Source organism: Stegostoma tigrinum, chromosome 4 (genome assembly GCF_030684315.1).
Source record: "Stegostoma tigrinum isolate sSteTig4 chromosome 4, sSteTig4.hap1, whole genome shotgun sequence".
Lineage (NCBI taxonomy): Eukaryota > Metazoa > Chordata > Chondrichthyes > Orectolobiformes > Stegostomatidae > Stegostoma > Stegostoma tigrinum.
In genome coordinates, this window is record NC_081357.1 from 49,242,552 (window position 1) to 49,302,289 (window position 59,738).

A 59,738-nucleotide genomic window follows, 5' to 3' on the forward strand; every position below is an offset into this window, starting at 1 on the left:
GCTTCCCTTGTCCATTTCCCGGACGGAAAAATGAAAGAGTTCGAATCTTAATCCCCCTTCGCCTCAGTAAAATATTGGCCTTGTTCAGAATTAGGAAGCTTGAGGTGACAAGTTATCTACTTGAAAATCTATTTCGAAAGAAAACACGGATTTTCTTCTACGACGTTTATTTAAGATGGTGGCAGGAATTGTTTCAAATCCAGCCGTTTTAGACGAGAAATAAAACACCCTCATTTTAAACCTTGGCATCTGTCTTCTACATGAAGGTTTAAAAAATAGTTTGAGCTCATTGGAACGATTCTATTCGTTTGGTGGACAGAGAGTGAAGTGATATTTTAAAAAGCGAAATAAATCATTTAGTTGTTTAACCTTCTATTGATGGTAAACCCGTTTCTCCATCTAGAAAGTGTATGAAACATTACGTTATTTTTATTTCATAACTAACAGGCTCTTTCCTTATTTGCAATAAGATGCAATAAAATGCGTTATAAATTGATAAACGACAGAATTACCTGTGTTGAGGATCATATATTTAAGTCAAGGATGTGATCGATGTACTATGTAAAGCGAATAAGTTTTTTTATTCCTTTAAAGATATCATTGAATACCGTTAAACTGCAACAGTAACCCGAAGGCGGGTACGATTGAATAGCAGGGGAAAGCGTTGGTAATGATCCTTTTACTTACATACTATACATCATCCAATTAATACAACATGGGCAGCTTGAAATCTATTTTATAAAGTAGTTAAATAGCGAAGTAACTTTATTTCATACACAAGGAGAAAGTATGGATAACATGTGCCGAATGCCCAGTTTTTAATCTCATAATTGGAATGCAGTAACGTTGGTAGATTTAAGCATTGTCCTATCTCCTATTGTGATGACTCTAAATGTTGCCACTGGGTTTCATGTATCTTAGTGTGAGTGATACTGGAATAGCCAACTATCTTTTGTGAAATTGTCTCTCTGCCGATTTCACAATGTAGAGAGAATATTGATGGCTGCAAAAGAAAAAAATAGCTTCAGAAATGTTGTTTTGCAATTGTTTTGCGTTTTGTAGAGAGCTAGAATCTTAATTGTCGGCGTTTTTAGAGACGGTATTAATTTGACATGATCAACAGGCATATAATTACTAGTATGTATTTTTTGTAACAATGAAACTAATCATACAGAACCAATTATTAATCTACGTGAAAACCTAGAAACGGAAAGGCATTTCTATAGATTTCGCCAAACTTGAAAAATTACAATTTGTTAAGAATCGCGTCCAACTACATATCAATACATTTTTGAAAGAATTTGTATTCTTCGTTATACCCTCATTTTATTGAATATACCAAATTATAACACTGGGCTGCAGTTCTATGTGCGTGGAGAGACTGAAAAAAACAGGATTTGTCCTCTTTGATATGTCTTCATTGGCACCTCCCTCAATGGTAGAAAAAAGAAACAAGAAGTTCGAGGCAATAAATTCAAGCCATGAACATGTCCCTGTAACCTCTGGCCTGGCGACTTTAGGATGACACCAAGTTAAATTGGGCAAGCAGAGGTAGATGGCTTTGGATTGCAAGGTACCCCATTGCTCCATTTATGGAGCCTTTCCATACTTTATTTAATGATCTCAAAGCGTGAACGACACGCGAACAATTTTATCAATAGGACCATGTAAAATCTGACTGAGAGGAAAGTTATTTATTAATGTCCGCCAATTGTGACTGGTTCCCAGCCACCGAAAATAAAGAGCCCTGCTCTGAATTCATTCACCCCAGCACGGCATTTTTTTTTCCAACGTGGCTCAAATATGCACTTTTCCAAGTGAAATAAAATTGGCCAGAGAAGAGGGAAGAGGCACTTTCTTTTATATCTACCCCCAAAAAGCAAAAAAAAGTAAAACACAACGGTGAAACCAATCTAATGTGTCCACTGGAGCAGGAGCCAGAATGAAAGCTGGGGTGTTAAAAGTAAAAGCAGTGTTCGAAGCAAATGGGATGGAAAATTAAATGAAATTAAATAGCTTGAACGACTGTATTGTGTCTTATAAAAGGACACATTAATTACATGGTTTCAGCTTTATTCCAGGACAATGTTGTGGACTGGGAGATAATCAAAACATTCCAGGGCTCGCTGTCACAGACTTTTTAACTGGCAACAAAACAATATTTCGCCGGCATCAACGAAAGATGATCGGATTTGCACAAAATATAGTTTGATACAAAATCCTGCATCAGCTTGATCTCTTTTGCGCGTGCCGTTGAACCGTCATTGCCATCAAGTAACATTTTTGGCATAATGTTCTTTTTGATTTAACAGGTTGCCCGATAATCAGCCATGAATGTTGCAGAACAACAGACGTCCAGAGCCACAGCAGCCTGGGCCAATGTCCCACCAGGGAGCTCCATTCAACACATCAAAATGCTTCTGGCTGGAGAAGGTTCAACATTACTTTCAAACCAGCATGAATGCCTGTATATAGAACCAACTTAATTATGGGCAAACAGTGGAATAAATCAGAAGTTCTCGCAAACTCCCGTGCATAAGGGATTTTTAACAAATACAATCTTTGGGAAACTTTGTGTGTGATTTCTATCGGCGTTCCTCGATGTTTTAATATAAAACAAATATTTAAAGGTTGTGTATTAATTACAATTACATCCAGCGGTAGATATTTTGATTTCACAGATTATTACTACCTTATTTGTGAGTAAAGAGAATTGCTGTAAGTACCAAAGGTATTCAATGTGTTCAGAAGCGAGAAGACTATGGGATGTATGGGGAACGCCTCCCTATTGTGGTCTAACGCTGTAAGAAACAGCGCCAATAGGAGATAAATACACCGTGAATTGTTTTAAATTTTGTGTTAAATACAGTGAAGAAAGCAGAAATAATAACAGACTTAAGTGGTGGCTAGATCTTTATTAAAATTACGTCAAAATTGCGATTATTAACAGATCCCATCACATGACCTAGTTACAAATTAAATACTATAATTTGTCCATTCAATTGATCTAATCTGGATTGTCCTTATCTTTCCCAAATAAATGAAGCCAATCTAATATTAAAATTTAAAATCCCTGCCTAAGCTTGAAGATATTTTTATACCACGATTTCAGTATGCAAGAAGTCAACTGCCTTTTTATTAAGCTCAATGCTCCAACTTTTACTTCGTTTTCGGTTGACGTAGTGAAGATAAAAGGCCAGAGGCTTGTGGCTGAATTGAAATGTTTCGGTGTACCTTATAAATTCATACCTTTTCTCACTCGATCGCATTAGAATGAATTCTCCACTCAATTCGATTTTCCTTGCTGTTGGGCACATTTAGGAGAGACTCTATTTATGAAGTTCATTTCTAGGCAAATGAATTCAGAGCCTGGGCCTTATGAATAGGACCGTGTGTCAGCCGCCCCTAATTGGGATTAAAGCACTCGGGACCATATGCACAGAGTGACAGAAATTCTCAGGTCTCATTGTATAACACGACAAGATCAGTAACCAGCCAATTTCCAACCATCCTTCTGAATAACATAGCTGCTTACAATACAGTCTAAAGGCTTATTTGTTGGCATACCTAGGCCGTTTGTTTTTTCAACTCTATTGAAAAATCAAAAATAAAACCACCTTTTGAACAAATACACTAACGTTTTATTGTTTCTATTGTAACTACATATTGGCAAAATAGCACGTGAAAAGTACAATGTAATTATTTCAAGGTACTCGCCTTAGAAATTAAGATACTGCTAAATGAATCCATGTGAACGGAAGCTTTTATTTTTGTTGTATGGAGAGGAAGCAAATTTGCTCGAAATGGTTAGAAAGGACCTTTGAAGGAACAACAATTTTTTGCGGTTTCTGTTCGAAGTGTTGATTGGCGCACCTTTTTTCTCTAACAGACTAAGGCTTGGAGACATGAGCCATGTTTTTGACACTCTATACTTACAAAGTTTATAGAGTTGGGAACTGCTCAGAACAGAACGACTTGCTTTCAGAGCCTTGCTTTGAGTAGCACATGTCTGAGAAGACGAACAATGGGAACCGCAGCCTTTTAAATGTCAGTGCGCTGTAGACCAATAAACAAACCTGATTGTGCTGTGCAACTTGAATGACACGCCAGCGTTCTAAATGGGGCCTGGTAGTTGTGCCAGAAAGCAACTTGGAAAACTACGAAGTTCGACACAGGTTTTTTGTTCTGTATGTATGGTGTATAATCAAATGTCTGCTTTGGCTAACAACGTTATTTAATCTGCGATAAGTGCAACGCGAAATGTTTTAAAGCATAGATGTGGGTGTAAAATGCATCAGGGCAATTATATCCGATTGTAGTTAATTGTGTGGTCTGGTTCCTTGGGTTCTTTGATCATCTTGCGTGTCCTCAAAGTGTACAGCTCTATGCAGATAAATTCCATACCTATCAGATTCCCCCATACCCCGTAGGCTCAGTACCCTTCCCCTTCCCAGTTATGAACAGTATCATATCATTATAGTGAAAATAAAATACTCTTGGCGCTGAACATCTCTTGGACTTGTGAATTTAAGAACCGGTAGTTGGTGTGAGATGCAAGTTCTGTTCGCTATGGATCCAATCACTTGGCCAATTGATCTCTGCAGTTGTGATTGGTCCAAGACACAAGGTAATATAATAAATTTAAAAGAAGGGGAAACAAAAGACTCAGGCCCGCCTGATCGCCGAGATAAGGATGTCAATTTTAAGTAAAGATTACAAAAAGGTTGAGATTGAAATGATGTATTTTATGCATTAATGCTAGCCATAAACTAGTGTAATTGCACGTTCCCTGGATGCGACATTGTGCATGATAGCTTCGTTGTCAAATAATTAACGATCTAAGATGAATTCCCGTGTTTTAAAGATTGACAAAAATAGCATGGTCAGCGTTACGTCAGGGCGAGGTTCCAATACATGCACGGAGTTGGGTGGGGATGTGCTATGTATGACTGAACGGATTGATATTAACTTATTCCGTATGTGTGACTTCTGGGCTGCACTATTCATTGTGTACCCCAACTGAATGTTAACAGAAGTGGAATTGCCGTGTCAAAATGTTGTAATTAGGCCAAGTTTTCCAAATTCCGCAGGCAAGAAAAGAAGTTGTCAAAGATTTGTACAGTACCGCAACCCAATTTTAATAATCAGTTCAACACGTAACCCAAAGAAAAAAAACAAATCACAACAAAAAAAAGTCAATTTTGCACGGACGAATTACAATTCAGAAATGTCCCGCTGGCTGTGGCTGAAATTTGGCGGCGAATTGAGCATTTTCAGTGTGCTGAGCATAACCTATCGGATAATTGGAGGAAATTTTATGCTTGAATAAGGATTTTGTATTTAACAATTATGTTTGGATCAGGAATTCTATACAATATGAGTGAATGGGAAGTGGTTTAGTGCTTCAGAATTGCATGCTGAATCAGAATTAGGCGCGATCAGGTATGCCTTTATATGAAGTATTCTTTATTGTGTTTTACGTTTTATCTTATTTAGTTACATATCTGGAGAGCTCCATGCGTGCAATGCGAAACCTGCAATAATTTGATGCAGATCACATTACGTTATTTTTTTCTTTATGCTTTATAAAATCAGAAACACTGATTTCCATCTTTGCTTGTCCTTACATGAAAGGGCGTCGGCTCCTATGAATTCTCTATATGTTGGTAGTAAATATTTTGTTGTGTTATATTGTAAACTTTGTGCTGAACTTGCGTGCAAGGAACAAAATATGTAGTCGTGTTAATCACGTTCATCCCATTACACCTTGATAGAACAAATTTCTTCAGATATTTACGAAACAGAAAAGCTACAAGGTAAGTGTTGATCCTATTAATATAAGACTGGGGAATTAGTAATGAAGATAAAGAAACAGCAAACGACCTGAAAAGATATTTTGTGTAGTTCTTCATTAGGCAGGATACAAGTAACATCCTGGAAATGGTTGTAAATCAGGAATTGCAAGGGAAAGAACGCGAGAAAATTACAATTACCAGCGAAATGCAACCATAAGTTGCTAAGTTTCCAGAATTTTATTGTACACTCATAAATGTTATAGCTGGTGAAATAGTTGATGCATTTGCTTAATTTTCTAAAACTCATTAATTCAGGGAAGGTTCCTTGAAATTGGAAAATGTCTAATGTAACCCCATTATTCAAAAAAGACGGAGAAGCAGAATACATGAAACTACAGGCCAGTTAGCTTAACATCTGTTATAGATCATAGGTACTGCAGATGCTGGAGAATCCGAGATAACAAAGTGTAGAGCTTCATCAGAAGGGTCGAGGCCCGAAACACCGGCTTTTGTGCTCCTAAGATGCTGCTTGGCCTGCTGTGTTCATTCAGCTCCACACTTTGTTATCTGTTATAGATAAATTGTTAAAAACTATTATTAAAGACATTATAATAGGGTAATTGGATAAGTCAAATGTAATAAGGCACAGGCAACATGGTTTTGTTAAATGGCAATAAAATTTAACTATTTGAAATTCTTTGAAGAAGTATTTATGCTGTGGATAAAGGTGAACCAGTAAAAGTATTGTACTTAAATTACCAGAAGGCATTTTGTAAGGTGCTATATTGAAGGTTATACAGAAATAAAAGCTCATGGTATAGTGCGTAACATACTGGCATGGATAGAAGGCTAGTTGAGTGCTGTAGGATTTCACAAATAGTGTATCACATGGGCTGGTGCTGGGGTCTCAACTCTTGACAACTTATATAAATAATTTGATGAATGGGCCAAAAGTGTGGTAGCTAAATTTACATTGAAATTATATGAGAAGGAAATTGAGTTCTGAAGAGGACATAAGGAGCCTACAAATGGATATAGGCAGGTTACATGAGTGGGCAAAGATCTGACAAATGGTGGGAAGGGTGAAATTGACCAATTTGGCAGAAAGGATGAAAATGAAGCATATTATCTAAATGATGAGAGGATGTGGAGAGCTCTGAGATACAAAGAGATCAGACTGTCCTAGTGCATGAACCACAGTAGGTTATTATGCCAGTACAACAAGTAATCAGGAATGCTATGAGAATATTATGGTATATTGTATTGAGATTATGCTTCAGTTATACAGGGCATTGATGAGACCACATTTGGAGTACTGTTTAAAGTACCGGTGACCATCTGTGTGGAAAGATGTTAATTCATTAGAATATTTCAGAGAATGTGCACTGAACTAATGCCTGGAATGAGTAGATTGCTTTATGCAGAAAGCCTAGACAGACTAGGCCTCTATCCATTGGAGTTTAGAAGTGTCTGAAGTATCATTTTGAAACATGTAAGAGCCTGAGTGGACTTGATCTGATGGATGCTGAAAGTGTGTTCCCTATTATGGGAGAATCTAAAAATAGGGGTCATTATTTAAAACTTTTTTTAAAAAACAGACTTAAAACAGAAATAAGGAACTTTTTTTCTCTCATTCAGAGGGTTGTAATGTTTGAAATTTCCTTCCTCAGAAGGCAGAGGGTGTAGAATATTTAAATATTTTAAGGCAGAAATGAATAGATACTTAACTGTCAAGATAATGGAAGATTATTGGGGATATCCAAGAATATAGAGTTGAGGTTAGAATCAGATTGGCCTTGACCTTACTGAATGGCGGAACAGGCAGGAGGGTGGGCTTCTTTTGTTCCTTCTTCCAATTCAAGTCGTCTTTAGTAAAGAAGCCTCTTTTTCAAGAAATTTTGAATGGAGAGGGTATGATTACAGACACTGTTGCTTTTAGGGTGAACACTGCGAATGGAATTACGCTACACAGAATATGAAACCAGAGCTGAAATGATACGGTGAAAAATTCAGGTATATCGCCACATTTCTCCGAACCGGTACATTAGACTACTGGCGCCAAGTAAATTCAAACCGACTTCCTCTTTATGGGTAGAATGTTATTCCTTAACCCCAAACTGGGTATCTCATCAAAACGCAAATTTTAAATATGTAGCTTCCACCAACCGAGCACATTGAAAACTTACAACTGATAGTGTTTATCTACATTATTTGGCTTGTATTTCAGCGCGATATAATAGTTGAAAATTGAGACGCGGAAGTGCATTGGGTAAATAAATGTTGGAGTATTTAAAGGAGTGTGAATTCTTACGAAAAAGTCAGAAGCAGAAGATGCTGTTCGTCATCCTCTGACTAGCTCCAAATCTTCAAAAACAAATTCAAAGGATGTGAGCAGAATGGTTTTTTTTAAAGGCGTTGCTTATTGAGGCTAGGAGGAAGGAAATTTTATTCCATTTCAGAAATGAGAACTTTACTCTGGTCAGACCCGACCTTAAATTTACTGAATAAGGACATTGTGAGCTATCACTGGGGCAACCACAGGAGAAATGGAGTCTGATTCCCTCTAGTTCAAATCTAGAGGCAGATAAATATATTTCCACAAAGAACCTCGCCTGCCTGGCAATGAAAATCTAACAAGCGTTGTCATTGCATTTACAGCTGGGATAATTAAACTAATGTTACGGAACTTTCGGAAAAGTAAAATGTTAAATTGAGTTAAATGAAAGCACATGGAAAGTCTTTTGCGTTAAATTACTCAGCTGTTATGCACAGAATAGGATAGTAGTCCGGGCAGAAGTTGTCAGGTTTTGGTGAAAACAGAGACATCAGTTTTCTGAGTGTCCTGAGAGTCTTGAACGAGATCCCTCATCTCTCCCCAAACGGAAATTCATGGGTTGCAGGACGCTGAAAATGATAGCAAGTTTCCGAGCATTGAGCCAAGACTCCAAAAAAAGTCGTAAATTACTCCCTGAATTTTCATCCTTTGAATCATCTGCTTTCCTTCACTAAATATTATTTCTCAAAACTGTGCATTCAGATAGGCAAACTCTAAGGACGCATTGTAAAAGTACATTGTATGTCGAGCATGTTGAAGAACCAATGTCAAGAGAAAGCAAATGAATATATTAAAATATAAAGAAAACCAACTGGATTTGCACAAGCGAGATTTCATCCTTCTACCTTTTAAGTTACGAGTTGTAACTGATTTAAGAACCATTCCATTCACACTCCATCAATGGGACTCGGTGACACTTGTAAATTCTCTTAAAGCTTCGAAACGCCGTTCACATAAGCCGCCTGGTTAGATGGGAGATAATGCAGCGTGGAGCTAGAGGAACACAGCAGGCCAGGCAGCATCAGCGGAGCAGGAAAGTTGACGTTTCCGGTCGGGACCCTTCTTCAGAAATGGCTGATTTATGCAGAAGGGTACCGACCCGAAACGTCAACGTTCCTGCTTCTCTAAAGCTGCCTGGCCTGCTGTGTTCCTCCAGCTCCACGCTGTATTATAAGATAACAAAGTGTGGAGCTGGATGAACACTGCAGGCCCACGCTGTAATATGTCTGGTTAGATGGGAAATACTTTGGTCATGACATTGGACGCATAAATAAAGTTACACCAACCTTGGAGGGGATCAACGTTATTTTCTATTTTATCCCAAAAGCTGATGGAAAGACTGACTTCAGATATAAGCAACAACCTTGCCTACTTCAGATGACTGGCTTTGGAAGAGGCACGCCAAGGCCTGAGATGTGGATGTGAAACCGCTAAGCCCGGCGATGCCTAACGGAAAAGTGTGACCGAAGGGTTGTGTCCTGCATCCAAGCTGATGTGGAGTTTTCTCCAGGGGCAAATTAGAGAAATACGCCCGAATCTACGAAACGACTCATTGGCTCGGAGGGAGCTCCGTTCAAGTTTCCTTTCGGAGTTATTAACGCATCTCAAAGAAAAATCCCCCACAAACCAGCGCATGTAATTTAATGAAGTATAACCAATTAATGCCTGACATTAGGTACCGTCCAGCATCGCAGAGACGTGGGATTGTCAGAAAGTGAGCCATTCTTCATAGCCATTTGCTCTTTTTTTACATTTAACTTGATCTGAGTTGACTTATATGAGATCTACATATGCACCAACAGCTACGAAACAATGTCGGTGCATCCCGCTTTGCAGTGATGGCTCGAATTTAGACGGATTTGAACTGAAGTCGATGGAGGAGAAACGGACGCGGCCAGGTTTCGGTAGACCTGCTGCTCGCTGGGGTTCCGGTGACTAACACTGGGCTCATGTTGCTACAGGTGACCGGGAACCTGGAGACAACGCAAGGTACAGCCGCCACCAAATGGGCACAATCGGTAGATACTCGCTGGTCGTACGACCCGGGAATGGGGCACGTTTTCTGGAGGATTTTGTTCCAGTTGAACTTTTGGAGGCTCTGGGTGCGAATTACGTTGCATTCAAGTTTCTGCAGACTTTTAGTGTTGTTTCAAAGGCATTTCAACGCCGGAAACTTGCCGAAGCCCTAGCGCTAATAAAGAAGGTTTATGAATCCCTATGTTGTTCACAATGTGACAGCAGTAATTTTCTCCATTCAGTTGAGATCTTAACCTAAAACAGCATGCTGTGTTCGGTTCAACTGTTGCACAAGGAATAAACAAATTTTGCAGTATGCAAGGAGTGAAACGGTTTCGGACCCTGCAAGCCATGAATGTCCCCCGCACTAGGTGCTTGTCCATATTTCACAGAGGACAATGGCAATGAAAGGAAAGTTAGCTTTCCGCTTTGCCTCAGTGGAGATGCTGGTGGATGGGGTGGTGGAGAGAAGGGAAATCCACCAGCACCACCCCCCCCCCCAAGCCCCGCCTAGCAAATGGCAAAGAGGCCAAGCCACCAGACCGCCCAGGCCGACCCTGGCTGAGATAGCATCATCAAGTCAATGCAGCGGTCCCAGTAACGTGGATAACCTGCTATAAAGTTATATGCCACCATTTTTTCTTTGCTGCCTCAGATTCTGTCACTTGCACATTCCTTTCACAGAAACTTAAGAACTACAACTCTCATTATTCATCAGAACATGACCTCCCCAATGGCTGCTCACCTATGCACTTATATCAGACTACATCCCATCCTTTGTCACATTGAAGGAAGGAAGGTCCATGACTCGCTGTGTGGGTGGTGAAGGGGAGGAGGCTGGCATGCTTGTTACCCCACAGACATGAAGAGAAAATACTTCGATTGGTTGGGGAGAAGCACAGCCACTGATGTGTGAATGGGGAGTCTTCAATGGATGTCCGATCTAGTAAGATTCATTGTACAGTATTGTTCACTTATTGTCATCAATACTAACTCATTCTTAACCTGGATATTTTATCCTGCTTATCCACATGAAGCACTCTTCTAATGCAGGCTCCAGTAACACTCAGTGAGCTGCTCTTCCAAAGGGGCTGGCATCAGAGACCTTCAGCTCCAACTCCACCTCCGAGGAGGAACTAACTGAGCCTTAGAGGATGCACTGACCAGGCTTTCACCTGCACCCTCCACCAACTCACAGACTGTTACCTCAGTGAGTATTCTTTTTAGTTTAGACTCGAGAGCACAGTCTAGTGAGAGCACCATTGACAAGTTTACGCAGCAGATCAAGGATGAAATACCCCCAGTCACTGGCAGAGGGCTGCCAAAAGATCAGACAACAGCTTAGCCAAGGTACAAGATGACCCAATGTTTTGGCCATTCATGACTTAGGCAAAAACTGAAACAGACAAAGGAACAACAGGCAAGTTTGTTTGAGGCATTTTGTGAATTGAACGAAGAATAGAGGAAATATGCATCTACTGTCTACATGAAGAGTGTGCAATGAACCATATTCCATCGCTATAGCGCTCGGTGCTCAGCATCAATAGCACACCCGGGGACATCAAGGATCTTCAACCTAACTGAGTGCAAGTAGCACCAGTATAGAGGAGGAAGTACAGACAGGACCTGCAGAAACTTTCTGATGTGAGAATCCAAAAATGCTTAGTCCCTCCACTGCCTGGAATACTAAATCTTACAGACATTCTAGGAGAGGTGGTTAAACCCGCATCTGGGGACGGTATTCTCAGCCGATCTAGGTCTGGAGGGTCCAAACAATTTGACAAAGACCAGCTAAGTTTTCCAAAACAACAGGCCCAACTACAAAGCAGACTCCCGCCACTCCAACTGCAGAAGTAAGGATTGCATTTTGGGAGCGAGAGAGAGGAGAAACAAACTGAGAGCTAGTTGATGGCAGAGGAGACACATAACTATAAATAATTTTGCACATTTGTAAATATATCTGAATTTGATGCTTAAAATATCTGCTCCATAGTTTCTGGTACTGTCAGACTTGATTAAATTGCATCCATGATGGCAATTTATTGGTCATTTGCAACGTTGTTCACAGTAAAAGGAAATCTAAGCCAAATCATTCATCCTAAAGCAGGGTTTTAATGAAACATAAAGAATAGTAAACAGTGGAAATCTGGAACAAAAAAAAAGTGCTAGGACTGGCAGAATCTATTGAGAGAAGAACATAGTAAATGTTTCAAGTCCACTTTAGCTCTGTTTTTTTCTCTCAACAGATGCTTCCAGGCTTTCTGTGTTTCTCATGTAATCTGTTTTTGTTTCGATTAGGCTGTCTCTGACTTCCTGTTCTCTACACCACATGGCTCTTTTATACTCTTTTAGATGGTGCTCAGTCAATGTCCTGAAGCTTATCCTCCTCCTGATCCTCTGAAGATTGCTGTTGATACCTTTTTCCTCTGTGTCCAGACATCCCCATTTTTATCAGATCCAGTTGTGAAGGGCACTATATACCACAATGATGACGGGAAATCTTTCTAGTCTGTTCTACAAGTTCCTGTCAGAATGGTCCAAGCATCAAAACCTCATCCCCGGCAGCCCTATGCCTTTTCCATTAAGGCTCTGGAGGAAATGTGAGCAGAATTTCCATCTCTATTTTCCAATATATCTCCATTCTGCATCAGCCTGAGCTTTTCATAAAAGTGTCATGAGACACCTTTGGAAAGAGTATCCTTTTGCTTCCAGCAGCACTCCTTGTATGGTCCAATAACTTTGGCATTGATGGCCGCACATAATTTGATCATTGTTGGAGTCCAAGCCAATTCTGTTGACGAAATATGAAAACTTCGAAGGTGCTCTAAAATGAAATGGAGGTGTAGACTATATTGCTCTACATCTTGGGAAAGCCAGTGATAATTTTCAGGCCAAACAGTTGTTTACTTTTTCTGTTCATTTCTTTATACTAAACTGTTACACTTTTGCTATTACTGCACAAAGGAGTACCATATAGTATAATAGTTGCAAGGAAAATGTTTTCTTTTCCCTGCTACTATTTCCTTTGATATTACATTTAATTTGATTTAAACCATTCAATGTGGCCTATTTGTCATGGAAAATGTCTTTATTAAGATAAATGTGCATTAACACATTCGAAAATGAATGTTTTTAAAACATTCATTGAAAAATGCTCTTTGTCCAGCAAAGCTGTAAATGATTTTACATTAGCCATTTTTTTAATCGAACATCCTTGATGCGGGAATGCTTATCCTTCGAGATCTTCATATTAAGCTTCTAAGTGTATTAATTGAGTCCAAACAAGCTTGAATTATTTTGAGTAACACACTATCACAGTCTAATTCAAACCTAGCCCCAATAATTTTTCACTTCTTTATTTTTCAAGAATATATCCACCTCTTCCTGAAAAATATTCAAAGACTTTGGTTTCACTGTCTTTTGAGGAAGAGAGTTCCAAAGACTCATGACTCTATAAGAAAAGTTTCCTCCTCATCTTTGATTTAATTGAGCAATCTTACATCAAAATAGTGATCACTGGTTTTAGATTCTCCCAAAACAGGAAGCATCCTTTCCATGTCCATCCTGTCTAGAAATTTCCAGATTTTACATGTTTCAATCAAGGTCATCTCGTACACTTCCAAATTTAAGATGATTCAAGCCTACCTTGTCCAACCTTTTCTCATAAGGTAACTTGCTAATTCCAGTTATTACCATAGTTAACCTTCTCTGAACTGCTTACAATGTATCTACATCTTTATATAAATTGATTAATAACATACACAGTACTCGAGATGTGGTCTCACTAATGCTCTGTGTAACTGAAATATAATTCACTTACTTTTACATTTCATATTTTGCAATAAACAAAACATTCTATTAACTTTCCTAATTACTAGCTGTACCTGCATACTAATCTATCACACTAGGACACCCAGATCCCCATGCATCTCAGACCTCTGCAATCTCTCACTATTTACAAAATATGCTTTATTTTATTCTTTCTTCCAAAATTTACAATTTTACGTTTTCGCAAATTATGCTTCAATTTCTAGATATTTGCCCACACATTTAATCTATCTACATCACTTTGCAGTTACCATGTGTGGTCTTCACAACTTACTTTACTACCTATTTTTACAATGGCAACAAATTTAACAACCATATTTTGTCCCTTCATCCAAGTTATTTATATAGACTGCAAAAAGTAAAGGCCCCAACCGTCATCCCTATAATACAACACTCATTATACCTTGTCAACTAGAAAATGGACCATTCTGAAAGGGCCAGCCTGTCTCTGCTTCCCTAACCTGTTCTTCCTCTCACCCATCCCTTCCTCCCACCTCAAGCCGCACCTCCATTTCCTACCCACCACCTCATCTCGCCTCCTTGACCTGTCCATCTTCCCTGGACTGACCTATCCCCTCCCTACCTCCCCACCTATACTCTCCTCTCTACCTATGTTCTTTTCTCTCCATCTTCGGTCCGCCTCCCCCTCTCTCCCTATTTATTTCAGTTCCCTCTCCCCATCACCCTCTCTGATGAAGGGTGTAGGCCCGAAACGTCAGCTTTTGTGCTCCTGAGATGCTGCTTGTCCTGCTGTGTTCATCCAGCTCCACACTTTGTCATTCTGAAAGGCTTGTTCCGAAGAACAGGAATCATACTTAAAAAGTTAACTCCATTTCTCTCTCCACAGAAGCAGCTAGACCTGTTGAATTTCTCCACCACTTTCTGTTTTTCTTAATAGGTTATTTATGTATGCTCTTTGGTGACCTCTTAGCTAGCTGTTCTTCTATCCACAAAATACAAAAGTAGGTCAATGTTTTGGTCGCACAGAGCATTGCTGAGATACACTCAGAGTACTGAGTAGATTATCCATGCCAATATATTACCTGTCATAAGATGAGCTTTTATGTTCTGCATTTAGTTTTATTGAATAAATAATTGCTTGATAGTTCAGAACTTGAACATTGTTTAAAGGAGACGCAAAATCAAGTATTTTGTTTTGCATTCATCATGGCTAGGACACAAGAAAACAGAGTTGAAAACAGAGCACCAATTTCTAAGCATGAAAAAGGTACTGTGTGATTGAGGCCATCATTGGTATGGAGATGTGGTATAGTTAACTGTCAATCTTGGTTCTCAGATCAAGCAGATAGATTCTGATTGATGCAGCTGTTCAAATCCAACTGAGATAAACAGCTCCTATGCCTATTTTTCCAATTTAATAGGTGCAATATATGTAAAATTACTTTTACCTTCAATGTGGGTAAGTGTAACGTTCTGCACCTTGGTAGGAAGGACACAGGCGTAGACTACTTTCTAAATGCCAAAAGGCTTTAGAAATCTGAAGCACAAAGGGACTCAGAAGTCTGAGTTCAGGATTCTCATAAGATTAACCTACAAGTTCAGTTGGCAGTTAGGAAGGCAAATGCTATATCAGCATTCATTTTGAGAGGGCTAGAATACATGTTCCAGGATATAGTGCTGAGGCTATATAAAGCACTGGTCAGACTGCATTTGGACAATTGCAGTTTTGGAACCTACAGCTAAGGGAGAATGTGCTGGCTGTGGAGGGGATTCAAAAGAGGATTACAAGAATGATCCTGGGGATGAGATCCTGTCATAAGAGGAGTGAATGAGGACTCTAGGTCTGTACACAATGGAATTGAGAAGGATGAGGTGGGGGGGATATTATTGAAATTTACAGAATACTGAGAAACATAAATAACGTGGATGTGGAGAAGATGTTTCCACAGTAAAAGAGTCTAGGATCCAAGGGCACAGACTCAAGGTGAAGGCATGACTCATTAGAACTGAGATGAGGAGGAATTTCTTCATCCAGAGAGTGGTGATTCTGTGGAACTCATTGCTGTAGAAAGCTGTGGAGGACAAGTCACCGAGAGAATTTAAGACAGAGACAGATAGGCTCTTAATTAGTAAGAGGATGAAAGTTCTTAGGAGAAGGCAGGAGAAGAGGGTTGAGAAACATGTCAGCCATGATTGAATGACAGAGCAGACTTGTTGGGCTGAATGATCTAATTCTGCTTCTCTATCTTATGGTCTTAAGGTCTTATAATCAACAAAGTTAAGTGTGTCAATATATATTGTTCCCAGCATGCACAGACGTGTGACACTGTGAGCACAACTGATAATCATGAACTGTTTTCCAATGTAATTCTCAGTACAGTCTGAATTATTTAAACAATGTAGCAGAATCTCACTAAATGTTGGACATGGAGTGCAGTGGCTGGCAAGTATGGGTTAGTTGAGTACGATTGGCAGTGAGCAGGGTATGTAGCAAGGTCTGTGCAACATTCAGACTTGTGCTTATAAATGACAAGCGCAGAAATACTAGGTATTGACTGTCTCCAACAATAGAAACATTTCTCTTTGACATGGCATTGCCATTGCTGAATATCCCACTATCAAGATTCTGGTGGCTATCATTGATTGAGTAGATACTACATGAGCCAGCCGTATAAAAACTTTTCCACAAAATCAGGTTAAAGGCTGAGAATTCTGCAATGAGTAACTAACATTCCAATTTCACAAAGCTTGTCCACAATCTATACGACACATGTCAGGAAGACAGTTCATCACCACATTCTCAAGAGTTATTGAGATTGGCAAGAATTGCTAGCCTAGCCAGCAACGTTCATAGCTCATGAATGAATAAAATAAATCTGATATGTGGCATCTTATTGAATTCTAACCCAGCCCACTCTGCACCATAAAAGTACACCAGGCTCACTAATCTCTTTTGGAGAAGGAAATCTGCTATCCCTACCTAATCTGGCTTACATGCAATTCCAGCCCACATTAATGAGGGAGACTCTTAACTGCTATCTAAAAAGCCCAGCAAGCCATTCAATTTGAGGTCAGTTAGGAAGGGTCAATAAATACACTGCAACCAGTGACATCAACATGATAAAGAAAATTGAAATGTCTGGTAATTCTAGCAAAAATGCAGCTGCATGAGATTCAAGCACTGGGCACTCATGAAGAACAGGAGCTAGTGAAGGCTGGACATCAGGTAAGCCCTGGCAGGTCCCAGCAAGGCTGGTGATGGGTGTTTGTCGGGGCAAGTGTGAGAGACCTGAGGTATGAGATAGCGTAAGAGTTAAAAAGGAGTCATAAAATTTCTTTTGTGTGGGGGCACATTCTTTAGATGGCAGGGACGCCTGAAAATGTCCCCTCGGAGTTGCCTGAGGCCAGCACTTCCAATAAAATCTTCTGATCTACCTGTGTGGTGTTGGCTGTTGGTAAAATAGCAGAATGGTGGGATAATAAATATAAATATTCATTAATTCACCCAAAGGTCCCCATCAGGCCCAAGGTGAACATGCTGTCCAATGCCACACCCTGTAAAATGGGAAATAAATAGTACAGGCAAATATATGGCAGGTAGACCACTTACAACATTTTATAAGTGTCCCAGCTGCAACACACCAGCATGGAACTATAAGATTCCACCCATCAGTTCACATAAATGAAGGATTGCCAAAGAGTTTTAAATAAGACTTTAAAGTAGGCTAAGCAAATAATATGGACGGCAAAAGGAAGTTTGTCATTTATTGCTAAAGCAATTGAGTATAAAAGTAGAGAAGAGTTACTGTAACTGTACAAGGCATTAGTGAGACTGCACCTGAAGTATTGCATACAATTTTGGTCCCTTACTATGGAGGGATGCAGTTGCATTGGAGGCAGTACAGAAGAGGGAAGGTGAGGACATGAAGGGATTTGAGAACAGGGTTTAAAACCAGGGTCTTGCTTGACAATGAGCCAACGTACACCAATGAACACAGAGGTGATTGGTGAATGGGACGTGGTGAGAATTAAGGCACAAATTTTCGATGACGTTGAGGTTACAAAAAGTAGGCTATTGGAGATAGCCAGCAGTTCGTTGAATTTGTCAAGTCTAGGGCTAACAAAAACATGAATGAGCGTTCAGCAGAAGATGTGATAATGCGAACTGCAGATGCTGGAGAATCCAAGATAAAAAAGTGTGGAGCTGGATGAACACAGCAGGCCAAGCAGCATCTCAGGAGCACAAAAGCTGACATTTCAGGCCTGCACCCTTCAGCAGAGAGGGGGATGGGGAGAGGGAACTGGATTAAATAGGGAGAGAGGGGGAGGAGGACCGAAGATGGAGAGAAAACAAGATAGGTAGAGAGGAGAGTATAGGTGAGGAGGTAGGGAGGGGATAGGTCAGTCCAGGGAAGACGGACAGGTCAAGGAGGCGGGATGAGGTTGGTAGGTAGGAAATGGAGGTGCGGCTTGAGGTGGGAGGAAGGGATGGGTGAGAGGAAGAACAGGTTAGGGAAGCAGAGACAGGCTGGGCTAGTTTTGGGATGCGGTGGGGGGAGGGGACGAGCTGGGCTGGTTTTGGGATGCAGTGGGGGGAGGGGATGAACTGGGCTGGTTTTGGGATGCGGTGGGGGAAGGGGAGATTTTGAAGCTTGTGAAGTCCACGTTGATACCATTGGGCTGCAGGGTTCCCAAGCGGACTATGAGTTGCTGTTCCTTCAACCTTCGGGTGGCATCATTGTGGCACTGCAGGAGGCCCATGATGGACATGTCATCTGAGGAACGGGAGGTGGAGTTGAAATGGTTCGCGGCTGGGAGGTGCAGTTGTTTGTTGCGAACCGAGCGGAGGTGTTCTGCAAAGCGGTCCCCAAGCCTCCGCTTGGTTTCCCCAATGTAGAGGAAGCCACACCGGGTGCAATGGATATAATATACCACATTGGCAGATGTGCAGGTGAACATCTGCTTGATATGGAAGGTCATCTTGGGGCCTGGGATGGGGGATGATCACTCTGTTCTTTAAATCAAAAAGGGTGAAATTTAACTTTGACCGAAATATGAAAATGTCATATTGAATTGGACACAGTATGTATGTCATTAAGTTTGCCTCCACCTGTTCTGCCAAATGTTGAATAGAATCCTTATAGTGTGGAAACAGGACCTTTGGCCCAACAAGTCCACACCAAACTTTGAAGCATCCCACCCAATCTACACCTCCCTGAACACCACAGGCAATTTAGCATGGCCAATCCACCTAACCTGCACATCTTTGGACTGTGAGAGGAAACCCACACAAGGCATGGGGATAATGTGCAATCTCCAGACAGATGCCCAAGGGTGGAATTGAACCTAGGTCCCTGGTGCTGTGAGGCAGCAGTGCTAACATGCCACCCAAATGTTATCCCTCTATCACTCCAAGATCATGGAGTTCAGTTGTAAACTGAGCTTGCATCTGTCCTCGAATGTGGATATAACCGATCCCTGGCACTAACAATGAAGAGCAGGGAAGTCTGCCACTGTCCTGGTCAACCAGGACCCGTCAAACCAACATTTTATTGGTTAGTTTTGATCTGGACATTAATCTCCTTTGTGTTTCTTTGAGCAGTCTTTCTATTGCCTTTGCTATGTGCTTGGCTTTGCTACAAATGTAAGAGCCTGAATTGCTTAATTTTAATATCTGAATATCTTAAGCTGCTTTACAATTTATGAATTACTTTTTGAAGAGTTGGCACTGATGGAATGCAGGAAACATGGATGCTAATTCACAAAACACCCAGAAACAGTAATTTGACAATAGAGTCAGAATATTTGCAGCACAGAAGAAAGCCATTTGACACGTGTGTGTTGACTATTAAACACTAGAAGATAAAAATTTGTTTTAGTATTGTCCAGGCATATGATTTTCTGGTCAATATTTATTTTGACATATCACAAAACTCCTACATACAACCTCACTTCCATTTGGTCTCAATCATCTCTGCAGTATCCTACTAGATGCTAATATTGGCTGTCTGCAACAGCAACTAATCTCCGTTCACATCTTAACTTTTCCCAATGTAGTTTCCTTCTCCACAGATAATTAATTGGGTTCCATTGGAAAGCTTCAATTGAATGCCTCTACCTCTCTCGGCAGTGAATTCCAGGTCCTCACTGCTCCCTTTTAACGTAAGTTGTGTTTATTTCTTTATTCATTTACGGGTTGAGGGCGTTGCTTTTAGGTAGCATTTATTGCCCATCCCTAATTGCCCAGAGGATAGTCGAGAACCAGCCACATTGCTGTGGGCCTGGAGTCACATATAAACCAGACCAGGTAAGGCTGGCAGTTTCCTTCCCGAAAGTACGTTAGTGAACTAGATGGGTTTTTCCTGACAGTTGGCAACAGATTCATGTTCATCACTAGATCCCTGATTCCAGATTTTTTTTATTGAATTCAAATTTCACCATCTGCCATGGCAGGATTTGAATCCAGAATGTTGTCTTGGTCTCTGGGTTAACAGTCCAACAAAGATACCACATGGTCATCGCCTTCCCCTAAAAGCAATCTATCCATGTTAATGAAGTTCCAATCCCTGGAACACTGATGGGATGTCAATTTCATTGTGACGTTGACTGAGGAATAGATATTGGCCAAGGCACCCTGTTGTTCTCGGAAATAAAGTCATGCGATCTTTTGCAGCTACCTGAACAGTTTGAGGGCCTTCAGTTTAACACCTCATCTTAAAGCTAGAACCTCAGATTGTGCAGCATTTTTTCAGTGCTGCATTCAAGTGTCAGTCTTGATTTTTGTGCTGGATAGGGGCTGGAACCCAGAACTTGACTCAAAGGTTACCTGCCAATACTTTAATGTAAACTGGAAAACCATTGGGAACTGATGAATGTAACACAGCCACAAACTGCTTTATATTTTGTTAAGTTTCATAATTAGTGGGAAGCCTTGGTTGACTGCTACGGTTTGCACTTTTGAAAGTTCTATTAAAAGTTTAAGTTTCTTAATAAATATCAGAAAATGCAACAAAATTTGGTTTAAATAACTGCAGCTTGATTCAGCAGACATCATGACTTCCACAGACACACTGATATAATGTTGGCAATTTTATTAGTTTGAAGAAGCAGCTTTATAGTCTCTCATGACAATGTCTTTGCACTCTATATGTTAAATTGTTAACAGCATATTTGTCAACAAAATCAAGCATTAATAACTTAAATGCTTGCAGATTTTTCTTAAAAACTATTTGACCATCAGCATTGTTTCCAAGACTTTTATTTATCATCACGATAATCTGCAGCACCAGAGATTGTAATGGTTCTCTCTTGTATATCATTTTGCAAAGTGTCTTCATCTGTTTTAACTGTTCTGAGATTAAAAGAAAAGATTATAGCGTTAGCATTTCACAATAAAGTAGATAGAAAATGAGGTAGATTCTCTTCTGGTGTGCTAACTCCATGTGCCACAACCAGGAAATTCAGTAGCTCTAGGTACAAAATCTGTCCTCATTGTGCTCACATGGAAATAATAAGAGGAACGGTATCTTCCAGATCTTTTACAATTCATCATTACCCAAGGTGAAGTCTATATGTTTGAAGTAAATGTGACACTTCACAATATTGGGAAAGATTGAAGCAAATGGCTCAGTTGGCTGGAAGGCTGTTTTGTGATGCAGAGTGACACCAATAGCACAGGCTCAATTTCTGTACTCACTGAAATCACCACAAAGGTTCCACCTTCTCAACCTAACCCCTCTCTAATGAGACAGCAGTTCTATGCTCCTCTGTGATAATGGCGACTTTACCTTACTTATATTTTAGAATAATATAAATGCTTTTAGCTTCTCAGTTAAATCATCCTCTTGAATTTTCAAAATGTGCTAACTATTGGCTTATTAGATAGAGCGATGGCTAGACAAATGTCAGGACATTTCAGGAATAATTTTATCAGTTTGTTCATCCGGTACAGAATCTTGTCTGTCAGGAAATAGTTGGAAAATCATTCGGGAGTTAATCTGAATTCCAAAGCTAAGAGCTAGGTTAAATAAAGTACTGACATTTATTTATCCCAAACATTTGTTAGCTGTATGGAGCATTTGCTGTTGTATTGATTGCTTTATTTTAAAAAAATATATATATTCTTTCAGGGGATATGGGCATCACTGGAAGGGCCAGAATTGTTGTCCATCCCTAACTGTCATTAAACTTAAGGCAGTTAAGAGTAAACCACATTGCTGTGGCTTTGCAGTCACATGGAGACCAGACCAGGTAAAGTTCGCAGATTTCCTCCCTTTAAGGACATTACTGAACCACATGGGTTTTTAAATAGTCACTGTTGCTTTTGTGGCCATCATTAGTGAAACTAATTTTCAATTCCTGATTCATTTTTGAATTGAATTTAAATTTCCCTTAGTGTTCCCAGTATTTTAGCCATGGACTCTGGATTACCAGACCGGTTACTATTTCTGTTTCTGCCTTGAGATTTAAACAATATCTTAAATTACCTTTATAACACAAATATGAATGTACAAGCCCATCTCAACTGTAAGGAAATAGTGTGCATAATTTTGAATATTTGTAACTCGTTATCTTGATTTCCTTTTTTCCCCACCAAAATGAGAAAATGAAAGTAAGCAGATTCTTGACACCAACATTTCTCAAGCAAAGTCCTTATAATTAAAATTTAACTTCTGCAAATTACCCATGCATGGAATAAAAATACTTCATCATTTCTTTAATTGTTCTATCATTTATTGTGCTCTCATCAATAAGTAGGAAATTTTCTGCTGCTGATTACAGGAGTATGACAATACCCAAAAGAGTGACTCATTTATAATTTGCCCCGAACATTGGAGGAATGAATTACTTTTACCTGATAAATACTGTTTTCCTTTCAGTCACTTCCACAGCCTGTTCCTTGGAAATGTTCTCAACAGCGCTGAGATTCCCCTGTCCCGTCATGCAGATTCCATCCATCAATGTTGACAAGCGAGCATCCTCTCCTTCAATCAACTTCCTGAAGATTGGTAATAAAACAGAGAAAAAGAGGTTTGGTTAACAAGAACATATTCAGTTTTCCAACAAATAGCTCTGAAGCACCTGCGTATTTGAATTCAGTAAAACTTCTGAACAAGGGGCAAAGCTTGCTTTTTTTAAAAAAAAAGGCAGAAATGAATTTATTCCACGTGTCAATTCTCATCTATTTTAAATCAGAAAATTACCACAAACCGGAAATTATCAGATATCCAGTTTTTAAATTGTGTTGCTGTCCAGAAACTGAGAGAAGGTGCCTTGCTCCTCTTTGGATAGTGTAATGGAATCTTTTGCATCCATCTGAGCAGGCAATTGGGATCTTGGTTTAATGGTTCATTCAAAGGTGGTATCTCAGCCAATTTAGCACTCTGTCAACACTCCACTGAACAATGAAAGAAAATTATAGGCTCAGGTTCTGCAGTCAGTTTAATGTCACAACCTTTTCCCTTAGATGCAAAAATGGCACCAATTGGGCCAAACTGAAGAGTTAAAACAGAAAGAAAGTGTACACAACAAAAGCATAGTACATCATTATATGTGTTGATATATTTTTATGCCTAATATCTCCCTTTGTAGAATCTAGAACTGGATTTTATGGAAGGGGATCTTGCTCACACCCTCTCCTTGAAAGAAAAGAGTTACAATACTATGGCTTCAAGAAATGTATTTTGTCCTTTTTTTGAAGAAAAGTCTTAGATGGTGATGATGTGGAGGTGCCAGTGTTGGACTGGGGTGGACAAAGTCAGAAGTCACACAACACCCAATAAAGGAGCAATGTTCTAAAAGCTTGTGATTCCAAATAAACCTGTTGGACTATAACCAGGTGTTGTGTGACTTCTGACCTTAAGGCAGATGGGGATAGCTGTCTATTGAAAGTTCATGAAGTAAATAGCTTGTGAGGCATTGCGTATTTTTAAAAAAGTTAACACAATAAAAACAGCCCAAATGGTTGGGGTCAAGCTCCCACAGAATCAGGATTTTTAATTTTCATTTCCAGTAGCAATTGCTGGGGTCTTGAAGGTGGGTTTGGAAGCTAGCTGCAGTACATCTCTCCCTGCTAATCTCTCTGAGTTTTCTCTTGATGTTTTTTGCTCCTGAGATGGAGAATTGCCTGTAAAACAAAATTTTTCTGGCCTTGCCTTTTCCCAAGTGTGTGTTTATGGGATATTATCATATTGGAACAGTTACTGTTTAGTATTAAGATAATTTATTATTCTGATAAGTTTTCTAATGCAGATAAGTTATTCTAATTTCTTCCTTCTTTTGTTATATTTTAACTATAATGCATGAATAAAGTTGTTTTGCTTCAAATCTGGTAGTTTGACCAAATTGCATCCAGAACACAATGCCTGGCATTTACCTTTAAAATAAGAAACAGTTAAGGTCTAGCCTATCTACTTAATGTACTTTAAGGTGGTTTGGTCTGATTCATAACAAAATTATTTGTAAATTGGTTGACTTTTACAAAGGCTACCCTGCAGCAATAATTTGGTTTGCTAAGCCATCCAGCTAAGGATTGGGGTTCCAACTTTGTAACTTGGTGAGCTGCCAGTTGATGGGAGTTGCCAGCAGCTTTGAAGTCTCAAGAGTGTCAGAAGTAAGTAATGGATATTGTTGGGTCTACAAGGAGATACATCAGGTTTCATAGACACTGGAGAGAGGTACATTGGGCATTTTGTGGATAAAGTGAGATCCACAGTAGGGTGGTGGGTGTGCTGGGGTGCTAACCAGGTCCAGTAGGGAGGCACAGTGGAAAGCACAATCTTAAAGGGAAGGTGGCTGTTGTGTCATGATGTGAATAGGGCATTCTGCCAAAGGATGTACCATCCCATTTATCATTTCACCAACTGTGACACAAAAATGACCGTCCCTCTTTATTTCATTCATTCATTCACTCACAGAAATAGGGCATCCCTACTTTCTTGTCCAGAGGGCAGTTAAGAGCCAACCACATTGCTGTTGTTTCTGGAGTCAATTGTAAGCAAGGCAAGATAAGGACAGCAGTTTCCTTCCCTAAAGGAAGTTAGTAAACCAGCTGGGGTTTTCCCGACAATTGGCAATGGATTCATGGTAATCATTAGATCCTTAATTCCATGTCTTTATTGAATTCAAATTCCACCATCTGGATTCAAATCCAGCTTCCCAGAACATTAGCTGGGTCTCTGGATTAATAGTCTAGTGAGAACATCACAAGGACATCGCCACCCCTATTGTCCACCTTAATCAACCTGGTATGTTATGGCAGTGAAGGAGGTGGTCATGGCCACTCAAGAGCTTCAAAGGACTAACAGCTGGTGGGCTAGTGGCTTCCTTACCTACTCAGCTTCAATATGTCAGGGGTGAGGAGCAAGTAATGGGTTACCTCGCATCATGTTTTACTTGCTGCCCTACCTCTACCAGAAAACATGTCCATTAGGGGAATGCATTAAATTAGGCTCGTATGGTCATTTGTTTTGTGAGAGTACACTTTCATAGTGATAATGGGAACTGCAGATGCTGGAGAATCCAAGATAATAAAATGTGAGGCTGGATGAATGAACACAGCAGGCCCAGCAGCATCTCAGGAGCACACAAGCTGACATTTCAGGCCTAGACCCTTCATCAGAGACGGGGATGGGGTGAGGGTTCTGGAATAAATAGAGAGAGAGGGGGAGGCGGACCGAAGAGAAAAGAAGATAGGTGGAGAGGAGAGTATAGGTGGGGAGGTGTGGAGGGATAGGTCAGTCCAGGGAAGACGGACAAGTCAAGGAGGTGGGATGAGGTTAGTAGGTAGGAGATGGAGGTTCGGCTTGGGGTGGGAGGAAGGGATGAGTGAGAGGAAGAACAGGTTAGGGAAGCAGAGACAGGTTGGACTGGTTTTGGGATGCGGTGGGGGAAGGGGAGATTATGAAGCTGTTGAAGTCCACATTGATACCATTGGGCTGCAGGGTTCCCAAGCGGACTATGAGTAGCTGTTCCTTCAACCTTCGGGTGGCATCATTGTGGCACTGCAGGAGGCCCATGATGGACATGTCATCTAAAGAATGGGAGGGGGAGTGGAAATGGTTTGCAACTGGGAGGTGCAGTTGTTTATTGCGAACCAAGCGGAGGTGTTCTGAAAAGCGGTCCCCAAGCCTCCGCTTGGTTTCCCCAATGTAGAGGAAGCCACACCGGGTACAGTGGATGCAGTATACCACATTGGCAGATGTGCAGGTGAACCCCTGCTTAATGTGGAAAGTCATCTTGGGGCCTGGGATGGGGGTGAGGGAGGAGGTGTGGGGGCAAGTGTAGCATTTCCTGCGGTTGCAGGGAAAGGTGCCGGGTGTGGTGGGGTTGGAGGGCAGTGTGGAGCGAACAAGGGAGTCACAGAGAGAGTGGTCTCTCCGGAAAGCAGACAAGGGTGGGGATGGAAAAATGTCTTGGGTGGTGGGGTCGGATTGTAGATGGCGGAAGTGTCGGAGGATGATGCGTTGTATTCGGAGGTTGGTGGTGTTCATAGTGATCATGCTATTGAACTTGTAATGCAGAGGCCTGGATTAATGAACTCTCAATGTTAATTTTAAGTCTCACCGCAGTAGCTGCACAATTTAAATTCAGCTAATGAAATAAAATCTAGAATAAGAACTTAGTATCAGTAAAAAAACAGAAAATGCTGGATATACTAACAAGTCAGACAGCACTTATGGAGGAAACAAGATTTAATGTTTCAGGTCATGATGACCTTTACATAGCAACTGACTCTGGGCCCTTCTTTCATTCCCCTTCCCTCTGACTACATGTTTTCTTTCAACCTCATCCCTTGTTGCCATGATGCCCCCGATCTTCTCCTTTCTGATTCTGAATTATCTGTCCTCAGCAAAGGCATAAAAAAAATTGTATTAATGTTGGTATTGATGACCTGGAAACTACTAGCTTGCCATAAAACCCATCTAGTTCACTACTGTCTTTTAGGGGAGGAAATCTGTCATTCTTGCTGGCCTATCTGTAGCACCAGACCCACAGTAATCTAGTTGATACTTAAATGTTGATAACAACAGCTTGCAATTATCTAGCATCTCACTAAAATACCCCAAGGTGCTTCACAGCAGCAATTTAAAACAGCACCTAATCACATTAGGAGATACTGGATCAGATGCTAAGCCAAAAATTAAGTTTTAATAGAACGCTTTACAAGAAGCAAGCAAGTTAGAGAGACAGATGGATTGAGGGGCAGAATTCCAGAGTTTGGGCCATAAGTAACTGAAGACATGGCTACCACTGGTGAAGCAATTAAAGTCTGACATGCACAAAAGATTTGAGCATAAATATTGGGAGACTATAAGGCTGGAATAGCAGATTACAGTAATAGGGATGGGATTGCAGAGAGAGTTGGTCCCCTAAAACAGCCAGTCAGGTGTACTCAAAAAGGCAGATCACCACCACACTCTCAAGATCAATTAGGAACAAGCAATATATGCTAGTTTTGCCATGATTCCTGGATGCTATGCTTTGTTTTGTAAAGTGTCACTTAAATCTGAATGTTTGGTGCAAACTGAATGTAAGGGACTATTAGGCCAGACAATGTCAGTCTTGTTTCACTTGCCTGGTGCACACAAGGAGACTTTTGAAGCTACAGTCAGAGGCTGCCTGTACTTTATTAGCCTATTTAGGAGAGGCAAGTGAAAGTGTCACTCCATTTTCTGGCATCCCGTAATAAATATCCAGCATATTCAGACAACTTTGCAGAAAAGGTACACTTTTGGACGAAGAGTCTTTGAAATCAGAAGGGTTTTCAAAGATAGATTGCTTATGCTAGTTAGAGCCGAGCTCTGTAAAGAAAATCTCACATTTAGGCTTTCATGAACTTTTGTGTCATTTATTATCACTGAAACCAGTAGAGGTAATAATGCAGTTTTTTTTTGTTATGTCTAGACTCATGTCTTTAGATTATTAAGCCAAAGGCCAGCTTACTAGTCCAGTAACTATTGTATTACCATGGTCCTACTTTCCTATTCTATCATTACAGTCTGATTTCACAGTTGAACATTTACAGCACAAAATGGCACTGAGGAACAATTATCCTAAGTTTGCGGAATATGTTTGAGAGGCTGAATAGACAGTTTCTTGCTATTTCTGATGTCCTCTTCAAACCTATTGGAGTATGAGCCATGGCTACAAATAACGATTGAACTTAGATTGGAGTAGTATTTGATGTGAAAATTCAAGTTGGGTGAGGCCTAATTTTAAAATATTTATAATTGGCAGATCTGTAGGTGAAAATCACCCCCTCCTATAAAATTGTACAGAGCGCACTAAATTCTACATACGTATGCCTGTACTAATTATGGAACTGGTGCAGTCTCATGCCCTTTACCTGTATCCTTTCATATTCTTATCTCTTGAGCACATATCCATCTCCCTTTTAATTACATTATAGAGTGCGTCTCAATAGTCATGTTTCGAAAATAACCCATGATCTAAGAAATATTTGTGCTAAAATCTCTTCCTTTCTTCCTCTTGTAATACTTCAGAATCTATTGAGATGTGTTTAACCAGGGGTTCTGTTGCTTGTTCTTCCTAATTTCCGAGTAAGGGTTGTGAAAACACTATGTATATGTTGTTTTCCTGTAACTAGTCCCAAATTAAATCAGAGTAAATCAACCACACCTGAAAGGATAAATGATTGGATAATACTTTGATTAAATGCTTAGAAATTCATTCTCAGTGTATAACTGACTTTCCAAGGTGTACCAGGACTCATGAAACTCTAGTTGTAGTGCAAAGTGGATGCATCTGCTTTATCACACCGGATGAAGGGCCACCACCTTACACACTAAGATACCATCTTTATTTTCAGATGTGCACAGATCTGCTATTTATTTCCAGCTTATTACGTTTTCATCCCTTGACTGTTCCTTACCTGTATGTAGTAATTTCAACCTCCAGTGCCATTTTAATATTGAGCAGGTCTTGATATTCACGTAAATGGAGAGCTATCTTTTCTTTGGTGGTACTCAGCTGTTGTTGCAAACTCTCAATTTTATTCTGCAGGGAATAATATTCGAAGTGTAATTTTCTACTTTCTAATAAAATTTCCAATGAAAGTACAATAGTTGGATGCAGGTTCTTATTAAGATTCCTTTTAACATGGCATTCTATATAAATAGCATAGCATGCAATGGCAGGAATGATTTAAACAATTTCGACAGCATAAATATAATAAGCTGAATTTATAATAAGGACCAACTGAGTCTGAACCCTCACTGCAGATTTGAGATATTGGGAAGCTTCCAATTGACATCAATCACCAGACACTGCATCACTGTTAGGCTCCAAATGCTGCCATGGAATTTGCAGTGGTGGGAAAATTAACATCTAGCTCAGTGCAAAACCCTGTGCCAAATTGAAGCCAGACTTATTGATGATACTTGACAGCAGGTTTTCTGGTGTATTTGCCAATGCACTGTGCACTTTTGTGCAAATATCCATCAGTATTGTCCTGTAGATTGCAGCAACAAAGTCCTCATCTGAATCACATTCTGCAAAACTAGACTGTGACCTTGCCCTCTGTTAATGCATGAACTATCCTTTTCCCTTTATGTTCTAGTTGAATGCCAATTGTCAAATTCCATTTCACTTTCATCTTACTACCTGGAGCAATGTATAGTCTACAGATGGTGTGAGTGCGAACCTCATGCTTTCCAACCTCACCCGCTTTCCCTCCTGGGTTTGTGCTTTCAGTAACACAAGAGCTGCAACCTGCTCAGTAATTGCAATCTCAAGAAAAGTGAAAATTACAGCCATATCTGATGAAGAAACCTGCTCATTTTATTTGGTTCCTCCAGCCACCAGCTAGTTACTGGCACAGTATGAAATTTAGCCAAGAACATAAATCTGAAATTAGCACATGGTGAGTCATGAGGCATGAGCGGCCTCAATTAGGCTATGCAAAAAGGGTAGTTCATGCATCAACTCAACAGGGGCAAGGTCACAGACTAGTATTGCAGAAAGTGATTCAGATCAGAACTTTGTTAGTGCAGTCTACAGGACAACACCGATGGATATTTGCAGAAAGACATATAGTGCATTGGCAAAAACACTAGGAAACATGCTGTCAAGTACCTTCAAGGAGTCTGGCTTCAATCTGGCACAGGGTGTTGCATTGAACTTGAAGTTTACCTTTTCCAGCATGGAAGTGCTACAAATTCCCTGACAGCATTTGGAGACCCGGCAGTGGTGCAGCACCTGGTGATCATGTCTCAGCTTCCACTGCAGCATAGGTGGAAGCCTCCCAATGTCTCAAAGCTGCAGTGAAGGTTCAGACTCACATCAGGAGCATCATATCTATTTCAATGCAAACCCATCTTTATGTAATGCAAAGTCCAGTCTTCTGCCATCATGACAGCATATGGCCAGCACTCAAAGAGGCATGGCGGCTAATCCAACTGTCCAAATAACAGACAACTGAAGTGTTAGCCTGGAGGAGTGGCAGTAGTTCAGCAGTACAGAAACTTGCTCTTCTGTTGGGATGATAGTATTCCTGGTCCAACTGCTGTCATTCTGTCAGTGCTCTTATTGCTGCTTTCAGCTAGTCAGATTGATGCCGTCCATGCTGCAGTGAAGCATCCAAAGCTGAGGCCTGAAGATGCAAGCTGTTTGAGGTCGCCTTGCAGAGCTATCTGCGAACTCTGTTAGTATACGTGAGCAGCAGAAATGCAGCTGCTACTGGGACAGCACTGCATAGTTAAAAGCACCCACAGGACAGAGACTGAGAGAATGAACAGGCATGATTGATTAATTTGTGTGTACAAGTTAATGTTTTGTTGAATAAACAAGTTAACAAATGAGATCAGTAAGGGAATCAAGGTTATGGAGATAAGGAGAGTAGAGTTGAGGATTATTAGATCATCTGTGAGTTCACTGAATGGCAGAGCAGATTTGATGGGCTGATTGGTCTATTTTTTCTCCTATGTCTTATGGTCTCATGGAGTTCAGTTAGGACTGACTAAAGATTGGGTATTAATTGGACCTGAATGATCCAAAATGATAGATCAAGCACCATATCAGTATTAGAGTCTGTTAGACACCACTACTCACGCATTCTGAATGGTGTTACAGAGCCCAGTTTCATGGCCCGCATGTCACATTGAGAATTATTTAATATGATTGGTTGAGGAGGTGCACTATTGCTTATACTGCTTGCAGACTCCTGTGGAAAGTATTGCTCTAAATTAGACAACCAAGGGCAGAAAGTAGACACTCAACAGCCCACTAAAGGTCTGTGGGTAGCTGTTAGAGTGATGAATGGCTAACACCATTTCTTTATTTTTGATATACAATATCAGAACCAGTACAGATTTGCTGCTAAATAGAGAGTCCATCCTTTATCTAAAGACTTATTAGCTGTCCTTTCACTGTCTGAAGATATAATTGGAAATGCTTCCAAATTATATATTTGGATTTTCAACCCCAACGTAATGGAAAGCAATGTCACTTTGAGTACCTGGTATTCTTCAATCTCTTGCTTATATTCATTTACTGCCTCTTTATTCTGCGTCTCCAGTGCTACCTTTCGGGCCTTCAGAGCGTCCAGTTCCATCTCACAGTTTTTAAGCTGAGAAAAGTAGAAACATCAGGGTTTTTAAAAAATGTAACAAGTAAAATGATAAATGTGCATCTTATGCAAAACTACAATATATTTTTAATAAAACAGTGATGCTTTGGTATGGCTGGAAACAATTGGTCTTTAGGAGGCCATGATAACTGCCAATGACTTTGAGCATTAGGTGTGTTTCCAGGAGATCTATGGACACCAGGAATGTAAATTCTCTTCTCTTTTTGTCAGATACTGTCTAACTTCCTATTTAGTTCCCAGATTTGCTGTTTTTATTTTGGATTTCTGTTACTTGCAGTATTTTGCTTTTATCTCAATGAGGAAGCAGGCATATGTATTTTTCCAGCATCAATGACTTTGGATTATCCTGAGGAGGGAGATTAACTGAAGTTTAAATATTGCTCATTTTGTCCTCAGCATGCCTCTGGGAACTCCCATCAGACTCCAGTCTGTAGGGTTCCAGGGTAGGTCACTGATCACGTCTTGTCAGGGGCAGTGCAAAATGAACATGCTCAAAAAAGGCGAAGGGTAGGAACATAAAAAGATACTGCTAAGCTTGTACAGTTTGAGAAAGTCTCAAGGAATTCTAGTGGGACACAAAGTAGTTGGAGAGGATAAGTATCGGGATTCTGGCATCCTTCTCCTCATTGCAGTGAACGAGAATTTCTGATTTCCAAACACAGAAGAAATGAACATCTACCATCAAAGGATTTTGCTTCAAAGAGATGGATCTGGCAGTGTTGGGTCAATGTCCAAACTAGATAACTTCAGAAACCCAGGTAAACAATACAATTTTATTCAGTATTTCTGGTCTTATTTTAAAAGAAAATCCTTGTTAGCCTGGAGTCATTAGTTCATGAGCTGAACTAATCTGATTTTCTTTGGTGTAGCTAGGATATGTAGACTTTCAGGAAAAGACTGTAGATTGACTTCCAGGTAAAGTCCATGCAATATCCACTTTAACTGGTTGAAGCGCGACTGGGCTCTAGCACATTAGCTTAATAGGCAACATCATTTATTAGCTGAAATTTTGAGCCAGCTGCTTTGGCTGCGGGGTGAGGGGCGGTCCTTCCCTTTTGAATCATTTAGCGGATATTCCCGAGAGTTGGGATTCTGGTCACATTTCATCCAGCATCATTAGGGATCCAGTAGTGTGGTGAGGATGTTGCTAGACAGCCACAAAGGTGACTGAACAATTGATGTAGAATGATGCATTTTAATTCCTCCGTGTCTGTGAGGGGATTTAAATTCAGCTCACAAAAATTTAAGTAGTAAAGAAAAGTTAATTTCAATTTTTTTAACCTGTTATTACCAGATTGTTGTAATAAGTAAAATTGCTGGAAAATCTCAGCAGGTTTGACAGCATCTGTGAAAAAGGACAGAATTTGTGTTTCGAGTCCAGTGATCCCTCTTTAGAATGTCTTCAATTCACTAATGTTCTTAGGGATGGAAATCTGATGTCCTTACCTGGTTTGGCACGTATATGACTCCAGTTGTGAAAGAACTGTCCTTTCAAAGGACTCAGCAAGCCATTTAAATGTGCCAATCAACTTTAGAAAAGTAATTACTTTAGAAAAGTACTTTCACCACTCGGCAAGCAACAGTTCAAAGAAGGCAGTTCACACCATGGCCTTCTCAATAGCAATCAGGGATAGGCAATAGAAAATGCTAAACATGCTAACTATGCTTATATCCCATGAATTTAATAAATAACCTGATTATTTATTCAATTGTTATTTGTAGAATCTTAACATGTACGAATTTGTTCATTTTAGTCCATATTGGTATCCTATTTGGTGCTGAGCTTTGATTCTAACCTCTTGACTTTTAATCCCTTCCAGTTCTGCAGTACTATTTATGTCATCCCTGTGGCTTTTGTACTCCGTAGATCTCAAATATGCCTTCATTGCTCTAAAGTCAAGTATTTCACCACATTTCTAGCCAACATCCTACCTTCATAAAATTGAGCTTATTTAATGCTCTGCTGCCATATCCTAATTCAAACTAAACCTTTACCTTCAATCCTGACTCCCTTTGACCCTTGATCTGGCAATGATCAACTGCAACATTTCAATGTTCTCATTTTTGGTTTCAAATTCCTTCCAGGCCTCACCTTTCTCTATTTTGAAAGCTCCTCCAGATCTTTGTACTATTCTAATTTCAGCTTCTTATGTTTCCTAATATTCATCAACCAGCTTTGGAATTTAATCACAAGCCTCTCCATCTCTTTTTCATTCTTTAAGAGCTCCTTGAAGCATACCTCTTTGACAAAACAGGTCTTTGTATCTCGTATGCGACTCAGTGCTAGACTTTGACAGTGCTCCTGTGAAACATGTTGTGTTATTTTACTTTGATGAAGACATTGCAAGTTATTGGATAAAACAACAGTAACTGCATTTTGTAAGTGCTTCATTGATTATAAATTACTTTTACAATGTAATGAAGCCATGAAAGGTGTTATATAAAAATAATTTATTTATTTTGTAAACAATTGAGAGAAGGAATTTAGAAAATATCAGCATGTGATTGACCCTGTCAGTTACCTCTGGTTTAATACAGCAGGAACTAAAACTATGGGCAGAATTTGACACTCAGCACCCTCCTGCCCAGCAGGAACTGGGCTTCGGGGTGTGGGACATTTGCACACTCGCATATCCACCTGATGAAATTCAAGATGGGAATGGTTACAAACAAGCTTTCTGCCTGGTCTCTATTTGAGGCCCTTGAGTGGGCAATTTGTTCTGGTAGGCTTTCACTAACAGAAGCAATATGAGGTAAGGTCCCACAAGACCCCACTACCACCACAAATTCTGTCCTTTCTGTAGGTGAATCATGGCTCTTAACTTTAACTCCATAAGCTCTGACATATTAGATCATTGTGCAGCAATATTCTCTAACAAGGGTGCTTGGTCAGCTGGACAGTTGGTTTGCAATGCAGAGTGACATCAAAAGTGCAAATTCAATTCCTGCACTGGCTGAGGTTACCATGGATGTCCCACTTCCACAATCATGACCCTCACCTGAGGTGTAGTAACCTTTAGGTTAAAGCTACCACCACTCTAGTGAGAGAATGAATCCACGGTAGCTCAACTTTTCCAAAATCTCTAAAAACAATCTTTTATTGTCTAATTGGGGGCAGTTCACATATAATTGATAAGTTCAAACTGTATTTTTCATGCAACAAAAATTTATTTTATTTTCTCAATAAATAGAGGGACAACACTATGTTTGGATGAGGATTACTTACATTCCGCTTACAGCCTGCAAGCTGCTGTCTTGTAATTCGCATATTTTCTATACGTTTAGCAGATGTGTGATTCAGATCAACAAATTTGCTTTTATACCATTCATCCATTTCCTTGGAGAAACATAGTAAACATTAATTAAGGATATTTGCAAATAAACACTAAAAGAGCAATATAGTATGGATATAGTCACCATCAACTTTCTTCTTTAATTATTAGTCAAAATCAGTGGTCAAATATTGTTTGACAATTTCAAGACTCAACAGAAAATAACCAGATGATAAACACTCAGTTACTCCAAAGTGATGAGCAGCCTGTCACCTGATGGCATGGTCACCTAATCAAAAAGATATTCTATTGCTTTTATTGTTAAAAAAAAGATGTTTTCACAATTTTATTTCATACTTTTCATCTTTACTCACAGTCTTTCAACATACACAATAGCAAAGCACACCACCAAGAAAGACCTTGAGCGCGCATTGAACAAATAGAATACAAAGGTATATTCAAACTCTCTGTCAGTAGCCTGACAAGTAACTGTACTCGCATGAATAGAACCAGATGGTTTATTGTGTTCCTCAAGGTCAGGAATGATAATGTCACAGAATGGAACGTTCTCCACTTTGCACTTCCTGATAGTATACAGCAACATCTTGGTCAGGTAAGGCAAGGGATTGATTCTAAGTATAAGCATCCCACAGATTTGCTCTAAAAACGTTTCTTCAATATAACTGTCAAAGATTGAAATGGACAGAAATTGCTTCCTTTCTCAAACACAGCCGCATTCTTCATTGATTAAATTAAATTTACCAGGTTATTAATAATACCTGTGTTTTGTATTCTAATTTAAATAAATGTGATAAATAAATAACTGAAACATAACATTTTGAGGAGAGCAGGAATAGCAAGGGAAATTATTTTGGACAATGATCTATTAACTGTCCCGATGAACATGAATTTATTGAAGCCATAGCATAATTGTGTTAAATGCTGTCTAAGTAAATATGGTTGACTTGTATCATTAAATCTTTTTTCTAAATGAAATTTTTCTACCTTGTATTTTTCTGAATCCCTTTTTTTATCGATTTGGATATCTATGTTGATCACACTGAGGGAAATTGACTAGGAACGACCTTATAACTTCGATTCACTTACACCACTAAATTCTAAAAATTCAAATAGTCCAGCAGTTACACACATCATACATCACTTTCAACCAAGAAATTGATGACCTTCTGCAGTTTAGTATTCCCATTCCATACAACAATTTAATCCGGGTTCAGTCTTGCCTCCATTAAATTGGCAATGTATTACCAGCATTAATTACGCATGAATGTATCCCGAAGCTACTCAGTTTGCATGGTTGGTTATAGTAGTCTGCCTATCTTCTTTAGTAAAAGAGAAAGAGCCAGAATACTCAGCAGATCTGGCAGTATTTGTGGGCAAAGAAATGTGGACAAAAGACTTATGAGTCTGCTGGAAATTTCTTCAAAGTCTTAGTTTCAGCATATGATGATACAGCGATATTGTCGACTGAGTCAGTATGGGTGGAAGTTAGGAACAGCAAGGGAGCAGTCACCTCACTGGGGGTTTTCTACAGACCCCCAAATAGCAATAGGGAGATCAAAGATCTCATTGGCCGGCAGATTGTTGAAAAGTGCAAACGTAGCAGGGTTGTTGTTATAGGTGACTTCAATTTTCCCAATATAGATTGGAACCTCCTTAGGGCTGATGAATTGGAGGGAGCCATTTTTGTCAGGTGTGTTCAAGAGGGTTTCCTTACTCAGTATGTGGACAGGCTGATGAGGGGGGGAGGTCATTTTGGATTTGGTGCTCGGCAATGACCCAGGACAGGTGTCAGATCTCGTTGTGGGAGAACACTTTGGTGACAGTGACCACAACAGCCACACATGTACCATAGCCATGGAAAGGGAAAGGAGCTGTTACCAGGGGAAGATATTGAACTGGGGTAAAGGAAACTATGACGCTATCAGACAGGAGTTGGGAAGTACAGAATGGGAGCAATTGTTCCACAGAAAGGGCACAGCAGACTTGTGGAGGCTGTTTATGGAGCAGTTGTTGCGAGTGATGCATAAATTTGTTCCTCTGAGACAGGTAAGAAGGGGTAAGATTAAGGAGCCTTGGATGATGGGTACTGAGGTGATTGTCAAAAAGAAAAAGGCAGGGTACGTAAGGTGGAGGAAACAAGGGTCTAGCACAGCTTTACAGGATTAAAGGCTTGATCAGAAGGAGCTCAAAAGTGGACTGAGGAGGGCCAGGAGGGGGCATGAAAAAGGCTTGGCAGGAAGGATTAGGGACAACCCGAAGGCATTTTACTCATACGTGAGGAATAAGAGAATGATCAGGGAGAAGGTAAGGCCGATCAGGGATCACGTAGAGAACTTGTGCGTGGAGTCTGAGCAGATAGGGGAAGCCCTAAATGAGTTTTTTTGCTTCAGTTTTCACTATGGAAAGGGACCTTGTTGTGAATGAGAACTTTGAGGAGCAGGAAAACAGGCTTGAACAGATCAAGATTGAGGAAGTTGATGTGCTGGAAATTTTGGCAAACATTAAGATTGATAAGTCCCCAGGACCAGACCAGATTCATCCTAGGTTGCTCTGGGAAGCGAGAAAGGAGGTTGCTGAGCCGCTGGTGAAGATCTTTGCTTCCTCACTCTCCATGGGAGTCGTACTGGAAGATTGGAGAGAGGCAAATGTTGTTCCTCTTTTCAAGAAAGGGAATAAGGAAATCCCTGGAAATTACAGACCAGTCAGTCTTATGTCTGTGGTCAGCAAGGTTTTGGAAAGAATTCTGAGAGTTAGGATTTATGACTATTTGGAAAAGCATAGCGTGATTAAAGGATGTCAGCATGGCTTTGTGAGGGGCAGGTCATGCCTTACAAATCTTATTGAGTTCTTTGAGGAAGTCACGAGACAGGTTGACGAGGGTTGAGCAGTGGATGTGGTGTACATGGACTTCAGCAAGGCATTTGATAAGGTTCCCCACAGCAAGTTCATTCATAAAGTCAGGAGGTATGGGATACAGGGTGATTTGGCTGTCTGAATTCAGAATTGGTTGGCTGACAGGAGGCAGAGAGTGGTTGTAGATGGTAAGTATTCTGCCTGGAGGTCAATGCTGAGTGGTGTCCCGCAGGGTTCTGTTCTTGGGCCTCTGCTCTTTGTAGTTTTTATAAATGACTTGGATGAAGAGGTTGAGGGGTGGGTTAGTATGTTTGCTGATGACACAAAGGTTGGAGGTGCCGTTGATAGTATCGAGGGCTATTGCAGGCTTCAGTGAGACATTGACAGAATGAAGAGCTGGGCTGAGAAATGGCAGATGGAGTTCAACCTGGGTAAATGCGAAGTGATGCATTTTGGATGGTCGAACTTAAATGCTGAATATAGGATTAAAGGCAGGATTCTTGGCAGTGTGGAGGATCAGTGGGATCTTGGTGTTCAAGTGCACAGCTCCCTTATAGTTGCCACCTAATTGGATGAGGTTGTTAAGAAAGCATATGGTGTTTTGGCTTTCATTAACTGGCGGATCGAGTTTAAGAGCCGCGAAGTTATGCTGCAGCTCTACAAAACCCTGGTGAGACCACACTTGGAATATTGTGTCCAGTTCTGGTCGCCCTATTATAGGAAAGATGTGGAGGCTTTGGAGAAGGTGTAAAGGAGGTTTACCAGGATGCTGCCTGGACTGGAGGGCTTGTCTTACGAGGAGAGGTTGACTGAGCTCAGACTTTTCTCTCTGGAGAGGAGGAAGAGAGGTGACCGGATTGAGGTGTACAAGGTAATGAGAGGCATGGATAGAGTTGATAGCCAGAGACCTTTCCCCAAGGCAGGATTGACTGCCACGGGCGGTCATAGTTTTAAGGTGTTAGGAGGAAGGTATAGAGGAGATGTCAGAGGAAGGTTCTTCACCCAGAGAGTTGTGAGCGCTTGGAATAGTTTACCAGTGGTAGTCGTGGAAGCAGGGTCATTAGTAACATTTAAGCAACTGCTGGACATGCACATGGACAGCAGTGAATTGAGGGGAATGTAGGTTAGGTTATTTTATTTTTGGATTAGGATTATTCCACGGCACAACATCATGAGCCGAACGGACTCTACTGTGTTGTACCTTTCTATGTTCTATGTTCGAAAAAAAGGTTTGCCAAATAATTTGTAGGTCATTGAACCATAAAATTGTGGAATGGTTAAAGCCAAGGAGGCCACTTGATTTTCATGTCCAAATCAGCTCTCTGCAAGGAGAGAGTCTCACTTGTAGCCCAGCACTCTTTTCTCTTCAGATAATTTTCCAGTCCCCTTTAGAAAGCCACAATTGAGCCTGCCTTCAGGAGATTCCCAGGCAGTGCATTCAAGATCCTAACAACTTGCTACAGATGGAATATTTCGCCTAGTGTTCTTTGGTCAATCACTTTAAATTAGTGGCCTCTGGTCCTTGACACTTCTGCTAACAGGAAGAGCTTCTCCCTAGAACCTTCACGAGATTGGACTCCTCCGTTAAATCTACTCCAAATCTCTGGTCTCTAAGGTGAATAGGTTTTCCACTCTATCTTCATATTTGAAGTTCCTCATTCCTTGAACCACGCACTTAAATTCTTTTGGCACTCTATCCAAAGCCTCCTCATCGTTTTTATGTGATGCCCAGAATTGGGCACAATACTTTGGTTGAGGCTGAGCACATGTGTTATACAGGTTGGGTATAGCTTCATTGTTTTTGTACTCTCTGACTCTACTTATAAAGCCCAGGGTCCCATTCACCTTATGAAACACATTCTCAATCTGCCTTGTCAGCATCATGGATTCATGCACATTTACCTCAGATCCTCAGCTGTTGCATGTCTTTGTAATGTTTATTGTATGATGCTTCTCTTTATTCTTCCAAAAATATCATTTGATACTTCTCTGGATTAAATTTCTTTTGTCACATGTTTGTCCATAACATTAGCCTGTCTGTGTCCTCTTTAAGTCTATAGCTATCCCCCTAATGGCTCACAATCCTCCCAAGTAATTGTGTTATCAGCAATTTTTTAAAGTTGTGAACCATGTAACTGAAGACTACGAATAAATATTTTTACGAATATAATTTTTACGAATAAATATTGGGAAAAAACAGCAGTCGTTATACAACCTCTGAGCGATCCCAGTTTATGACTTCTAGTCTGAGAAGCATTCATTCACCCTTACTCTCTGTTTTCTGTCACCAACCAATTTGTACTCATGCTGCTACTTTCTGTTTTATTTCATGGACTTTAATTTTGCTGACAAGCATCTTGTGTAGTACATTATACAATGCTTTTTGGAAGTCCAGATACATCATATCACATTACATTCATCATTCCTCTCTATCATTTCATCATAAACTCAATCAAATTAGTTACACATCGATTTGCCATTGAAATACCTCTACTCGGCTTAGTTAGTATTCCTTTGTCCAACAGACTTCTTGTTAATTTGTCTCAGATTATCATGTCTAAAAGCTTTTCCATCACTGAGGTTAAACTATCTCATCTGCCATTACTGATATATTCTTAAACCTTTTCTTTAAACAAGGCTATCACATTTGCAATTGTCCAGTTATGTGCCAACCCCCATCTATCTAAGGAGGATTGAAAGATACTACTTCTGCAAGTTCCACCCTTACTTCCCCTGTACAGTCCAGCTTGCTTATCTGCTACCTAAATTACCTCTTCTTTCACTATGACTTTCACAGCATCTTCTTCCTCAGGTTAGTATCTCAGCTACAGCTTCTGCCTGTAAGCTAAATCACTTTAATGATTGAATCAGTAATGCATGTTTGACCACACTTTGCCAACATGCCATAAAGAACTTCTAAATACCCAATCAAATTTACCTGGAAATGACAAGGAAATTTGCCTTCTCAGAATCTAGGTCAGCATAATGGAGTTAATGCACTGTGCAATGCTGTGTACCACCTGCAGCCCTGAATGGACAATAAAGATCAATTGTAGCAGGACATTATGCATATTTTCTTTCAGAATATTGTAGTTTAATGTATCAGATTCAGCTGCAAAATATCGCAGATGGAAAGATTCTTGCAAACTCTTCATCAGCAGCTCTTCAAAGTAATCAAGAGGTGGTCAGGTGCAGGAATCTACTGTCAAAAGTCCTACACCATGCCGTCACTTTCTGTTCCTGATTTTTGTTGACGAGCACTATATGAAAGTAAGTCTTTGATTTTTTTTAAGCTCTCAATCAACCTCAGCCACTAATATGGACTTCCTAGTCACTGCCACATCCTCATTTGCAGACCTTGCTGTCCACAAATTGGTTGTCTCATCTTTGACATTACAACAGTGACCACACTTCAAAAGAACTTCCACTGTTGTAAAGTGCATTGGGATGTCCTGAGATCAGGAAAGGTGCTATGTAAAATACAACCATCCTTTACTTCTCGTCACTTGTTATTCAAGCAGTTCTTAAATTAGTGAAAGTTAAAGCAAGACTAATTTATACCTGAAAAGAAGTTCATCCCCTAACTGTGAGAATTGTTTTCCAGTGTACATATACACTAAGTCTCATACAAATACTGCATGTAGAACAGATTAAAGCTATTTACGAAATGGAAAACATCTCAAATGTTTTTAAACCACCTCACCTGCAAATTCTTTGCTGATATTTCTTCATACTGAAGTTGAATATCTTTAAGTGCAGTAGCCAGATCTGGAATTGTGTATGTCATATCAACACTGGCAGTAACATTTTGGATCTGTTTCATTAGTTCCTCAATTTCCTATTTAAAAGATAAACAATACAAAATGATAATTTCACCAACGTTAATGTTAATTCATGTTAATAATAGCATGCATCATAATTAAAAAGGCATAGAGTAAAAACACAATTCTTTATTAGTACTTTGACACTTTTTGACTCTATAATTTGCTCTATAATTATGCACAATAATAGGTTTTCAAACAAAATTTTCAATATAACCTTGTCAATGGGATAAATAATTTATCAAAAATAAGACAATTTTTTAATACACCCTGCTGTTACTCATCTGCATGTTCATGCAAGTATTTATTTTTGTGTGCATTTCCATGTGCAAGGAATAGACCAAGGACAGTCAGAAGGGATTAATTTAAATTTGGTGTCATGTTTGGCACAACATTGTGAGCCATGGGACCTGTTTCTGTGCAGTACTGTTCTATGTTCTATGTTCTATTCCGTATTGTACATTTGACGAACTAAAATATTTGAATTGACCGATACTGTTACAATATTGTATATACCACGTTCTACATAATCTTTAACTTTGTACTTGTTTTTGTCCAATTCTTCCTCCCTGATAATTATGTAATTCAAAATAGACATGAACATGAGGTTTATAAATCATATTTTTTTTCAAATATGAAACTATACCTCTTTGTGCACTCTCTGGAGGAATTCCAGTTCAACTTCAAGATTCTCCAGCTGCTTTTCAAGGTCCATTCGTGCTGTTGTGGCAGCATCTACATCCTGTAGCAATTATAAATTCTATTACTTATGATAGATACAATAGGAATTTAAAAAAATAGTAATTGCTGCACATGTCATCATTACATTATATAAGGATAGTAAAGCTGAATATAAATGGCATTATGTCATCTATTAATTTTCAGTCACTTTGATGGAAGAGCTGTGAAAATGCCAGAAAAACAGCAAAAAGCTCTTCCACTGAAGTTATGGCTGATGGGTCAGAGAACATTCATGGAAAATCAGCCCCTATTTTTCCCATAAACATATTTATTACAGTTTGAAATGAGAACATTTCAATGCAGAGATGAGTAGGAACTGCTAATGCTGGAGAATCTGAGATAACAGGGTGTAGAACTGGATGAACACAGCAGGAAAAGCAGCATCAGAGGAGCAGGAAAGCTAACGTTTCAGGTTGAGACTCTTCTTCAGAAAAAGGGCCTCAACCCGAAACAGCAGCTTTCCTGCTCATTTGATGCTGCTTGGCCTGCTGTGCTCATCCAGCTCTACAATGTGTTATTTCAATGCAGAGCTCTTTTTGAAGAAATGAGAAAAGCAAAAAGTGAAAGAGACTGTAGAATGGTGTAGAGCTGGATGAACACAGCAGACCAAGCAGCATCAGAGAACCAAGCATCATCAGGAAGGCTGATGCCTCAGCATCAGAGGAGCAGGAAGGATGACCCTCTAGGCCCGAAATGTCAGCCTTCCTGCTCCTCTGATGCTGTGTTCATCCAGCTCTACACCTTGGTATCTCAAATTCTCCGGCATCTGCAGTTCCTACCATCTCAGAGACTGTAGAAATACTGTCACGAGATAAACATTATAGGCTGACAAATATTTAGAAAGATAAAAACAAGCAGTTTATTTACCAGGCGGAAAGTTTCAATTTCATCTTCTGCCTTCTTCCGAGCTGCAACAGTTTCTTCATATTTGATCTTCATAGTCTCCAGCTGACCAGTCATAGCGTCCTTTGCAGCAACTGCCGTATCCTTGTGTGTCCAAAATAAAATTGATTTTTTTTACCTTGATATCATATTGTTAGTCTTGCAATGATATATTTACAGAGCCATTAAGGCACATAGTATAGTTTTATGCAAGTTACCTCAATGTATCTTGAACATGCTTTAGAAAGTGACTGCAAAAGTCTACTATATTTCAATGGATGAAAACAATCTTCTTCCGACAAAGATAACAGAATAAACGTGGATGCTGTTTGCTAAGATACACATAATCCTGATTACAGTACATGTCATCAAACGGCAAATTTCTGAGGTAATCTGTGCTCTTACAGTTATCAGAGTTTGGGCATTGGTTCATCTGCCTAAACAAGAATTCCTCCTTGTGGAATTTAGGCACAACATGGGATTCCTAGTGGAACAATGGAAATACTTTAGTCATGTCCTCAAAGCATCCTTGGAAAGGTCAAGCATCTCCATTGATTCATGGGAATCCTTGAATCGTAAGTGCTAAAAATGAAGAATGTTCATTCATAAAGACACTGAACACATTGAGAAACTTCATTGGGAATGTGCAGAAATGAATTTTAGATAACAGAGAGTGGGCACAAATCTCCAAACAATTCAACTACTTAACCCATCAAGCATCAAATGACCCACATGTTACAGAATCTGCAGATTGCATATTGGACTTATCAGTCATTTCAGAACTCTTCAAAGCAAGTAGGCTCAAATCGTCCATCGGCCACATCAGGTAAGGATAGCATATTTCCTTCCCAGAAGGACATTAGTTAACCATATTGTTTTGTCTGACAATTGACACTGGTTTCATGGTCACTATTAGATTTTTAATTCCAGATTTTTAATTGAATCCAACTTCCACCATCTGGCATAACAGATTTGAACCTGGGTCCTCAGATCATTACCGGGGCATCTGGATTAATAGTCTAGCACTAATACCATTAGGCCATTGCCTGCCCTTTACAGCAGAAAGGCTAAGTGGAGGGGGCTGTCTGATTGAGGAGTACAAGATTATGAGGGTCATGGGCAGAACAGATAGAAAGCAGCTGATCTTCTTACTGGAAGGATCAATAATGAGGAGGAATAATTTTAAAGTTGAAAGGCAAGAGATTTAGAGTGAATTTGAGGAACAGAATTTTCACCCAGAGGATGGTGGGAATCTGAAATGCACTGTTTGAGAGAGTAGTTGATTGGGAAACCTCACAATCACTAAAAAGTGCTTAGATGAGCACTTGAAATGGCATAACACTCAATAGTAGGAAAACTGCTGGAGCCAGTTATAAAAGACATAACAACAAGACACAAAAAATACCAATGGTATTAGACCAAAACAGAGTGGATTTATGAAATCCAAATCATGTTTCACCAACCTACTGGAGTTTTTGACAACATACCAGTAGAATAGTTGATGGAAAACCAATGGTGTATTTGGATTTTCAAAAAGCTGTTGATTATGCCCAACATAAGAGATTATTGTGCAAAATCAAAACACATGGATTTGGAAGTAGTGTACTGGATGGATTGGGAATTGGTTAGCAGACAGAGAACAGATGGTAGGATTAAATGGATGGCTTTCAGAGTGAAGGTGGTGACAAGTGGGTTACCACAGAGACAGTGCTTGGGCCCCAGGTGTTCACAATATAATTGATTTGGATGAGTAATCAAATATTATATTTTAAAGTTTTCTGATGACACAAATCAAGGTGCGAATGTGAATGGTGTGGAGAATGCAAAGAGACTTCAGGGCAATTTAAAGTGGTTAAATACATGTTAGATGTACTATAATGTGAATAAATGTGAAGTTGTGCCCTTTGATATGAAAAACAGAATGGTAGAGTAATTTTTAAATGGTTATGGATTCGAAGATATGGATGTACAAAGGGATCATAGTGGTTCAAATGCTGAATTAGATCATGAAATAATAATGTGCTTATTTCAAAGAACTGATTCATGTGTTACCCGTTGGATTTTCATTTGATCAGCTGTTCGGCGTAGATCCCTCAGTTGTTCTTCATACAGAGTCCTCAAGCCTTGTGGATGCAGACAGCGACTCTTCACTGCCTCAATCTCAGCCTCCAGAATTCGGTTGTCCTGTTCCAAATTTCGCACCTGCCACGCACACATTGCAAAACAATCAAGAACTAAATCCAGCACATATAAATATTACAAGACGTGATTTCAACTTTTATATTGATTCTAAAAAATGTTCAGTAGTACATTATCTGAAATTTGATGTAATAACACAGAAATAAAAATTGAAACCACATGAAACACTTCAGATTGGACAACCCCTTGGAGAGAGAAACAGACAAGATTTACAGTCAATGACATGGTATCAGATAGTCCATCAGAAATAGGTGGGGTAAGTGGATCAAGTGTCAATGAATCAGTGATCATAGCATCATAAAGCCAAGTTAGCAATGGCAAAAGATAAGGAGCGATCGAAAGGCAAAACTTTTCACTGCAGCAAGTTTTGTTTCTACCCCAGGTAAATTGGAATCAAAGGTAGGCATGCAGAGGTGAAGCACAGAAAGCTGTGACAGACTGAACTGCCTCTAAAATGAGATAGTTCAAGAACAGTCGAGGGCCATTCCCATAAGGGGAAAAGATTAGGGAACCAAGGCTAGAGCTGTATGGAAGAGAAGAATTATCGAGGGTAATATGAGCTGACCAGAGATCATGTTGATATTTTAGGTGAGAACCACATAGAATTTTGAAAGTTTTCAGGGAGTTATCCAACAACAGTGAAGAAGAAGGAAGCAGACTAGCAGCTTACAAAATAGGAAATCCAAACATCTTCTACAAGTATGTAAGTAGTAAACAGGAGCACAAGAGGAGGGATGGGACTGATGAGGGACCCTGAAAAGGTGATCTACTCATGGAGGCAGAGGGCATACATGAGATTTTGCACCTGTTTTTACAAAGTAACAGGATGTTGCCAAAGTCCTATGAAAAAGTTTCTGTAAAAGAATCTTATCAGACTCAAAATGTTTTCACTGTTTCTCTCTCCACAGATGCTGCCAGACTTGCCGAGTTTTTCCACAATGTTCTATGATTCCTTCAGATTTCCAGCATCTACTGCATTTTGTTGCATTATAGTATGTTCCCAAGCTCCTCGTGAAATAAATTGAATAGGAAAACTATTTATAAAGAGCATGTACTACAAAGATTGGTCATACTTAAAATTGATAAATCATAAAGTAAGATGGAACTCAGGTTGCTGAGGAGCGAGAGATCAGAAATTGCATTGCCACTGATCAGAATCTCCCAAATCTTTTTAGATACAGAGTCTTGCCAAAACATTTGAGAGTTACAAATGTTGCACCATAGTTCAAAAACTAGGGATAAACTCAACAATGACAGGTCTGTCAATTTGACTCAGTGGTGAAAAGCATGAACAATTTATAATCCATAGTCTTTAAGATAAATATTAAAGAAACCTGCTGTGTATTTTAATTTGTTTTGAGAGTTTTTTGATGAGGCAATTGAAGATGTAGATGAAGAGAATATTGTTGATGCAGTGCACGTAGGTTAAAGCCCATGGAATAAAATGGTTTATAGCAGCATAGGTACAAAGTGGACTAAATAGTTGGAAAGAGAGCAGTGGTAAATATCACAATGAAAGAGTTTTTACCATGGGGTTGCCCAGGGGTCGGTCCTAGGACCTTTGCTTTTCTAGATTTTGAACTAGGCTTGGGTATACAGTGCATAACTTCAAAATTGCTGATGGTTCCAAACTTGGAAATATTGTAAACTTTGAATAGGCAGTAACAGAATTTAAAAGGACCTGGAAGGGTTGGTGATAGGGGCAGACACATGGCACATGAAACTTAATGTAACCAAAGCAATGTTTTACATTTTGATAGGTAAAGTAAATTACTTATAGCTAAAGTAGCTATAGACAACTGGTAGTGGCTTAACCTGAGCATAACCACATCTCAGGTTAGGGGAGTGGTTCAGAAGGAGAGTCCTCCATGATCACTTCAGCCAGGCTGGGAACTGAGTTGGAGTCACGCTGCATTGCAGACTAGCCATAAGTCAGGCAACATAAAGTCCCAGACACATTTCTAATAGGGCTGCAAAAACAAAGTAATCTGGGGATATATGTACACATATTGTTGCAGGTGACAGCACTGGATGAAAAGCTGGATGAAATTTATAAATAGAGGCATAGAATACAAAATCAGGGATAGTATGCTGAACCATTATAAAAACAATATTTCAGCCTTTACTAGGCTATTACTCCTAATTCTGTGCAATGCATTTTAAGGAGGATGTAAAGGCTTTGTAGGTGATGCAGAAAACTATGACAAGATTGGTATCAAAGAGGCAAGACTTCAGTTCAATGGATAGATTTAAGAATCTGAGGTTCTTTTAATGCAGACGAGTGTGAGGTGATGCACTTTGGTAGGAGTAACTAGAAGGCAAAGTACAGGGCTAATGGTAAGATTCTTAGTAGTGTAGATGAGCAGAGAGATCTCGGTGTCCATGTACACAGATCCTTGAAAGTTGCCATCCAGGTTGACAGGGCTGTTAAGAAGGCATACAGTGTTTTAGCTTTTATTAATAGAGGGATCGAGTTCCGGAACCAAGAGGTTATGCTGCAGCTGTACAAAACTCTGGTGCAGCCGCACTTGGAGTATTGTGTACAGTTCTGGTCACCGCATTATAAGAAGGATGTGGAAGCTTTGGAAAGGGTGCAGAGGAGATTTACTCGGATGTTGCCTGGTATGGAGGGAAGGTCTTACGAGGAAAGGCTGAGGGACTTGAGGCTGTTTTCATTAGGGAGAAGAAGGTTGAGAGGTGACTTAATTGAGTCATATAAAATAATCAGAGGGTTAGATAGGGTGGATAGGGAGAGCCTTTTTCCTAGGTTGGTGACGACAAGCACGAGGGGGCATAGCTTTAAATTGAGGGGTGAAAGATATAGGACAGATGTCAGAGGTAATTTCTTTACTCAGAGAGTAGTAAGGGAATGAAACGCTTTGCCTGCAACGGTAGTAGATTCGCCAACTTCAGGTACATTTAAGTCGTCATTGGATAAGCATATGGACGTACATGGAATAGTGTAGGTTAGATGGGCTTGAGATCGGTATGACAGGTCGGCACAACATCGAGGGCCGAAGGGCCTGTACTGTGCTGTAATGTTCTATGTTCTATGTTCTATGTTCTATGTTCTCCTCAGAAAACGCAGATTTGACAGAGAGGTTCAAAATTTAGGTAACAAGCTGTGGAGCTGGATGAACACAGCAGGCCAAGCAGCATTAGAGGAGCAGGAAGGCTGACGTTTCAGACCTAGACCCTTCTTTTTTCTAAAGAAGGGTCTAGGCCTGAAGCATCAGCTTTCCTGCTCCTCTGATGCTGCTTGGCCTGCTGTGTTCATCCAACCTCACATTTCATTAGGTTGTATTCATAGGTGATTTTAATTTTCCAAACATTGACTGAGACTACTGTACTGTAAAAGGTTTGATTTGTGAAGAATTTGTTAAATGTATTCAAGAAACTTGTCTTTATCAAGATGTTAATGAATCTACTACAGAAGGAGCAAAACTTGACCTTCTCTTGGGTAATAAGACAGAGCAAGTGACTGAAGTGATAGTAGGGGGAACACGTTGTGCCTAGTGATCACAGTTCTATTTGTTTTAAAATAGTTATGGGGAAAGGATGAACTTTCCATACAAATTAAAGTATTTAGTTGGAGTAAGGCAAATTTTATTGGAATGAGATGAGAGCTTTCAAAAATTGAGTGGAGTAGACTGTTTGCAGGTAAAGGGATGTCTGATAAGTGGGAGGCTTTCAAAACTGTGATAATGAGAGTTCAGGGTCAATATGTTCCTGCTACACTGAAAGATAAGGCTGGTGGTATTAGAGAACAATGGATAAGTAAAGATATTGAGGTTCTAGTCAAGAATGAAAAAGAATCATGTATTAGATATAGACGACTCGAATCAAATAAATCTCTTGAACAGTATGAAGAGTGTATGGACATTCTTAACAGGGAGGTCAGGAAGGCAAAGAGAGGATATGATAGCCTTGGAAAATAAGGTTAAGGATAATACAAGGAGATTCTACAAAGAGTACATTAAGAGCATGAAAGCAAATAGAGAGAGATTAGGGTCTCTTGAAGATCAAAGAGGTTGTGTTTGTGTTGAGCCTCAGGAGATGGGAGAGATATTAAATGAATATTTAGCATTACTTTTTATTGTGGAGAAGGAAAGCAGTTAGAAAACTCAGGGATATAAATATTGATGAGTTGAAAACAGTTCATGCTGCACAAGAGGAAGTGCTAGAGGTCTTAGAAAATATAAAGGTGGATAAATCTCTGGGACCTGATCTAGTGTATCCCATGACATTGTGGAAAGTAAGAGATGAAATTGTGGGGCCTCTTGCAGACATATTTGTACCATCTGTAACTGTGGATGAGGTGTTGAATGACTGGAAAGTGGCTAATGCTGTGCCTTTGTTTAAGAGCCAATATAAGGAGAAGCCTGGGAGCTATAGACCTATGAGTCTAGCTTCGATGGTGGGTAAGTTGCTGGAAGTGATTCTGAAAGATAGGATTTATAGGCATTTGGAGAGGCAAGGAATGATTAGGGATAGTTAGCATGGTTTTGTGTAAAGGAAATCATGTGTCACAAGCTTTTTGAGTTTTTTTGAGGAAGTAACCAAGAAGATTGGTGAAGGCAGAGTGTTAGACACCATTTACTTGGATTTTAGTAAAGCCTTTGACAAGGTTCTGCATGGCAAACTAATTAGTAAAGTTAGGTCACATGGGATTCAGCATGAGCTTGCCAATTGGATACAAAATTGGCTCAACAGCACAAGACACAGAGTGATAGGAAAGGGTTGTTTTTTGGGCTGGAGGCTTGTGACCAGCAGTGTTCCACAGGGACTGGTGCTGAGTTCACGTTTGTTTGTCACTTACGTAAATGTTTTAGATGAGAATGTAGAAGGTGTGGTTAACAAGTTTGTGGATGACACCAACATTGGTTTTACAGTAGATAGTGAAGAAGGTTATCTTTGATTACAAAGAGATCTTGATCAATTTGGTCAATGGACTGAAGAATGGCAGATGGAGTTTAATTTGGATAAATGCAAAGTGTTGTATTTTGGTAAAACAGACAAGGGCAGTACTTATACATTAAAAGTAGGGCCTTGGGTAGTGTTGTAGAACAGAGGTTCAGATACATAATTCTTTGAAGTTTATGTCACATGTAGTTATAGGTAGTTAAGAAGGCATTTTGCATGCTTGCAGTCATGCTCAGGCCTTTGAGTATAGGTGTTGGGATGTTATGTTGAGGTTGCACAGGGCATTGGTGAGGCCTCTTCTGGAGTATTGTACTCAGTTCTGGTCACCCAGTTATAGAAAGGATATAAAAGATTTAAAGTAAAAGATTTTAAAAAGACATGAGGGGCAGTTCTTTTTTTGAAACAGGGAGTGATTAGTGTATTGAATGAACTTTCAGAGAAAGTGGTGGATGAGGTGGCAGATGGAACGTTTAGAAGCACATGTGTATTTGAATAAGAATTGTACGAAGGCATATGGGCCAAGCGCAGGCTGGTGGGACTTATTCAGTGTGGGATTATGGTCAGCACATTCTGGTTGGACGAAAGGGTCTGTTTCTGTGCTGTGTGACTCTATCACTCTAACACTCACCACTGGACTGTTCTTGAATGACAGACGGGGGGAGAATTGCGACACATACCAGACGTTCCAGCGTCTTTCATTCTTAGATATATTGAAAATTGTCTCGAAGTCAATCATTTTGTCTTAACTTGATTCCGTTGGGATTAATTTGCTTCTAATTCATGATATTTTCTTTGTATATTTAAAACACTGTCGCTTTTCAAGGTCTATGTTCATAATAAAATGTTCACTTTTATTGCTGTATTCAAATTAGATGATTACAGATTCTGCTTACTCTGTTATTGTCACCTATTTATAAATCTTGATTCGATCGACTTCGTCATAGTGAAGTTGATAGTTCAAGCTCCAAGAACTATCAGCTTCAATGCTACGGAATTTCCAGTTTGATTATTGTATTTAAATTAATAAGATTGAAAAACCTTATGTGTATCTGTCGATAGATATGAATTATAGTTCAGAATAGATCACTCCATTTGGAGATTTTTGAGGATGGAGATTGCTGTTGTACTCGTTAATTGTGTCGAGGATGTTACTGTTCAAATGTTTCTTACTTTCTCGATGTAAGCAGCCAGCCTATCGTTGAGAATAATCATCTCTTTCCTCTCGTTGGTTCGAGTGCTGAGGAATTGTTGATTTGTTACAGTCGCGGCATCCAGATCCAGAGTATATGCTATCCCCGCTCCCAGGTAGATTCCACCCATTCTACAACAGTGAAGAGTTCAGCACGTGAGCATTCAAACTGTCCCTTGCGATAAAAGAGATTCCAAAATAAAATCGACACTTATTTAAAGTATTAGCGGCTACTGAGGAAATTGTCAAACCAGTCATTCTCGAACGCTTGAGAAAATTGGGCTGAGTGCGGTTTCTGCGTATCTTTACAAGGCATGCACATTTGAAATAACGGCTGGAGAAAGGTTTGGGACAGACAATTCAACTGGGCTTCGCTCTAATTGTTCTGAGGAAACTCTAAAATGTAACGCTGCGAACTATTTCATAAGAACAACGTAACAGCGGCTACATAAAACGTACGCCCCGCGCCACTGCAAACAAATATCTTCAGATCCTTAACATTAGGTTTTAGCGACGTACAATCTAAGCCCTCATGTCGATTTTAAATACGTAACATTATCTGAAAAGAGTGGACTACCACACTTTGTTATCTTACATTCACAGCACTATTTTCTTTGGAGACTGGGTATCTGGGCTACACTTGCGCAAATTGGATCTGGTCTAGGGAAATATAAGTAGAGTTGGATCACTGTTCTATGCTGTATTCACACAACAGTGTGAACTCATTTAAAAGTAATCCATTACAAACATAACTTAAAGCCAATATTATTTCAACTATTCAGGTAACTGGTGAAATAATAAAGACACGATCGTTTTCATCAGAATGAAGTATCTGTGCAGCCGCGAAGATATCCAACTTTTATGTCATACGCGACACCGAGCTCTTTCCCGTAATTTTAATAGGTGAGGCAATGTGACACGGAATCTCAAACATGGGTAATTCGTGCCGACTTGCAAAGGTAATGTAGCCTGTGAGTGTAAACGTACATTCGTAAACATTCTGCGTTACTATTGTTTAGATCTTGCAAATGTAATCTTCTACGGTAAAGAGTGCTCAAATCTCATTACATTCTTACGTTCTCATTACATTATACTTGGCGGAGTACGTTGTAATGTCCCAGTTATGGGTGACAATAAAGATTATTAATTCTTCAGTTCTCAGCTTGTCGAGCTGTTAATTCCCTTGACGTTTCCATCATTTTAATTAGACCAGTAACAGTAACGAGTAAAATTCAGAAAAACAATTCAAAAGCCATGTCATCTGACTAGCTCCTTCCTCAGACCCGAAACGTTAACTCTGATGTTTCTTCACAGATGCCGCCACGCCTGTTGAACATTTCCAGCAACTTCTGCTTTTGTGTCTATAATCTGGCTAACTTTGCGCATAGATTGTCAATGCTGACAATGGGTTTAAGTCACTGGCATTTCTTCACGCCTTATAGATAATTCAAGAGTTGCTGAGATAGGGGAGCAATGTAATTGTAATACGGTTTGAAGCAGACAGTTGCAAAGGATTAGCCTGGTGTGAGATATTTCGAGTGCCTGTCAGGTTCCCGATCGATATAGGTTATATCGAGGTTATCTCTCTCACAAATTCACGCCATTTCTTTTGGAGAGCTCCGAAGGCCTCTCAGTCTCACAGAATATGAAATCTGTAAGCAAGTACGTTTTCAAAAAAACCCAGTCAACACAGAACAGAAAGAAAGGCAAAAAGCGAATTGACTCTTCAAAATTAACCTACAAGAGCCTAAGCGAAAACATAAAAAATCTTTCTGCGATAATGGGAACTGCAGATGCTGGAGAATCTAAGATAATAAAGTGTGGAGCTGGATGAACACAGCAGGCCAAGCAGCATCTCAGGAGCACAAAAGCTGACGTTTCGGGCCTTCATCAGAAGGGTCTAGGCCCGAAACGTCAGCTTTTGTGCTCCTGAGATGCTGCTTGGTCTGCTGTGTTCATCCAGCTCCACACTTTATTATCAAAAATCTTTCTGCAACAATCAAGTATTCATTATGCAATATTATACAATAGTGCCTTGTCGCCTTTGTTTCTTGTGCATTTCATGCTTTCATCCGCTCTCTTCATTCTCTGCTGAACTATTACTTCGCTGTGTAATCGTGGTTTAATCATCTCGATTAAAAACAGAACGAGAATGCGCGATCTCATTTAATATCTATTGGTCTGAATCTTTCACTGGGGCAATATGCGAAAATCCATGAACCCATAGTTGTTGGAATACACTCTGTTACCAGAGTTAATTTGGTTTGGAAAATGGATGAGTACTGAAAATAATGAAACTTAGTAGAAAGTGGGTTCTCGATGTTTTTATTCACGGATCCATCCCTTTCCCGACCGTGCCTCCGCCCACATCCGTCACTGCTATGGTCATATTCACAAATAAGCTGTATCTATTTGTCAATCAAGTTCGTGCTTAGCTAAACCAACTCGACTGGGGAGACATTACGCTCGGTGAAGTCAGTCTAGTGAATCTTTAGTACTAACAATTAATTATTATGGGAAATATACGTTGCAGGGTAGTATATTTCGGAAATGACACTGTGAGCTTATTCAATTCTCCCTTCCCTCCCATTCTAAACTAAATAAACAACGGGGTCTTTGCCCGATTCTCTCCTCTAGGCTGACATCAGCCGAAGTATTTGGCTGCAATTCATTGCTGTTAAAAGAAAATAGGCTAACAGAGAACAAGGACCTGCAGCAAGCCCCGGCAATCCAGTAGCTGCAGTCACAAACAGGCGTGTAGTGAATGACGCAAAACCTGCTCTAGAATGTGAAATCGTAGAATTTAGCGCTTATTGAAAGCCTGAACATACTTCGCGCACCCTTATCTTTCCCTTGTCTTTCCTGAATGTCGCAGTCTACTTAAATTACTACACCTCGATAATATACAGTATTTAAAATGAATGGGTTTAGCTAATTCTAATTCTATCGCAGTGGAAAGAAAGGTAGCAAAACGGAGCAAATATTTTTGATGCATTCAGTTAAGAGACCCTTTTTATCCCCCAATGTCACTATGCAAAAATTCTAATAAGTAAACCTCGCCACCGTATAAATGCTCAGGTCTCCAAGATTTTGATGCTGGAGTCAAGGAATCATTCGGCTCCAGATGTAATGTTAATGGAAGAACCAGGGAGGAGGAAGAACAAAGATGGTCCAAATCTACATTCCAATTGTATATTAATGGGAAAATACACCTTAAAAGTCAACAAAGAAACAACAGACCAGACTCTTCACTGAAAGTGTGACGTTAAACCAGGTTGAACTATAATAGAATCTCGATTCTCGATTGTAATAGTTTATTTCATTTAAAACTAATATAGATGCTTTGAATCGACGTTTGAAACAAATGTGAACCCAACCCAAATCATTTTACACAATACCGCCATTCACAGTCGGGATCAAAGGAATATCATACGAAAAAGTAGTAAATAAAGGTTCACTTACACCAGCATTTTTAAAATTAAATGCGATTACGTTCAAGTATTCGCGAAAATAATTCGCTCGCAAATTTCTTTAGATACATTGTATGCATTCTTTTCACATCAAGGACTACTTTTTACCTTAAAGTTATTAGTGATAGAGAAAGAGGCGAGCTGTCGAAAATAAATGGGGTTTTAAAGGTAGTCAAAGATTAATGTAGGCTTCTTGGGGTCAACTGTATCTGTATAAATAATACATAGGCCACGATAAATTATGATCCCTGCATTAGACTTGAAGTAATGGACAAAACATTGTAGATGTTATAAAAGAGCATAAACTGTTGGAAAGGCTCGGCCGTTCTGGCAACATGTGTGGACGGAAATCAGGGTTAATGTTTCCGGTCGAGTATCTCTCCTCAGAAGGGTTTTGCTTTGTATTTGTGGATGTTATATTGTTTTTAAATGACAACACATCGAGCACTGGCGGGAAACTACCCCGTTATTTCGGGTTTGCGCCTATTGCTTTTATAATATCATTAAACTAAATGCATACACTACCTTCATGGGACACGTTCGAAAAGATCGGTTCCTCAAACGATTTAAGAGATTGAAAGAAACATTCGACTTGAATTGTCAGGGTTTTCGTTGGTAAATGTATCCATATCGCCAATCGGGGTCAATGGCTGTATATCATTGATTTATGGATAATAACGAGCAACCAGCTCGCTGCATTTCACTTGTGTGCACTCCTGTCGAGTTGACAAGACTATATGGAAAGACCTTTTGTGTATCTGAAAGTAACAGACCCCACCCTTCAATACTAACAGGATGCAGCAGAGAGAGAAAAAAATCTCTTGATGAAGTGAAAGGTATAAATAACTCAATAAGAAAAAGGCAACAGCACCGCTAGGATTACTTTTAATTCAGGCTGGAGCTTCCTGAACTCACTACCAGATTCCACACCGCACCCCCACCCCCACACCAGCATATTTATTTGCTATCAGATTTTCGCCGAGACTCTTGCGATCTATCAATCGCCGCAATCATTTTTAAGGGTTCTTAATGATGTCACCCATATTCAAACATAGGTCATTCCACTAGAAACATACACATCTGTAGTGTTGAGGTATTGTTTCTGCTACATTCAAATATTTACTAAGTTATCGATTTTCACAAAACCGTGCAACATCAAAGGAACCAGAAGAGGAGACCATTCCACCCCCGGAGTCTGTCCCGACTTTTAATGGGATTATGGTTGATCCATATTTCAGCTCCATTTTCCTGCCTTTGATCCATGTCATTGCTACTTGTCATTTATAAATATCTATTGTTCTTAGTCTGATGGGTTTCAGTTGACCTAGCACGCACGTCCATTAATGGGGTGGTGGGTGGGGGGATACAGAGAGAGAGAGAGATCGAGATTAGTTTCCCTCTTGAGTTAATCGTGTCTTTTGATTTCACAACAAAATAAAAGGAGCTTTATATTATCAATTCTTACGTAGGTCTTAATTGTCTACTTAGCAGTAACACTCACTCTAACGTCAGAAAATTTCTGGGATCAAATTGCACGTTAGAGATTTGAGTAAAAATGTCCATGCTAACTGTGGGGTGCAGTACTGTGGAGGTGCTGTATTGTCAGAGGTGCTGATTTGTGGAAGAGAAGTTAAAACAATGCTGCACCTGTTCCAAAGGTGGTTGGTAAATATCCCTCAACACTATTCTGATGAACATCAGCATTATTCACCCTATTACACTGACAAAATATTTATAACTCAACCAACATCACGAAAAACAGAGTATCTGGACATTAGCACATGGCTGCAATACACAGGTTAGTTGCCACATTTCTCCTCATTACATTAGGGATTACATTGCAAAAACAGTTCCAAAGTGTATTGAGGCATGCTAAGATTATAAAAGGCCATGCGAGTTTCTATTTCCTTGTTTATCCCTCCACCTGTTTTTCTGGATTCAGTCATAAAACTCCCCCAGCATCCCACCCCAACCCCGCCCCCCCCCACCACCACCAGCAACTCTCCCACCCCAAGGGAAAATATTAAGTGTACTTCATGGAATCTCTTGAACATTTTCAAATGTTCAATTAGATCAAACCTATAGCCAATAGGTCTAATGATTTCCACTCTATACACAATCATTTCCACAGTTATATTAACTATACCTACTCCCCCTCTTCACTTCCAGCAAGCATTCAACACAATTCTTTGCGTTCTCTTGTCTCTGTCATACCTTTTCTGATTATGCCACTTTCAGTTTGAGTCTTCCAATTTGTTTTCCTTTTCTTCACAACCAAGGATTTAGCTCTATCATGGTTCACAGAACTTTGACCTTTGTCTATCCCATTCCCCGTACTTTAGCTCCACCACCTTCAATGGGATACTACTAAACACATTGTCCCTTCTCCTCACACCATTCTGCAGTGTTATGTTCTTTGACGATACTAGTCCACGCCTCTGTGACAGCCAACCGCCCCCTCCAAAGAAAATATAATTTCACTTCCTTAAAAACCTTCTCATGGACGTAAACGGGATGCAGCACCTGCACTTTTCACTGTTCTGAACCCTAAACAATCCTTGAACGTGAGAAAAGTCTTTGTACTTCTAAATTACTTGATATTCGGCATTTGTTGCTGATGATGCAGTGACATTGGGGTGATCACCACTGGTAAATTGGGACATCACTTTGCGGAACATTTCCATTTACCTGACAAATGTGCCCATAAGCTTCCAGTCATCTGCCATTTTATTCCTCTGTCTCTATGCCATTCTGGCTCTTCTATCCTACACTATTCCATGTACAGACTTGAGGAACTGCACCTTAATGCCAGATACTTCGCAGCCTTCTGGACTCAACATTGAGTTCCACAATTTCTGCTCCCATTTTCAGATAATGTTTGTAGGCAATGGTGCAGCATTCCTCCTTATCAGGGCTTATCTTTTGTTGGTTTACTTGCCCCACTGTCATCACATTTTGCTTGTATTGTTATTCCTTTTGTTATTAAGGCTCAACTACTTTCATCCTTCACAGAACTTTCCTTTAGCTTGTGGCACCTTTTCCCTCATTGTACATACTGTGACTTAAAATCCGGTTAGTGCAAACGGTCAGCGACATGAAACCTCATGGATGCTAACTAATGTGCTGAATATCTGGAGAACTGACTGCTTTTGTTCCAGCTTGCTACTATCTACTGTATTTTGCTTTTGCCAATTTCAACGGCAACTGTCTTCTTAGTTTAAGCTTTGTTCCTTAGTTTAGCTCTGGTGGATCTCCTTCAAAGCCCGGACTACGTATAACTTCCTGAGGTGCACCACCCAAATCTCAATGCACCCGACACTTCAGACAGACTTTGATATGAGTGCTCCCTACTGCAAAAGCACTCCATGACCGATCAAATTGTGTCATTTCAAATTGAAGATTCTTTTGCAAGTCTCTACTTGATGTACTTTCGTTTCATATCAAATCAATTTATTTAACTCCCTTTCACGATACATTTGTTTTGAACAACTGTTGAAGGAGAAAAGTCAAACCCTACTCTTTACCTGGTCATGCGAGGTTCATACACAGCTGAGTTGGTCCTTCTGCCTGCCTGCATGCTTCCACCCCCGACCAGCCGGCCAGTGATACGGCTACAACTGGCCGAGCGAGGTCGCGCTGCCCGGCGAGGTGGAGATGAGCTGGACACCCTCACGTGGTACGAGGCGCTGCTGGTGCTGCTATTCTCAAAGTGGCGGCGGTACGAGGACATCCTTTCCGGGCTGTGACTCATGTTGTTGGCTGCCTGGTTGACTGACTATTGACTGATCTTCCCTTCAGTGAGGTTGATCCTGTGCTACTTCCTCGAGCGGCAGTGGGACATTTTATATACTCTCTGAAATGCCAGATCAGCGTATGCTTTGAGACTATTTGGAATTTTTTTAACCTAAGTTCAATTTGTAGGCGGGCCATCTCCCTTAATATTTGTCAAAGTCGTGTTAAGCGGCACTAAAGAATGCGCAACCCTAAAATAGAACGTTTAAGCAATTAGTCACCACATTGATGTGATCCTTATGGATGGGACTGAAGCATGGAAAGTGAAGCAAATGTATTTAATTAGCTACAACGAAAAATCGCCTCAATACTTTGCCCCTACTGAAGAATTTGTGTAAAAAAAAGTTTGTTAGTTATTGCAAAAGTGTGTTAATTTATTTTCAAAATTCATAGCATTTCTGCCAGAATTATTTTTGGATTAGATTGTAAGAACATGTAATAACTAAGAATATTTAATGTTAAATAATGTAATCAAATTAATCAGATCTTAGTGGACACTTAATTAGGTTCCAAGATGTATTTGCAATAAATGGATGAGCAAAGGTTTATTTACGTAATTTTGAAAGTGCAGATTAACAGAAACATATATAATATTATCGCTCACAATATTACTAACATGTTCCTATCTAAATATAAGATTTTTAATAACTCAGACTTTTGTTTCATAATAAATAATTTGTTTAGAGATATAAATTATTCCATGATAAAACACTGAATACAGGCTGTACTATAATTGAATGTGATCAGGTTGAAAGGTCACTAAACAGTATCTGGCCGGTGGACAAAAAGCTGTTTGGGTGGAAGTTACCATTAATCTTGACTATGTTTGAAATGCTTTTGTTTGAAATGTGCATTTTTATGTGATTCACTTTGCAAAAGTTTGTGTGATAATAAGAAACACCTGTAACAATGGAATAGCTAAATTTTCAGCAAATGTTAATTGTATTTCTAAAAACATTGCAAAATTTTAAAAGCTCAGTCATTACAGATACATTTTCTAGTGCAAATAATATTTCTCGATGTGCCATTCTT

At 39.8% G+C, this 59,738-nt stretch overlaps 1 protein-coding gene across 3 annotated transcripts; it reads right to left on the reverse strand.

The window, feature by feature from the left end:
* Nucleotides 1-21,024: 21,024 nt before the first annotated feature.
* Nucleotides 21,025-58,751, reverse strand: zgc:172323 (uncharacterized protein LOC564165 homolog). 3 transcript variants are annotated; one of them, XM_048531669.2, is made up of 11 exons: nucleotides 58,439-58,751; nucleotides 51,426-51,576; nucleotides 45,186-45,335; nucleotides 43,119-43,238; nucleotides 42,157-42,252; nucleotides 41,393-41,527; nucleotides 34,770-34,880; nucleotides 31,412-31,522; nucleotides 28,829-28,953; nucleotides 22,790-22,933; nucleotides 21,025-21,281 (listed from the first exon to the last, which is right to left on the reverse strand). In XM_048531669.2, exons 1-11 carry the CDS (start codon nucleotides 58,663-58,665, stop codon nucleotides 21,278-21,280), a joined length of 1,374 nt encoding a protein of 457 aa, XP_048387626.1. In that variant the 5' UTR covers nucleotides 58,666-58,751; the 3' UTR covers nucleotides 21,025-21,277. The 3 variants fall into 3 exon arrangements, with proteins under 3 accessions (XP_048387626.1, XP_048387625.1, XP_048387627.1); XM_048531668.2 differs by having other exon boundaries at nucleotides 21,025-21,286; XM_048531670.2 differs by lacking the exon at nucleotides 58,439-58,751 and adding an exon at nucleotides 57,129-57,259 and having other exon boundaries at nucleotides 21,025-21,286.
* Between the last annotated feature and the right edge of the window lie 987 nt (nucleotides 58,752-59,738).

Coding starts and splice junctions, on each gene's coding strand:
- zgc:172323 (XM_048531668.2), bottom strand. CDS start 58,665: ATGAGTCACAGCCCGGAAAGGATGTCCTCGTACCGCCGCCACTTTGAG. Junction 43,239..45,185: donor ATCAAATGAAAATCCAACGG/GTAACACATGAA, acceptor TGGACACACAAG/GATACGGCAGTTGCTGCAAA. Junction 21,287..22,789: donor AGGAAAACAGTATTTATCAG/GTAAAAGTAATT, acceptor TTTTAATCTCAG/AACAGTTAAAACAGATGAAG.